General features: G+C 45.6%; 1 protein-coding gene across 3 annotated transcripts; it reads left to right on the forward strand.

Annotated features, from left to right (window-relative positions):
- The first annotated feature begins 17,775 nt into the window (after positions 1-17,775).
- Rxrg (retinoid X receptor gamma) lies at positions 17,776-59,474 on the forward strand. Of its 3 annotated transcripts, XM_028758739.1 has the most exons (10): positions 17,776-18,054; positions 32,847-33,094; positions 43,037-43,181; positions 45,377-45,556; positions 49,258-49,418; positions 49,527-49,656; positions 51,159-51,291; positions 52,709-52,800; positions 53,840-53,945; positions 58,979-59,473. In XM_028758739.1, the coding sequence occupies exons 1-10, from the start codon at positions 18,006-18,008 to the stop codon at positions 59,124-59,126; spliced, it is 1,392 nt and encodes a 463-aa protein (XP_028614572.1). In that variant the 5' UTR covers positions 17,776-18,005; the 3' UTR covers positions 59,127-59,473. The 3 variants fall into 3 exon arrangements, with proteins under 3 accessions (XP_028614572.1, XP_028614587.1, XP_028614580.1); XM_028758754.1 differs by lacking the exons at positions 17,776-18,054; positions 32,847-33,094 and adding an exon at positions 37,191-37,425 and having other exon boundaries at positions 58,979-59,474; XM_028758747.1 differs by lacking the exons at positions 17,776-18,054; positions 32,847-33,094 and adding an exon at positions 37,231-37,425 and having other exon boundaries at positions 49,258-49,656.
- The last annotated feature ends 6,748 nt before the right edge of the window (positions 59,475-66,222 follow it).

Below are 66,222 nucleotides of genomic sequence, written 5' to 3' on the forward strand. Positions count from 1 at the left end.
CTAACTGTCCTTGTCTGTCCATCTTCCTGTTCTTGGTGGCCCCTGCTCATGGTAACAGTGACTTCCAGTGGCTCTTCCTCTACCCACTCTTTCCATGTTCTGCTTAACTTTTGGCTTGGTGAAATGGTAAAGCATCTATTCCCCCCAAAATCTTCTGCTACTGGAGTGTTTTATTTCTTACTCGCCCAGTGGCCCCAGTATGCCCACTGAGTCAGTCATTTGTGAATGTTTTATAGATGACCAGTCAGTCTGCCTTTTCATGGTATATTCTATTTATTTTTTTTAATTTTTAAAATTTTTTATTGGATATTTTATTTACATTTCAGATGTAATTCCCTTTCCCCATTCCACCACCACCACCTAGGGACCCCTATCCCATTCCCCCTCCTCCTGCTTCTATGAGGATGTGCCCCCACCTACCCTCCTACTCCCACCCCTCATCCATGATTTCCCCCATGAACAGAACACCAATGGCTTATGCTCTAAGATCAAGAATTGACAAATAGGATCTCATAAAATTGGTAAGCTTCTATAAGGCAAAGGACAACATGCCCTTGTCAATAGGACAAAATGCCAACCAACAGATTGGGAAAAGACCTTAACCAATCCTACATCCAATAGAGGGCTAATATCCAATATATACAAAGAACTCAAAAAAATTAGACTCCAGACAACCAAATAACTCTATTAAAAATGGGGCACAGAGCTAAACAAACAATTCTCAACTGAGGAAACTTGAATGGCTGAGAAGCGCCTTAAGAAATGTTCAACATCCTTAGTCATCAGGGAAATGCAAATCAAAACAACACTGAGATTCCACCTCACACCAGTCAGAATGGCTAAGATCAAAAACTTGTGGGACTGTGTAAGGGTATCTTGATTCTTGACTGGGCATGGGCCTAGAACCCCAAGGCTCCAAGGGAGATACAGAAGGTGTTCAGCCATGCCCCCAGAACCCAGGGTCCTGACACACAGTCTAGTCTCCATGAACCTACAAAGTGCACAGGTAGAGGGTGTAACTACAGGCCTCAGGCCCTAGAGAGATTTACATACTAATGAAGGCCAGAGGGCGGAGCCAATTAAGCATTCTTCCCCAGACCCTCTCACCCTTGTCCCTTCCTATTTAACTCAGGTCTGCCCTGAGTTTTAGGGGGGATGGGGTACATCCAGATCCATCTACCATCTGCCATGAAAATAAACCCTTTTGGAACCATGGAGACTAGACTGCATGTCAGGACTCTGGGTTCTGGTGGGGGTGTGTGTGTGTGTGGCCAAACACCTGCCGTTTCTCTCTTGGAGTCTCGGGGTTCTAGGCCCATGCCCAGCCAAGAACCAAGATACCCTTACGAAGTCCCACAAAAACTCGGGTGATAGCAAATGCTGATGAGGATGTGGAGAAAGAGGAACACTCCTCCATTTTTGGTGGGATTGTAAGCTGGTACAACCACTCTGGAAATCAGTCTGACAGTTCCTCAGAAAATTGAACATAGCATTACCTGAGGACCCAGCTATATCACTCCTGGGCATATACCCAGAAGATGGTCCAACATACAACAAGAACACATGCTCCACTATGTTCATAGCAGCCAGAAGCTGGAAAATACCCAGATGTCCTTCAACAGAGGAATGGATACAGAAAATGTGGTACATTTACACAATAGAATATTACTCAGCTATTAAAAACAATGAATTTGAGAAATTCTTAGGTAAATGGATAGAACTAGAAAATATCATCCTGTGTGAGGTAACCCAATCACAAAAGAACACACATGGTATGCACTCACTGATAATTGGATATTAGCCCAAAAGCTCGCACTATACAAGATGCAACTCACAGACCACATGAAGCTCATGAACAAGGAAGACCAAAGTGTGGGTGCTTCAGTCCTTCTTAGAAGGGGTAACAAAATACTCATGGGAGCAAATATGGAGACAAAGCATGGGACAGAAACTGGAGGGGCTATACAGAGACTGCTCTACTTGGGTATCCATCCTTTGTGCAGTCACCAAAGGTAGACGTTGATGTGGATGCCAGGAAGTGCATGCTGACAGGAGCCTGATAAAGCTGTCTCCTTAGAGGTCTGCCAGAGCCTGACATATTCAGAGGTGGATGCTCACAGCTAACCACTGAACTGATCATGGGGTTCCCAATGGAGGAGTTAGAGAGAAGACTGAAGGAGCTGAAAGGGTTTGTGGGCCCCATGGAGTGAGCAACAATACTAACCAACCAGAGCTCCCAGGGTCTAAACCACCAGCCCGGGAGCACACAGGGAGGGACCCATGGCCCAGCTGTATAAGTAGGGGAGGATGACATTGTCAGGCATAGGTGGGTAAGAAAGTCCTATATGTATTTTCTTGAGGACTTCCGTTTAAGATAATGGCTACCCCCATTTACATTTCTCTCCACCAGCATTTTTTCTTGTTTGTTTGCTTTCTTGATGGACAAATCCACTCTGGCTCCACTTTAAATTCATATGAAATATTAAAAGAACCACAGTCTGTTCTTTTCCCTGCAGACACAATTAATCTTATGCTAATGGAGTATGGTAAGAGTGTAGTTCTTTTTTTGAAAAAGAAAATCTACAGAAAGAGAATGCTTGGAGTTACCCATTATGCTACATTCCCTCAGTCCAACAGCCTGGCAGTCAGAAAGCTCCCCGGTTCCTTATGGAAAAACGTCCTCTTTTTTATACTTTCCTCTGGTCCTGGCAGTAGAAACATCCTTGTTATTCAATGAAGTAAAAAACTGATCACATTCAACTTGCTTTTGAGGCAACTAATATTTTAGGGAAGGAGCCTATCCAAGGCTAAGAAGACTCCAGACACTATTGGTTATTGTGATTGGCCCAGGGCCTTGTGTACGACTGAGGACATGGCAGGAAGTAGAACAAAAAGCAAAGGTTAATGGGGACGCGTTTGGAACTCCATGAAGAAGCTCTTTCAATAAGAGGATCATTAACACTGTCTGTGAACAGATGTGCTTCTCCTTAAGAAAATTCTGAGATCTTACAGCTGCTCTGGCAAGTCAGACACCAAGCCGACGGACTCTCTGGCAAAAGGGAACGCAATGCGCATGACTATTGAGGCCAATGTCTGGAGCAGACTCATCAGGTATGAGGTTCCTTCCCTAGCTCAGTCTAATGTGCTTCTCACCACACTGCCAGGCTCTTAAGCACCCCTCCCCCCGCCCCCGTACGGTGTCCTCATGCTGGCAGACAGTATTTTAATTGAAGGAAGCATGGTAGCATCGACAGTACCAGTGATACTGACTTTTTACTCTGGTTCTCCACGTTGGTAGGTGTGCAGGTTAGTTTTAACTGTCAACTTGGCATGATCCAGAGTCACACGGGAAGAGGGAACCTCAGCGGAAGAATACAGATTGGCCTGTGGGTGTGTCTGTGAGAAGGCCCCGCCCACTGTGGCTGGTTCGGTCTTTAGATTGTTGGCCTAATCTGCATAACAAAGCTGAGAGTTAGCCAGTAAGGCTGACTTCAAGAATAAACTTCAAGGTTTGTGCTTCACGCTCCAGCCTTGAGTTCCTGCCCTAACTTGCCCCAATGATGAATCAGAAACCCCTTTCTCCTCAAGCTGATTTTAGTAAGATCGTCCTATCATTGCAACAGAAAGGAAACCAGAACAATAACACTCTGGGAGGACACCTTCAGTCAAGAGGCTGAGCCAAACTGACTCATAAAACAACTTGTTAAAGCCATTCCGTGGCAAATTTAAAACAATGGCAATAGCTTGGGTTTCTAATTGGTGAGATCACACTCGGAGTTTATGTAGATTTGGCGTGTTCTTAGGGCTACCATCTTAAGTATACTCCAGGGATCTGCAACTGTAACTCGGACCTGGGACGCTCAGGATGTCCTCCAGCTGGCAGGTCCCAGATAGGAGGGGCCACCCTGTGAGATAAGGAGCAGCCATTCTGCATTTTCTTTCCCTTGGGTGTTTATGCCGAGTCTATCCAATTTGTGTTTCCCTCCACCCCATCCCACGTGCTTCCCCGCCTCCTTTTCCCATCTGCAGCCTCCCTATTCTTATCAAAAGCTGCTCTTCCCTAGATCGTGTAATGCCCGTTACCATAGCAGCCGGGTACTTCACATTATTAAGACAATCTCTTTATTAGTAAGCCTGCTCCGCCCAGGGAGCCAGGCACTTCAGCCCTTTAGAGGAGATGAACAACCCGTGTCTTGGAGGTTTACGGATTTGTCAAGGGTCAGGACAAACAGGTCCTGTGTGCTTGGGCTGATGTCCTCTTCTACCTAGCAGGGGCATTGCAGAGAGAGTGGCTGAGACGCCTGACTTGTTTCTTCATTCTGCTTCCTTCCCTTTTCCTTACACACTCAAAATAATTGCACACATTATTACGCTTCGCGCTGTATGAAAGGTTTTCAAATGTAGCCCTGCCTTCCATCCTCACAATCTACCTTTGAACTCTGAATTGTGTGCTCATTTTAAAGGCCGAGGAGAATTTCGTGCTCGTTTTAAAGGCTGAGGAGGCTGTAGGAACTGAATTTGAAGTGTTCTGACTGCTCATGTTTATATAGTTACTCACGGCTAAAGCTAGGACTCAAAGCCAGACTCAAACCCAGCCTAGTAGTGCAGGTCTGCAATCCCAGATACTCTTAGAGGCTGAGTCAAGAGAATAAGAAATTCAAGAACTGGATAGTTTTCAGAGTGTGTTCGAGGCCTGCATATGTACTGAGATTCTGCCCCCCACCCCAAAAAATAACAAGAAGAAGGCTGGGGATATCGTTCAATGGCAAAGTGCTTGCTCAGCTGCCACAGATGCCCAGTCTCTACCTCCCTCATATAAAACCAAAACCAAATAAAAGAGCAACAAAGCAACCAGACATCGAAGCATTTCTACCACCATTTCTCTTACAGACAACAGGCAGATATGCAGCTAGAAGAGCAGGCAGGCAGGCAGACAGGCAGATGGACAGACAGATAGCCCCCATGCTGCTTTTGCAGAATGGGTGCTCAGCAGTTACCTGTTGAACTGCTGCATCATGGGTAGCTCCTTGTAGTTCAAATAGGATGCTACTGCCTCCCCAGCTCTGGCTTCGGGTGGCTTCCACCATAAAGTAAGACAATCAACCAGGCTTCTGTGTCCAGCTTCTGTGATAGACAAGTTACTGGTGGGAGTGTGGAGGAGAGAGAGTGTCTCACGTCACTTGCCTTCTTAAAGACAGTGAAGGGCGGATGAGACTGTCCTCACAAAGCTGTAGTCCAGCGCGGAGCAGGACTCGAACCACCCACACATTTACTAACTATTCATTGATGGTCAACCATGTCTCAGTCAGTGAGGACAGGAAGTGATTGGGGCCCCGCCCTTCAGGAACTTTACATCTGTGGAGGGAGTCAGCTGCTAAATCCCCCCCATTACATGATGATTTGATTCTTATTGTGAAATGTGCTGGAAGTGAAGAGTGGATATAGAGAAAATGCAGAAACAGAAGTTTCAACTGTGGCCAGTGTTGGAAAATAACCGCAGCAGCAGCACACGCTCTCTAAGGAAGAAATTTTGATCCAAAAGAGGTGGGTGGCATGCCCTGTCCCCCAGAAGTGAAATGAGCTCCCATCCACATAACAGTTAAATCAAGTCCTTGATGTAAAGCCTGAGGCACATCAACTAAAAACATAACAATGGAAGGATGTGAGGGCAAGTTTTAACAGCAGTAGGTTAAATGACGTCAGCTTGTGGGTATGCTCCATGTTCAGAAAATTGAAAGATGATGTAGCCAAGCTGGCTGGAGAGCAGAAACACAGATATAGGATGATGGGGGGGGGGTGTTCAGGGTGCAAGAAGTAGGGGTTTTAAGCACAGGGTGATATAGAAACAGGAGATACACATGAGAGTGACTGTTCGGAAAGGGTCAAGGACAGGTGGAGTTTAAGATGCTGCAGAAGGGCTGGCCGAGATCCAGCAGATGGCAGTGGATGATGGGAAGAGAGTCACCCAGGGGAGTGGGGAAAGCAGTCGAAGCTAAATCAAGACCAAGGATCATATAAAGTGAGCTCTCCAAAGGTCTCAGAGAGGTGGACGGGATGTAGCGTGGCTCTGTTTCTAGCAAAGAAAAACCACTATCCATGTTTGGTCTGAGGAGTTGAATCTGAGTTGTATATTAGAAGGAAGATAATGTCAGGAATGCTCTTGACAGGTGGGAGAGGGAGGATGGCAGCTAGCTCTTGCCCCCCTCCCACCCCGTCACTTACAGTATCCTCCTGGCCTACTGCTGGCAAACTGTTCAATAAGTGGAAGTTTTCAAACATCACTCTTTCCATCCTTCAGTGAGAAATGGGCCATTCATTCTCAGGACTAATCATTAGTGCTTTTCTTAATTAGCAGAAATGAGTGACCCCTCACTAGAGTGTGGAGAAAGTCTGACCCTGTCTCTCAAAGCAACTGATGCCCAAGAACTACTTGTTGCATTAATCGAATTTCTCCCTCTGTTGCTTTTGCTTTTGGTGGTCTGAAGACCGTAAAGGCTTTTCTTCCATCTGTTGGGGTGAAGGCCCCCTCTGCTGCCCCTTTCTGCCTCTGAACATCGGCTTTCACAGCTTTTCCAGGCTTGGTGTGCCCAAGGAACCAGAATTAAAGCATCATAGAAGAGCAAGAGGCCTCTCATTGGGGGAGAGTGGAGACAACATAGGCCTTGCACTTGGCGTCAGAAAGGCTCCAGTCCCTAAATATCTGGTCCCTAAATACTAGCCTGCTGATATGTCTGAAATTTCACCATAGGAGTCAGTGATGTTTGGGTCATTTCAGAAATAGCATAGCATCCCAACAGCTGCTCACGGGTGAAGTCACAGGCAGTCAGACAGCTCTGCATGCCAAAGCACCAGGAACCGTTTCCCCCTCTACTCATCTCCTTGGTGTTTAATACTCTGCTTCTCTTAACCAGAAATGGCCTGGTCCTGCTCTTGCTGAGGTGCACCGGTGCACCTTTTCAATGACTTCTTTCCGACTAAGACTCTACTATTGGTGGTTTCAGACCACATGGTTTCTACCTCACCTCTACTCTTACCTTGCCATCTAGAACCTTCATTGAACTAGAGCCTGAGCCTCTTCTTGATGCCAGGAACTAGAGTGTGGACAGTTCGGGGATACATGTGTAGAATGGGCAGTTGGGAAAAGAGCACAGAATTTGAAGTCACAACGACTGGTTCCTCATCTTGCTTTAGATGTGAAATATCCCCTAAAGCCTCCTGTGCTAAAAGCTTGGTTGTCAGCTGATAGGCTCCCTCGGGGAGGGGCGGTGATCAGATCGTGAGTGATTAATCCACTGATGGATTTATAATTTGATGGCATTATTGGGAGGTGGTAGGAACTTTGGGGAGCAGGAATTACCTGGAGCAGGAACTTCACTGGGAGACTGCCTCTGGAGGGATATCATGCTTGTCCCTAGCCCCTGTTGCCCTGAAGTGAGCCACTTTGCTCTACCAGGTTATTCTGTTTCAGCTGCTTGGGCTCAGAAGCAACAGGGCAAAGCAACCCTGGACCAAATCCCCTGAAACCGTGTCCCCAAATAAATACTTCCTCTCCAGTTATTTGTCACAGGTGACAACCAAAGTAACCTAGTCACTGTGAGTAGGAAATCACATTAAAAAGACACTAATCCCAACCCTACAGAGGAGCAAGGTTACACTTTTGACCCTGGAATGTGGCATACTCAGTTAAGACTTGGCCTTCAGTCTCCAGATTGGGATTTCCACGTTGCATGCCCACAGGAATCACCTGTGGAGCTTGTTAAAGCTCCTGCACATGTCCAGGAATCTTCCAGGCCCAGAGAATCTGATTCAGAAACTTCAGGCAGGGTCCAGGAATCTGTTTGCAAGTCTTCCCAGGAGGCCTGGTGCACAGGGTGCCACCTTGTTTAGGGGCACACCTCGGATCCCACCTTCTTCTAGTTCCCAGGGATGTTATAATGTCTCTTCAGGGCTCCCATACAATTCTAGCCATACTGGATGTAGTCCCCTTTGTAAAACTTGTATATTTATGACATGGGGGATTGAACTCAAGGACTTGTGCACGGCAGGCCAGCACGCACTATCGTTGAGTCATATCCCTAGCCCAAGGCTAACTTAGGACTCTAAAGACAGAGCTTTCTCAAATTCTGACATTGCTAGACGTTCCAATACTCCAATCAACTATTTCTCTTCCCACAACCATTTTTGCTTGCTTTTGCTGATGAATGCTGATCATTAATAAATCCCCACTTCAACTCTTGGCAAGACCAAATATGTTTTATCCCTTAAGAGTTATTGGCCTAATAGAAAAGAGACCATTACAGAGGGGCTCCTACTGTGTGTGAGTGTAGGCCCATGCATCCTGCAGCAAGCTGGTAGTGGTCAGAGGGCAACCTCAGGTAATGGGGTCTCTCTTTTGTTAATGAGATCCTGGGGAGTCTCTGGTCTCTGCTTCCCATTTTGCCATAAAAAAAACTCTAAGATCGCTGACATGCGCTACCAGTGTCTGGCTTTAGGTGGGTTGTTGGAAGTCAAACTAAGTTCTCACAGCAAACAAATTCTTTATCCACAGAACCATCTGAGATTTTGTTTTTAATAGTGGTTTCTATCCGGCTAGAAGTGGCCTATAATGGCATGGTGTATCAAGTGGTAGGTCACAAGCAACTTCATTACTACTGTTTATAGAGCTGCAAACCTTATGGTGTAAATATCACAGAGCAGAGCAAAATGGGCTTTGCCTGCATCCTAGCTTGTGAACGCTACACAGTTTGCTTGGTGGATCTTTAGAGGCCTGGGTAGTAGCTTTTCCTGCCACACCAGAGCTCATCTCCATGAGTTCCTAAAATCAAATGCAGTAGCCATTTGCCTCTGTGTAAATATAGCTCTACAAGTGGTAGGGCCTTTGAGATGTGCTGAGGTTAATGGTGGCACTTCTGTCTGCCACACCCTGTTCAGCTGCCAGCAAGGGTAATCTGCCTCCTGCAGTCACTGGATGGTATATTTAGAGCCTCTTCCCCAAGAATAAGTGGGATCTGAAAATAGACTGCTTCGCTTGTGTGTGATTGGGTTGCAACCTCCAACCTACACCTGAGTATGTGGATACTCGGGGCTTGAGTGCCAATGGCTCCAGCCTAAGAGCCATGCTGTGCTTCACAGTTTCTTCCTCCCTTTCAGAGACCTGAAGGGACTTCACCAAACTTGCATGTGACATCCACCTCTTTGGCTGAGTTCTCTTGCATCTGGACTCAGTCTGGATTAGAGTGTGTTTGCACCGACAGCTCCGCTTCAGAGGAGACCAGATGTTTTCCCCGGTCTCAGCTCCATCTTCTCCCAGCTTGATCCCCCTTGTTCTGCATCCTCAGAGCTCCCATGTGCATTGCAGCTGTGGCTAGGTTGTTCATAACAGGAGGGCTTTGTGATCATCGCGTGGCTCGGAATCAAGAGAAATAGAAGTCTTTGCGACTGTTCCTTCTACTTTAAAGAATTGATTACAACCTCAATTCATTAAGAGTATGTTTCCCCTAACACCCATGGCTTATAGTCTGCAGTAGCAGACTAAAGTCTGCTCTGCTAGTAATTGTCATCTCGAGCTGCAGAGACAGCTTAGTCAGTAAAGTACGTGTCATGTAAACATGATGGCCTGAGCTCATGTCCCCCGCACACACATGAAAAACGGAGTGCTGTGGTGTATGCCTGTCATCTCAGTGCTGAGGAAGCAGAGGCAGGAGGATCCTGAGGTTTCCAGGTCAGCCAGTGTACCCAGTGTACCCAGTGTACCCAATGTACCCAGTGAGGGAGTTCCATATTCAATGAGAGGTTGTCTCAAAAAATAATGTGGAGAGATATAGAGGAGGATGCTTAGTATCAACTCTTGCCCTCCACATGAGTGCGCGCACACACACACACACAGCATGTATATATCTGTATATCAACAGAGAGTCACATAATCATGAAAAGATTATGATGACAATAAAATAATAATAACATGGTGGACAACAATTGAATGGCATCAACTGCTGCTGTACATAAGCATCTGCACATACATGTACACACACACACATGCACACACAGACATACACACACATGCACACCCCTAGTAATAATAATTGTCACCACCATCTTACCACCATACATTCTACAGGTGCTTATCAAGCATTTACCAATCTATAAAGCAAAATGATAGATTCTTTGGTAGTGTAAGAAATATTGCCCATGTGTACAAGAAGACGACAGTTTAACAACTAGATATGATTCAAGTGTAATGTTAGGGTTGTAAGGTTCCTTAGTCATTTCTTTAGGAGAGCAGCAGAAACATTAAGTACTTTAAGGGCAGGTTTAAGAGAGGCACTGGACGTTGATGAGTAAGATTTTGACAGTAGAAACAGTAGGGTGAGATCATGCCGGGCTGGGGTCACAGTGCTGATGAACCATAAGTCGGAACCTGCTAAATCTACACACCGAGTGGGTACAGCCACCCACATCTCTGGAGGAGCAGGAGCTTCTTGGTTCTTTAGACCCCACGAGGCATTCTAGCAGATACACAGAAGAGATGTTAGTGGTTTCTTGGGAATTTCCCGGGATGATTTTTGTCATTTCTGCTGATGGGTTCTTCTGAGTGGGTCCCAAACTTGGCTGCACAGTAGAGACCCTTGGATGCCTTAACAGCTTCAACACCCAGTCTCACCTCATACCAACCATATCACCTCTGGTGGTGGACATGTTTGGTAATGTTTAACTTTTCTGGGCGAGTCCAATGTCAGACAAGTGCCAACAACTCATTTCACTGGTGACTGGGCCAACTGACTGTGATACAAACTAATAGCTGACTTCTAAGCCATTGAAGACAATGAACCTGTAATTTGCACCCTGGACATATGTTTTTTTAAATGATAGTTGAGACAGTTCAAACTTTAAGCTAATCAGCTACACAATTAGGCATCTAGTATCTGTCCTCAGATTATCTCTGTTACTGAGACTGCTGTATTGTCCATGAAAGCCTATAGTTCCAGAACAATAAAATCTGGATTCTTGAAATCCAGTAGAGGGCTGGTGAGATGGCTCGGTTGGGAAATGAAAGCAAGAGGACCTGAGTTCCGATCCCCAAACTGTTGGTAAAAAGCTGCATGTGGTAGTGTATTGGTTTGTACTTGTAACACTGGAGGAATGGAGCTGGGTGGTTTGCTAGAGCTCACTGCCCAGACAGCCTAGCCAAATTGGTGGGCTTCGTCTACTCTGTCTCTAAAAATAAAGGTATAAAGAGATAAAGGAAAGACACAAGATGCCAATGGCTGGCCTCCATGTGAGCATGCGCATACTTATCATGTGCTAACAAGTGTGTACATATGCACATGTCCGTAAACAAAATTAAACAGGAGTCTGGGCACAGCCACACTCACCTCCTCATGCATAGCATCCTGGAGTTGATGTCAGGAGATCTTGCTGTACTCAACATATGGTTACATTTATCATATAGTTACTGGATTTCTGCTCTATGTAAGATTCTGTTGTGAGGGCTTAGTGAGCTACAGAAATAACTCAGACTTAGTTGCCAGTCATCTAGGGTTTGCCATTCATTAAGACTTTCCAGAGAGACATTTATCATAATTCAAGGAGAAGCATGATACAATGGTGGTGCCAGCCGTCTGGTGGGGATGGTAAGAGGGCTACCTAAAGGACTCCTGTGAATGGCCTTCAGGGACAGACAGTGTTTGAAGAGAGAGCAGAGGGTGGGGGACTGCTCTGAACTGAGGAGCAGAAGGAACACATGCTGAAGGCGATTAAGAGGTAACACTGGAAAATGGAGGCTCATCCATCTAAACAGCAGTGAGGAGAGACAGAGGCAGGAAAGGAGATTCTGCACAGCACCCAACATTGGTGCAGTCCATCCAGCGCAGAACCGAGGGGGAGATGGCAGGAAGATGGAGCTCTGGAAAGCAGGCTATTCAATATGGGGGAAGAACATTTTGCCTCTGGATCTCCTTTGCTCACTCCCTCCTCAGTCTTCAGACCTTCTGCTCTCTGCCCAGCACATTCCTTCCCTCCTTTCACGTCCTGTTGAATCCTATGGATGGTTCAGACATAACTGTAGTTTCCACGGCCTCAGAAGCATATTAAATTAGACTCTTGTGCTGTTAGAGTCAGCCAACTCATCCAATCTATTTGCTTTCCTAGCGCTTATCATGCTTTATAATGACATACGTGCTTGTGACTGTTTGTTTAATATGTATCTCCTCCATCAGCCTGCTTAAGCTCTGGGTGTCAGGGATGGCATCCATCTTTTCTACCCATTATCTTTGCTGATAGAACATTGAATGAAAAGGAGCTAAAACAGTATGCAGAAGCCTCCACTTTGGAGCATACACGTGTAATAGAAATATACTGTGATGGTTCACATTGATTGTCAACTTGGAAGAATCTAGAATAACCTAAAGGGAAAACCTCTGGGCATTTCTGTAGGAGATAATCTCCACTAGATTAATTAAGAGTAGAAAACCCACCTTAACAGTGGGTGGCACCGTTCTACGAACTGGGTTTCGAACTGACTTAAAAAAAAAAAGTGGAACGTAAGTAGAACGGTAACATTTATCAGCTCCTGCTTCCTGGCTGTGGATGCAAGGACTAGAAATGCAAGCTCCTGTTGCCATGACTTTCCCGCAAGGATGGACTACACCTTTGAATTGTAGGCTAAAATAAACTACTTCTCAGTGAAATTGCTTTGTCAGGGTATTTAGTCACAGCATCAGGAAAACTTACTAAAACATACATCCTTAGTGAGAGGAGGACAGGGAGTCTGGAAGAGTCATGCTGGCTAGGAGTCAGAGTTGGGGATATGACTTTTTTAAAAAAGATTTATTTAGTTTTATTTTGTGTTTATGAGTGTTTTGCCTGCATGTGTGTCTGTGTACCATGTGTGTGCAATGGCTGAGGAGGCCAGGAAGGTTATCAGAGCCTCTGGATTACAACCTCTGGGATTACAGATGGCTGTTAGCTATCAAATGGGTGCTAGGAACCCAACCTGGGTCCTCTGCAAAGGCAACAAATGCTCTTAACCCTTGAGCCATCTCTCCAGCTCCAGGAACCTGATGTCAGAGTCACTTCTGTCACTGCAAGCTATGAGACCATATTCAAAATGTGTGTGTGTCTGTATACAGTGTTATATGTGTGTACGTAATGTATAATATATACACACATGTATGTGCATATATGTACAGACAATATATTACACACATATAATATATATATATGTCTATATATACAATTATATACATATATATATTTGAGTAATTGTCTTTTCTTCTCTAATTTCACTACTTTAATGCCAATTTGTTCACATATAAAATTGAGATAATAAAGCCTGGAGTACATAATTCTAGGATTTTGGGAAAACAGATTGGAATTTAATGTACTATTATATAGTTAAAATTCTAGAAAATACAAAAGCACCAATCTACCTCATAGCTATAAAGTAGGCACATCTGAATTCTATACCTAATGTTTATTGGTAATCATCAAGTGAATAACCTTAGCATTTCATTTATGTTTGCTGCAAAATATTATTTTATATCACCATTGGCCAAGAGAAAAAACTAACCCGAGCTAAAGCCGTACCCTTTGATTATCAGGCTGAGTTCACACTTAATGTTACCGTGCAAATGTGTGTCCTCATTTAATCAAACGCTCTACTCAGAGCTCATTAATACAAGTTCAATGTATCATTTAAGAGGACATGTAATCTTGACAAAAAGTAAGCCCAGAATTTTTATGAATGAATTAGCTAGTTCCTTCTATAGAAAAAAAAAGTGTTTGGTCATTCATTTGATATCTTGATGAGACTTCACTGAGAGCTGGAGATACCAGAGTGACTGACATTCCTGTAGCTGTCTGGGAAGGGCTTATGTTAGATGTACTAGAGAATCAGGATACTGTTGTTGTACCACTAACGGTTCTGGGCAAGCCACACTGGTGCTGAGCAAAAAGGCAGACTGAAGGGAAAAAAATTCCGCATTTCTTTTAACTTTGCATAAAGTTTAGGTTGTAATAAGATGGTTAAGCCTCGTGGAAGGCATCACAGGGACAGCGCTCTTAAGTGTTATTGATACATTGGGGATATTAAAAGCATGGGAAACTTTTTTGTTGTTGTTTACGAGAGCTCTACCTGCATATACACCTGCATGCCAGATGAAGGCATCAGATCCCATGACAGATGGTTGTGAGCCACCATGTGGTTGCTAGGAATTGAACTCAAGACCTCTGGAAGAGCAGACAATGCTCTTAACTCCTGAGCCATCTCTCCAGCCCCATGACAATCATTTTTTTAATGCATCATATTTATTGAATATCTTTTTGCGTTTATGTTGGAATAGGTCACAAAATCCACCGTCACTGTCTTTGGGGAGTTAACAGTTATGCAGTGAACACAAGGTATGAGCAAAAGAAAGCTAGTAACCACTCATGCAAAGGAAAGAAACCACATGCAAAGGGAAGAAGCTAGTACTGGGGATGTGGTGAGCCCACACCTATGAAGTCTCACCGGAACACATCAAACACATGTATGATACACAGACGTAACATGCAAGAAAAACACCCACATATATAAAATAACGAAAACATTAAAAAAGTAATTTGCTTATTCCATGAGGAAAAGAAATGGGAAACGTGCATAAGAGAGAAAGGAGCCACCAACAGATCATCTCGACATTAGCCTTGGGCTAGGCTCTCGAGTGGCCATTTAAAAGATGGGTTTTGAGTGCCTGAGTGCTTAGAAGAACCCTTGCAAACATGGAATCATCAAACAGACAACTGAAACAACGTATTTCCTTTCCAAAGGTCGTATCATAGAATTCGTGGTTTGTTCTTGATTGAGAGGCTCGCTTCAGACACTGCAGTGGAGAAGACAGACAACTGGGAACAGGTGTGAGTTAGCTTGCATGTCCATCTTTAATTGAAGAGGATAGTGGGTGGAGCTTATTTAAAGAAAGTGAACTGACGTATCTCACTGGAGTTTTCTTGCCATCTTCCTTGTCACCGTCAAATTAGCTTGTGCATATGGAACATTTATTTATGCCTCTGACACAGCCTAAGTGGTGGGCATGTGTGAGTTCACTCAGCCCAGAGAGAGTCAGTAATTTACAGGTATTATCAAGCTATAGCAACAGAGTCAAGATTTGCAGCAAGACTGGCCTGTGACTTGTCACCAAGGGATGGAGTTCCTTGTGATATAAGATGCTATCTTTGTTATATTTATTTCAACATTTTGATTGATGGGTTGGATAAGACATGGAAGGCCATCTGTCATATTTTCAGAAGTCATGAAATGGGGATATGTGGAAAAGAGATACACTGAGTAAAAGAAACATGTTCCAAAATATCTGGAATGAGAAATGAATCCCCTACAATTTTTTCATTTTAGAGGAATATAAGTGAATGACACAAGGAGGCCCCTGATGGAATCAGGGATTGGCAGAAAGATGACCATAGCGTTAAGGAGGAGGTTTCGTCAGGTGAGTTCTCTGTGGATTAACATGCGGAGATGCCCAGATGCTGGCCCGTGTAGCAAGTGGGCCTCTAGGGAGCTGCACTATGCTGTAACATCAGCACCACCCTTGATTAATGGTCTGAGAGCCAGTGTCCAGTCACAGGAGCACCAGAGTCTCTAAAGCTCTTCATTGTCGCATTGTGACCCTCTCTTTGAACCCTGTTGTTCTGGTCCCCTCGATGGCTTCTTCCTTTGTCATTTTGACTTTGTTCTTCTCTCTCTCTCTCTCTCTCTCTCTCTCTCTCTCTCTCTCTCTCTCTCTCTTTTAAGAATTATTTATTTTATTCATATGAGTACACTGTCACTGTCTTCAGACACACCAGAAGAGGGCATCAGATCCCATTACAGATGGTTGTGAGTCACCATGTGGTTGCTGGGAATTGAACTCAGGACCTCTGGAAGAGCAGCCAGTGCTCCTAACCTCTGAGCCATCTCTCCAGCCCCTTGACTTTGTTCTTACCTCTGCACTTTTTTCTTAGTTTTCATTGTGGTTTCTCCTAGAGTCTATTTTGTCCTATAATACCCTCATTTGATTTACCTCTCTGGTCATCCATGCCCTATACAGTATCAGGGGAAAACAAAATCCTTTATGAAGCTCCTCAGCTCTCATCCCATGACACTGGCCCTTGTCGCCTTCCTTATCACAATTTGAAGAACACTTTGGCCTATACTGGAGTAGTCATATAAGTGTAGCTAACCTCTTTCTCTACCTTGAGGGTGTCAATAGAAATGACATTATTAGAAACAAGGGTGTGTGTGTGTGTGTGTGTGTGTGTGTTTGGTATATGTATGTATGCCAGTGTGCATACACATAAATGCAGAAGGCAGAAAAAGGGTGTCAGGTGTCTTCTATCACTTTCCACTCTGTTCTAGTCTCCCTACAAACCCAGGGCTCACCGTTTCTTCTTCAGCTAGGCTGGTGGCTAGTAAGTCCATCAATCAATCCTCCTGACTCCACTTCCCTCTCCACTGCTGGGGTTGTAGGTGCACGTGGCCACATTTGACTTTGTTCCATGGGGTCTGGGGATCTGAACTCAGATCTTCAAACACACACATCAAACATTCTTAATCACTGAGCCAGTTACCCAGCCCCCCACCCCCCCCACCCCCCGTTTTGAATAGTTGTGAAGTCTTAAGGATACATGGATGATCTGGAAGAACCAGGAGCAGAATCTAGGGAAGGCATGACTATGTGACATGATAGATCAGATGCAGATGATGCAGTGACAAACTCCATAGGCGGCTGTTTCTGTGGCCTCAAAGAGTAGCTGAGATCCTGTTGGAAGAAGTAGGTTGTTGAATTGCTCTCTAGAGATGGGATGGGGTGGGATGGCATGGGATGGCATGGGATGGCATGGGAGTGAGTTCCCAACACTAAGGTGTTCAGCTGAGCAGTCCTTTCTCAGGGAATCTGAACAACAGACCCAAATCTCAAAGGGACTTACACTTTCCACTGTGGGTTGGTTGGCTCTAACCAAGGAGATCTTAGTGCCAGTGAGGATGCTGGGACCAGCTTGGAGCAGATGGCACGATGGTGGTGCTTGAGGTGAAGTTATTCCCCCAGTGAAACATCAGAGTGGGTACCACTTTGTGGAGGCAACATCCCCTTCCTACCTGTAGGTAAAGCTCCTTGTGAACCTGCTCTGTGGAGCTTCCATTGTTAGCACAGACCACTGTTACTGGCCACCCAAGCAGGAGGGGCCCAGCTCAAATCTAAAGGCTGCTCTATTTTCGTTTCTCGTCTTTGGGCATCTAGTCTCATGCTTTTTCTAATTTCGTGCTTATGAAAGGGTTCTGTTCTCTCTTGGCCCCCAACCCCCACCCCCTTTCACAGATCAAATAACAAGTGCACTGGACAGAGAGGAGCCAGAGTGAGAAAATGCATTTTAATAAAACCCCATTGATTTTTTTTTTTGTGGGTGCGAGTCAAGGAAAAGGCCCCTAAAGGGTCTTTATCGCCTGCCACTCCCCCGTCCCCCCCCCCCGTCCCCCTCGCTTCTCCTGACCCACTAGGGCAGTCACACATCGATTGGTTCCCAGCTAATAGATTGTGCCACCCGGTAGGGACCTCTAGGGACTAGCGGGGAGCTGGAAGAGTTGCTCACAGCAGCCCAACCCAGAGTTAATCAAACTAGCAACAGGATCTCAGGCGCTCTGGTGGCGGCGGCGGCGACGGCGGCAGCAGTAGCAACAGCAGCAGCGACGGCGGCGGCAAGAGGCAAGGAGAGTAGCAGCCGCGGCAGCATTATGCGTGATTACTGACAGGCACCAGCTGCTGCAGCCGCCACAGCCTCTCAACACTATGTGGACTCTCGGATCTAGAGGCAGATTCCTGACTAATCCCAGAGGGCTGGCCCAGCTTGCGCTCCCCCGGCTGCTAGCAAGCGATGGCCACTCTTGTTAGCCCAAGTTGACGGAAGCCCGGCTGTGCCTGGGAGCCGAGAGAGGCTGTACTCTTCAGAAGCGCGGCAGAGGAATGAACTGAGCAGCAAACATGTATGGAAATTACTCCCACTTCATGAAGTTTCCCACCGGCTTTGGTGGTAAGGACCTCACTTGGGCTTCATCGTGTTGAGTGTGAACCTGTCGGGGAGAGGCAGGGAGGAAACGGGATAACGTAGCTTGGAATCGGAAGGCCAGCATGTATGTCCATATGCATGTGTAGTGGGCACGCAGCGCTTTTCGTGGGTGCTTGTCCATGTAGAAGAGAGAATTGTCCCAAGGTGAAGGCATGTTTGCAAATCAGGAGGGGGTCCTGGGATGTTTATGAGAGTCTAAACCAGCGTGTTGCAAAGGGTTTGGAACAAAGCTTTGCTACATCCCCACATGTCTGTGTGGGTGTGAAAAGTGAGAGTGAGGGAAATTGCTAAGATGTACCTATTATTTAATTTAATTGGTAATGGGGGGGGGGAAGTGGTGTAAAAGGTTTTTGCTTGGGCAAAAAGTCCCGGAAATCCTTTACAACGAGGGCAAGGTTGTTTTTACTTAAAAGCTCATTTCTTTACAGTTGGGATTTTCAAAAAGGAAACATAGCCCTTTAATTTGCCACCCTGCTTTCCTCCCTGCTTTCTTCCCTTTTGATTTGCTAATAACCTCTTCTCTCCTCCCCTGCTGCTGCCCCCAATTCCACAGCCAGGGTTGCTGTCTTCATTTCCGCCCTGGGGGTCGAGATCTAGGGCTGGGGGTAGGGAAGGCCGGGCTCTGAGAACCTGCAAACTGAGGCTCCAAGCAGCCAAGCCAGGCAGGATAGTCCCTCACTTCCCCCAGAAGCTTCAGGAGGCTGAGTTCATTGGCTGCCTTCATGCTGGGGCGCATCTGTCCCTAAGGACCCCTCCCTTCAGGGACAGGAGTAGTCCAGACACCCAGCCACGTGTAAATGCAACCAGAACCAAACCAACTGACTTCTCATGTGTCTAGTGATGGCGTGGAGTTCATGTTTTGGGGAACCAAGTCAGAGACTGTGCTTTATGGATTCTGTCAGGCAGGATAGAGCAGGTAGTAAGATCTTAAGAACTGAAGTCCCTGCTCTCTTGACCTCCTGTGAACAGGCAGCCGATTTATCCAAAGGTCTGGGAGGAAAGTTTGTCTACTTTACTGGACTGAGTCCTCCGTGAGGTACTGTGACACACTGCTGTCCCTTGTTTGGAGGCTTTGGGCGAGGGGGTTTCCCATATCTTCTGAGTACATCCAGTGACTCTATGAGCGAAACGGGCTGGCCACCTGGAGACCGACTGTGAATGACACACTACCCTTTGCACTGGGGTAATCTCATTAAGTACACACAGTAATGCTGTACTGTGCACAGTGGCAAGAAGCATTAGAAGATTGCTGATTGGTCCCAGGGGCAAGGGGACATGGGAATTAGCACAAGGTAAAGCTCAAGTTATTTGGACTAATTTGATGGCTGAGAGTGGTGGCCAACAATATGGCCTGGCATGCGGCCTCAGGGATGTCGTCCTGGCTCTTCTCCACTCCCTTCTCAGGCCTCTTCAGGGCTGAGAACAGCTTTTCTACTTGTTCATGAGCTTGGTTGTCTAAGGGTCATGTTTATCTTTGGTTAGATTCTTGAGACCCTCAAAGTCTGAAACGCTAGCTTCAGAACAGAAGAAGAAAGAGGGACTAGTCTAGAATTCCTAAGGGAGGGTCGAGGATGCTGTCTCATTTGGATAGACACCAAATGATGTGGCCTAAAGGAAGGCAGAGATTGATTCAAGGCAGTAAAGGGTAGAATTGCCAAGTGTTTCCAGAAATGCCTCAAACTCTCACTTAAAGTGGAATTGCTTTCACTTGATGTAGCAAAAAGAAACAAGTGTGTGTGAGTACATACACACACACACACACACACACACACAATCATATACCCAGAGAGAGAGAGAGAGAGAGAGAGAGAGAGAGAGAGAGAAACAGAGGCACAGAGAGAAAGAGAGAATGAGACTGCTGTCTTTGGCCCTTACTTTTTTTACTCATCTATCTTTGTGATCTCAGGCAAGCCACCGAGCCTCTCTGGGCCTACACACCTTCATTCTCTAAAATGGAATTTGCTATTTCATTCTTGGAGTTTTGTTTTGAGAATTAAATGAGATAGCTAGTCCATGAAAAAAAAAGTGTCATCTGTACATTTGGTACCAAATACAAATTAATATTTCCATTCCTCTCATTTTGCTCAGAAGCCAACATGCAAATTAACTTAAATACCAGATATTACTGTAGGATAATGAATTGGGGATCTGGAAAAATGTACAACTAAATCTGCAAAAACCCACACGATTTGCTGGCTTCCATTTTCATAATTGTGGAGGCTCCAGTCTTCAGTGTTGTTGGGTTTCAGATGTGACATAACACGGGAAGGGATATTTAAATGCTTGCTTCTAATGGTGCTTTTTGTTGTCATGCCTAGGAAAGGAATAGTGTGTTTTGCTTGGTTCTGTTGATGTTTTCCATTTTGTTTGCATGAGCCAGTTAAGAGGAGGCCTACACTCAAAGTCCAAGGATTGCCCCTTCTGTAAAGAACATGCAATGCAGGAGGTGGACCCCGCTGCAGGCTCAGGAAACCTGGGGACACTACCTGCAGCCATAATGCCTCTGCCTTCATAATTATGTTGGTGGGTAACTCCTGCCCTTTCACACATTAACAAACAGATCTGTGGAAGATTTTGGAGTCCTGTAAGTATCTCTAGGGCAGCAATGTCACTGTTGGGAAGTAACATTCCTGTCTGGGCTGTACTTATGATGTGCCTACAAAGAGGCTGAGGGCAAATGCCCACAGGGACCTGCAATGTACCAACTTTTTGAGCTTGGACTGTAGAAGGACCTCTTTCTCCTTCTTGGCTAAGTCTTGGGTTTGCCAACTGTGCAGAAAAACAAACAAACAAACAACAACAACAAATCCCCGTTGTTTTTCCAGGATGCTTCCCCTTGGAAGATTTGAGACAAAACTTTGTGGTACCTCATCCAATTGTGCACTAATCCCAGGGAAGAGAAGCTAAGGGGCAGAGGTGACAAGCACCTACAACACAGGGACCAGCTATCAGTGCTCTGCTGGGGGACAATCCAACATCAAGCAGGCTGGCTGACACTGCTTGCTTGTCTAACTTCGTTTAGAGAAGAGTAGCAGAAAGCTTTGGGAGGTAAAGCCAGAAAATGGCACAGCTGGCCCTTAAGGCTAGGTAGTCCGGCTGCAGGTCTGTGCTATGCAGAGCTGCCACTCACAGCTTTTAAAGTCAACACACCTACTTTGCAAGGATCGGGGCACCAGTCCACCTCACTCCAGCCTAGACAGTCTGGCTGGTCACTGACTGCAGAATATTTTAGGAGCAGCAACAGTGATTTGGTGGCTTCTTGGGGACCTCCTGATTTGTAAGAGTCCTGCCCACCCGACCTGGCTATTGGTGTAGAAACTGCCCCTTTTCAACTTGAGAATAGCAATGTTTGTGTATGTATGCATACACACATGTGTGTATTTTCCAGAACACATTTCCCCCCCCCCTCTGCAGATGTGTGGGTGGTTAATTGAAAGCTACCATGGGCGTAAGTGGTTAGGGTTTGCGTGGGATGGAATAACTGTTTATGAGATGTAGGAAGAAACACATTTAGGATAACTATTTTCTGAAGTATTTACAATATTACAAAGAGGTAGATAGATCAATAGAAACCAAGAGGAGAAACTATGCAAAGAGAACTCTTTCACTTCCCCTATGATATCACACTGGAGCCTGAGGAAAGCCGGGCTTTAGTGGTGAGTGTCTGATGTCGGGGATATTGATGGAAGCTGCTGTTCACAGATTCAGAAAATGGAAGATTTTTAGTTTTTAGAATTCCTGGGCTTGGATGGCTTTCATGAGATGGACCCAATCTTAGCTCAGTCACCCTCACAAAAGAGAGAAAGCAGTAGTCAGAATTTACCAGGCACCTACTGTGTACCAAGCAATCTCTGGGGCACTATGTGTATATGCTAGTTAGTACTTCCTGGGATCCATGGATAGAAGACACCATTAACCCCCCCCCCACACACACACACACATACACACACACACTTTGCAGACAGGAAAGCAGAACCCTTAAGAGCTTGGGCAAACTGTCCAAGGTCATCTTACCCATTAGGAGCAGAGTCTATGCGGGATGCAAGTCCAGATGATTTAGGCCAGAGCTGCTAACCTTAATCTTACACTGTGGCCACACCTAGGGAGTGAGGGAGGGTGGGGGTGGGGTAGGAGGCAGAAAGGAGTTCAAGATCCTCCTGAAATGGGGAGTTATTTGTAAGAACAACTTATATACTTATTTTTTTCCTGTATTATTTACAACTTGATTATGGTTCGTAGCACCTTTTTCCCCCTTTTAAATCATTATAGCAAAAATATAAAATATCTTAGAAGGAAGGGAGGGAACTAAACAGAGGTTAATCGTTCCCCCCCACACACACACCCCAAAACACACACGTGGATCACAGTTTATTTTAACATGTGCTGGATTTTTCCATTCTGGGGCAGGGGTTGGCCAGGCAGTAAGCAGTATTCATTTTCACAGGCTATACAGCATCTGTGAGAGGTTCTTACATCAACTCTCGGAGTGAGAGGCAGCTATAGATATGGCCATGCTCCAGCATGGTCCCTAGGGGAATCTCTCTAGAGAAGTTTTATTTCCATTTCTGATTGCCTTTCCGTGAGTTGTGATTTCCAATGCCCTGATTGTAAAACGCTATTCTGCTTTCTCTGTCACGGAGCAGAGTTCCCAGTCAGACAAGGCATCCATCCCACAGGTCATCTGCCCCAATCATCCAGTGACTGCTGGAGAGTCTTCAGAAAGCACATGAGGCACGGCTGGGATGTGGGGATGTATGTCATCTTCAGATTCATTTTCGCAGTTCCCTTAGAGCAATCGGAGTGGGGAGAAAGAGGAGCAGGGGCAGGCAGCTAAGCCACATCATCCTCTCCTCCCCTGCTAGCCACTTTGAGTGAGTAAACATTGGTCTACAGTTATAAGGGTTAGATTTATTTTTCTTGAGTATGGAAAACTATAAATATGCAATAAGTTTGTTCCTCCTTTCCATTCAACATTTGGAGGCTGGCATTAAATTGGGCTAGAATTCTGTATGTACATTATTTCCTAACAATAGGGATGTCTGTCCTTAAAGTATCAGACTACACTGGGACATGTTGAAGTAGACATGACCTGGATTTGGCTCCTGCTTCCAGACAACTATAGGTTAGCACATCCTTCCAGGGCAGGGGCTCAAGAGGCTGCCATGATTAGGAACTTCTCACCCCTGATCTTCCAAAGCCCTTGTCAGCAGGGCAGGGACCTTGCTAAGTCCTAACCCCTGTTTTCTCACCTTTGAATTAAAGAGCCTGGAGCCTGTTTCCATTGTCAGCTGCTGTGCTTAGAAGAGGGCAGGGGTAGGCACAGTAAGGACTTCCGGGTTAAAGGTCAGTTCAAGCTCCTGTTAAGATTTCAGAATTAGTATCTGAACTCTAAAAATGGAAAAACCTATGATCTTTAAATCAAAGGAGCATTTACAAGAAGCTAGAGGGCTGGCAGGGAGAGCGCTCAATCAGTATTTCAGGCTGTTTGCTTGAATTTCATTTCTGGGACTCAACATCTTTGTCTCTCTTTGCCATTTTTGCTTGTCATACGTGTGAAGGGGAAGGAGCCTCGTAGCGGGCTCGGGGTTTGGAGCACCTGCGTTTTCACAGCCTCAGCAATGAGGGGAGCAAAGCAGAGGTCGGAGAGCAGGGAAGTGGTACCCTGGACTGATGGGAGAGTGCCTGTCCATCCATCTGTCCGTCCGTCCGTCCGTCCGTCCGTCCGTCCGTCCATCTATCTATCCACTCATTCAGCTTAAGGTCTAAAAATCTCCAGTGTGTAGGATATGGTGGGCAGAGGACCTGTCTCCTGCTTGGCCTGCTAAAATATATACATAGTCTCCAAAGTCTTGAAAACATTTGAGGCTCCATTATTTCTGGAAGCTTCTCTCAAGCTGAGTTTAAGTGTCTTGATCTGAAAAATTCAGGTATTTAGAATCCAACAACAGATGAAGCTGGGGTACTATTGTATAGGAATGCAGCTTACAGGGATGTAAGATGACTACAGTCTTTGAAAAAGTCTGTCCTTATTCAGAGGCTGGGAGACCTTGAACAAGAAGCCCAGAGAGATGGAGGCCGTGAGTTAAGGAGCTGTGGTGTGTAGGACTAATGTTCAGAGACATCAGCAGTGAAAAGTTATTTCCTGGCATCCTCCGCCCCTGCCTAAACTCCTGCTGGCACACAGCTAGAAGGGCTCATGGGAAACATGCTGGCAGAATATGGGCCTTGCTTGTGGGGTAGACAGTGAGATCCCCTGCTATGTCTCATATGTTAGGAGGCAAGGTCATACCTATCTGGACCAGCCTGGCTTAAGTTTGCCCTGGGTGAGAAAGTAATATGCGGGCAAAACTTTCGAAAGACAAACGGACAGATACTGTGTGAGGTTAGACCCCAGTTTTAAGCGATTCACAGTCCTGACTGCAGTAATTCACTGCAAGCCCTCTTCAAGAGCTACCTTGTCATCAGGAACCTTGGTTTGCTCATCTGCCTAATGGGGCTAAGCCTTACCTTGCATACCACTCAGTATCAGACTGTAGTTGGAACAAAGCAGTGTCCTCAAGGAGAATGGCTCTATTTAAAAGGTTTGTCTTGGAGCCTGGCACATGGCACTCAGAAAAGGTTTTGTAAAAGCCAGCAGTTGCTATGGAAATAGCAGCATAGATTCACGAAGAATGTCATGACTATAGGCATTATTGAGTGAGTACAATATGCTTGGTTTGAGAAATCAGAAGGCCTGGAGGTTTACACTGTGTGGCCTTGAGCAAAGCTGTCTCTGAGCTCATTCCCTCCCTCTTTTATAAATCAAAGTGGTTCTTGAAGTCTTAGAAGTCTGGTTCCTAATCAAAAGCAATATATATAGTCTTATTGATTTATGACATAATCAATTGAAAAAGGTGATTTATGTCATAGGACACTGGGGAGATGGCACTTTCTGAATGAGTGTGAGGATGTGAGTTAGAATTCCAAAAGACGCTTAAATGCTGGATTCAGAGTGTGGCTACACGGAGATGAGAGGAGGAGCCAAGAGAGGGAGGCGGAGCCAGAAGGAAGGAGAGGCGGAGCCAGAGAGGAAGCTTCTGGGTTAGCCAGCCTGGAGAAACTAAATACCACCACTGCCACCACCAAAGAGAGCTTATCGCCAATAAGGTGAAAACTGACACCGAGGTTGTCCTCTGACCTCTACACATTTGCCTTGACACGCTCATTCACGTGTGACTGCATTCACACGCAAGAATCTGTACACATTCACCAACAAATATAAAAGAACTGGTTATGGTATAAACTAGTTTGTATTTGCTGATTTACAAAAACAAAAAAATAAAGGTTTGTTAAGCAAATAAACTGGCGAGAGAAGCATTGAGCCTATTTAAGATACATCTGTTTTCAAGCAATTTAAAAAGAATAGTAGGAGTGTCATTAGCATATTAACGGGGTGTTAATTACAAAAGAGTCTTTGAAAGCAGGTTTTATAAAATCCCCACTTAGTAACCATTAGCTTACGGTACTTGAAACACAAACTATTCACGTGTATTACTTGGAAGTAATAAAATTGTAATTTAAAAGTAATCTGCCAACTTGTCACGAATTTAAACTGATTTTCCTCTCAATTGATCCAAATGAGTGAGGTTTTGCTATAATTATATATAATGCTGGTAATAATGAGGCTGATTATCAATCTTTCCCTGCTTTTCACCACTCCATCATTACAGATTTTAGGGCGGGAAGTGGAGGGAGTCGGGAGGGATGGGGGCGGGGAGGGGAAGTGGAGGAAAGAGAAAAGATGGAAAAAATCCACATCTCCCCCCCACCCCCCCTCACCTCTCAGCACTGGAAGAAGCCACCCCACAGCCTCTTCCTGAACTGATTGAGTTTAGGTAGAACTGCCCGCAGTGGCTGGGCAAGACTGTTTGCCTCTGCCTCTGGTCCTAGCTGGGCAGCAAGCAGCTGGATTAGGCAACCAGCAATGCATCTTTTTGGTCTCATCCTTCCTTCCCCTCTCAGTGGCCCACAGCTACAGCCATAGCCTGAGGCAGTATACCCCAGAGGCGGGAAGGCTCATTTCTCCTTGTTTTCCACTCTGGACAGACTCCTGTTTCTTCCCTCTTAAAAAAAAGTCAGGAAAGGCTTTGGTTAAGGAGGGGCTTCTAGCTGGACCTGCTTCGACTTGGGCTCCTCATCGCCAGGGAATCTCATTTCTAATACCTTAGTTTCCACACCTGTAGATATCCAGCTCTGCCCTAATCAAGTGGGTGTGTGTATATATATATATATATATATATATATATATATATATATATATATTTTTTTTTTTTTTTCCCGTCCAGCCCAGATATTGATGGGAAAGTGCTTTGGAGAAGGTCAACAATGATTCAAATGTAAAGAAGTATCTGAGCAAATCTTAACTCAGGATGGCTTTTCCGTGGAAGGTAATGCAGGGCAGGGGCCCTGCAGAAGGAAACCACAGCTAAATTTTGGACCATGGGGGACTGAAGTCAGGACTAAGAGTATCCTATTAGAAAGAGTCAGGGTCAGGATCCTGAGAGACCAAGAGCTGAATCAGGAAGAAAGAGGAATCTGCTAGATCTTAGGAATTGGCTCTCAGCTACTGTTGTACAACCAGAAGCACCGGATTAAACCTAAGCCCTGTCACTCTCCTCGGTCTCAAATGCCTTCATTCCATATGTTACTTTTTGATTCCCACTGTCTCGAAGGTTTTACGTCCAGACAAACACACAATAAGAGTATAGCCTCGAAGTATACGACACATGTGTGTGCACGAGAGTACCATCATGGACCCTGTTGTTCATACAGTGAATATAGGCTAGTTAAAAAACAAAAAGCCAAAACAAAAACCACCTAAGTACAAGCATCTGAGTGCTGTTGGCATGAGGTGAGTTAGTGTATGGAAAGTGTGGGGAGCTCTGTCTGGCTCATGGCAGTTCCTCAATAATATTAGCTATTATTGTCACTCAGGAGAGGAGGCAACACAAAAGTGTCAATTAGAGCCCTTCATATGGCAGTCCCCTGCCGAACTCACTCAGCAGCCTGCCAGTGTGTTCAGAGCCAAGTAGGGAAAGGATGTGTAAGTTTTTCTTAAACAAAGAACAAGCCAGGCGTCGCATATTCTGATTGTCAGCTTAGGCACAGTATCCTTTTACTGGATGAAAAGAGGGGAGGCTTGGGTGTGGGCTTGTTCCTGCCGTGGGAGAAACCAGAGTGGGACAGAGCCCCAGGAATCTCCCCCTCACCCCAACTTATTGGAGACTCCAGTCCTGAGAAGCTACCCCCTTCCCCATGGGTGGGCATTAGCTGTTATCAATGGCTCATGACAAGGCTCCTTGCCCTCCTGAAGAGGGTTGCCAATGGGAAAACAAACTCTCCACCCTGGCACAGCAGCAAAGGGATGGACACGCCAAGCCAAGCCATTTGCTCCCTTGTCTGGCCAGTCAGAAAGACTACAGGCTTGACATTTTACTTTCATTGGCTGAGGATCGGTTGCTAAGCAACCCCTTACCTTGGTAAGAATTCTGTAAGTCCCAGTACTTCTTTCTTTCTCAATAAGTATCTGTCTCTTTCTCTTCTTCCTTTCTCTCTGTTTTCTATTTCTTTCTCCCCTTCTTTTTCTTTCTCTCTCTTTTCTTTATACATGCACACACTTCATTTGCTGTTCAGAAATCTCACAGATTTTCTGTTTGATAACTATCTGGAACACTGATTTCTAATTCAAGTAATTTCTGTTTATTAATTCTAGATTCACATATATTATGTATTTATATATAATGATATATGTTAGTTATATGATATATGATATATAATATATTAGTTATACACATATAGTTTCAATGTTCAATAATTAGCCAACAAATCATATTTTGAGCACATAAACGATGAGGGAGGTTTATAGCAGGGGTGTCCAACCTTCTGACATTGTGGCATGATGTTGGAGTCTACAGATGTGTTGAATAGCATTCACAGCTAGTTCAAGATGCATGTGGCCTGTGCTGGCTGGACAAGCAAAGAGGTGACTGACCACTGGTCACCAGGAATCCTGAAGAGAAGTCATCCAAGCTGGCTTGTGTGTCAGGCTGAGTTATGAGAGGAAGTGAGGGGATCTAAGGAGGGGGCACTGGGGTGACAGAGGACCTTGGGCTATTTATGAGCCAGTCATTCAGAAAATTCAATATTAAAAACCCCAGCATGGCCAGCTGGTAGTGGCACACGCCTTTAATCCCAGCACTTGGAAGGCAGAGGCAGGCGGATTTCTGTAAATTCCACACCAGCCTGGTCTACAGAGTGAGTTGCAGGACAGCCAGGGCTACACAGAGAAACCCTGTCTCAAGACAAAAACAAACAAACCCTGGTGTTCTGTATCAGTGCTTACTAATGGAAATCCTCATCTGAGCTTTCACTTTTCACTTATATTGGATTAATTCATTTTCAGGGTTAGAGACGGAAGCCAAGGCTTTGTGCACCACAGGTGTATACTGTCACTGAGTCATACTCCCAGCCCTTTGATCTCCACAAAACTAATCTTCCGGGGGGGGGGGGGCTCTCAATTTACATGCAGCCCCTTTTCACACCCCCTACAGAGTATTAGTCTTCCAGCTGCTGCCTCTGGGCCTGGGATTTCTGGTACTCTCTTTGGTTCTCTGAGGCAGGCATGGTTGTATCAATCCATACAATTCTTCAGAGAAGTCCAACAGGACTTAGGTTCTAAGAAGAGGAAGAGACCCAGGAGCAGGCACACACACAGAGGATACTGCAAGGAGGTCAACCTGCAAACGGAGGAGAATGGACTCAACACCATGCCAGCATCCTGATGTTGGACTGTCAGTGTCCATTAATTCTGATGAAGTAAATTTCATTGTTTAAGAAAGCAAGAGTGGCTGGGCAGTGGTGGTACATGCCTTTAATCCCAGAACTTGGGAGGCAGAGGCAGGTGGATTTCTGAGTTCGAGGCCGGCCTGGTCTAAAGAGTGAGTTCCAGGACAGCCAGGGCTATACAGAGAAACCCTGTCTTGAAAAAAAAAAAGTAAAAAGAAAGAAAAAGAAAGAAAGAAAGAAAGAAAGAAAGAAAGAAAGAAAGAAAGAAAGGAAGGAAGGAAGGAAGGAAGAAAAAGAAAGCAAGAGTCTACATGGCTGAAGAGTGGAGCCTGGAGGTCAGCCTAGGACGGTTTTCCATGTCAGAGCTCCTGTCTCCTCTATAGCATTGTACACATGGCCACAACAAATGTAGACTTTTGGAAAGTGATAGTGTTCTTTCTGTATTCTATATAGTATTGTCAGAGTTTGGCTCTCTGATGATACTCAGCTTCTTAAACTACACTTGCTAGACAGCTTGAAGGCCTAACAAAGTCAAGTAGGTGATAGCAGGGCCCCCATAGCCGATGGTTAAGCTCAGACCATTCCTGATTGCCATCACCTGTCCTTTCTCTCCAATGCCTGAATCCTACGCCTCGGGCATCACTCACAGAATGAGCTAGCTGGAAGAACCACAGAGGTTACCAAGCTTCTTGCTGGGAGAAATGAGGCCCAGGAAAAGAAAACACTTTTCCTTGGTCTATTGTCAGGACAGAAGGCGACCTCCTGGGGAAGTTCCATCAGATAAGTCATTTTACAAAGCAGATGCTGGTTGAAGAAAGAAAATGAGCCTGTGGAGTAGTCTAAGGGCATTTTCTAGGTTTCCGGGCAGTTGTATTACAAGCGATCAAAGATCAAGATGCAGGATCAGGTAGCCAACAAGGCAGACAAGGTACAGGGGCTGGATCCTCATACAGAATCAGCTCAAGCGAGCGACTGTTTCAGCTCATCCCTACTGCTATAACAAGGGACCTCAGATGGGCTAGTTCATAAATAATGACTTTTTTTTTCTTATAATTCTCGAGGCTTCAAAGTCCCAGATCAGACGCCTGACGGTTCAGTGTCTGCAGAGGGCTGCCTCTCTACTCTCATCCTGGCAGTCTGTGAATTCTGATCCTCCTGTGATGGAGGAGTAGAAAAGAGACAAATGCTGTCCTCACATGCAGAAGAGATTTGGAAGGCCTTGCAGCATTCTGAAGCTTCTTTAAGAAGGCCGCTGATTCACCTGTAAGGAGTTGGTTCTCTCCTACTATGTGTGGCCTGGACAAGTAATCACTTCATCAGGCTTGGCAGCAGGTGCCCTTACCCAGTGAGACTTCCTGCTGGCCCTGTACCCCTCTAAGACAGTTAAAAACTGGACATAAAAGCACTATTTCATTCAATCTCAACAACCCTCCTGCCTCTGTAGCTCATAGTCAAATTGTCTTCACTTTTTTCTAGCTGCAGTAACAATATGCCCTCCCCTCTCCCCTCCCCAGCCCACCCCTGCTCCTTTCTTCCTTCCAAATGCAATATACTTTCTACGTGGGTATTGTTCCTTGGTTCATTTCCGTGACAAAGAGTTATGGATAGCCTGACCTTGTATTTTGATGCTAATTCCACTTTTCTGGGAGGGGCTGCAGAGGAGGAGTGAATCAGTACACAGATGAATTCTAGTGAACCTTCTGCCCACCTTAATTTGTAAAATAAAGGCTGGAGCCAGTGATTGGGCAGAAGAAAGGGGGATGGAGAAATAAAGGTTGGTGGGAAGAGAGAGAAGAGAGAGGACAATGGGGGAGGAAGAAGATAGAGAAGAAGATGAGGGAGGATCAGGAGGTGGAAGGACAAGTGTGTGGCCTGGAAAACCTGCAAGTTATAAGGGTCTTATAGCCTGGGAATCAAGTAATGTAGTGGTGAATCTGCCCAACCTAGGCGTGCAGCTTATATTCATAATTATTGAGTTGTGTTTTCTTTGCCCAGTCATATTTGGGTTGGAGATTTACCGCAACAACAAAGAACCTGGGAAGAAGCAACAGCTTAAGAGAAGAAGGATTTATTTGGGCTCCAAATTCAGAGGATACAGTCCATAATGGCAGGGGAGGCAGTGCGGCAGAACTAGCCTCTGTCTGTGCTGTGGGGCTGCTTTCTCATGTCTAAACAGAGCAGGAGGCAGAGGAAGGGGGACACCAGTGCCCAGCCTTTTTTGCCCCTTTTATTTAGTTCAGACCCCCCCATCCATGGGTTATGATGCCTACATTTAGGGTGAGTTTTTTTCTCCTCAGTTAAACCTATCTGGAAACAGACTTGCCCAGGTGTATCTTCTCAATGTAGTCAAGTTGACAATGAAGATTAGACATTACACTTCGTATTTCTCTAAAACTAATTTGTTGCTTCTAAAAAAAAAGTTCAAATAATTCCCTTCAGAATGATGAGTTTAGACAAAAGTGAGATGTTGGGCTCAGGTACAGATGAGTGTGGGTCTTGAGTTGAGATACATACATAAAACAATTGTTCCCTTTTTAATTTTTTGCATTTATTCATTCTCTCTCTCTCTCTCTCTCTCTCTCTCTCTCTCTCTCTCTCTCTCTCAATACATAAACCTGCATGCTACAGTACATGCACAGGACTCAGAGGACAATTTGTGAGAGCCAGGACTCAATGGATAATTTCCACTGTGTCCATTCCAGGGTTTGAACTCCAGACCCTAGACTTGGCAATTGGTGCCTTTCCCAAGTGCTCCATCTTGCCAGCTCCATCCATAGTAACCCCTTTCCTTACGCAACCTTAACTAAGGAAGCAGAAGGGCCAAGGGAAACTGCAAGTGGGCATTTTCCTGGTAAACATTTATGGTTATGATCAATTCCACAGTTACTTTCTGATGCCTCCTGCTCAATTCCAGAACTAAGGGGGAAGGTTGTTTCCTGTCTCGTAGTCCTAGCACTGATTGCTCAGGACCCAGCCTACCCCATATAGAGTGTGTTTCACAGGAGGAGTGTGGAACTGAGCAGCTTCTCCTGCAGGCCGTACTCCCTGACCACTCCACTTTCTCGTTTTCTGTCCCTGTATACAACAAGGTGCATGATGGAGCTGAGGGCAGAGAGTTTACACACTTCTTTGCATCTGACTTTTCAGGTCAGCTGCTGCGGTGGGCTGCTCTTGCTGTGCTTTCTTGACTCCTGTTTTGCAGAGACTAGGCTTTAGATCTCTGCTGGAGAGAATGTTCCATGATGGGCTCTCAAGACGACGGAAAAGCACCCACCCATCTCTTTCATCTTGCGTTAGTTACTGGCTACAGGGAACATGGTTCAGCTGAGCCAAGAAGAGTACCCTATGACAATCACTTAGTCACTACACTCGTGCTCCCAGAACTTCCTCCACAGGTGCTAGTGGCTGTAGTACCCTGTCCCTGGAGGTAAAAGTACTGCCTACAAGCATATGTGCACCAGTCTTCCTGTGCTTTCCAGGCCCTGGTGCCCACAGAGCCATTTCAGTCATGTCAATTGGCATACGGGTGAGAGGATTGAGGAAGGGGGTCTTGGTGATGCTCCAGCACCTGTTCACTCTGTTCCTCACATGGGCTTTGACTTACCCTTCCAGACTGACTGGCCCAGGACACAGTCACAGAGGGCTGGGACTCGTGAACTCTGTCATGGTTTGTACTTGCTATGCATCTTGGTCCGGCTACAGTAGATACAGAGATAACCTCAGAGAACTAAGACATCAATGACTTTCCCTCTTCTAGGTCAGGTCCTCTCCTATCCCTGTGCTTTGCTTATCTGAGCAGCTAGCATTTGTAGAAGTGGCCAAAAGGAGGGGAAGGACCCAGGAAACAGACTTTGTGATGGGCTAGGCCCCTGTGTCCACAGGAGCCCTGTCATTGCTTCCTTCATGTCTAACAGTATAATTTTCTTCCACAGGCTCCCCTGGTCACACTGGCTCCACATCCATGAGCCCATCAGTAGCCTTGCCCACGGGGAAGCCAATGGACAGCCATCCCAGCTACACAGACACCCCAGTGAGTGCCCCACGGACGCTGAGTGCTGTGGGAGCCCCCCTCAACGCTCTCGGCTCTCCGTATAGAGTCATCACATCTGCCATGGGTCCTCCCTCAGGAGCACTGGCAGCTCCTCCGGGAATCAACTTGGTGGCTCCACCCAGCTCTCAGGTAGGTTGTACCACTCCAAGGCTAGTTTAGCCATCTTTGAGGCCTGAGGCTGCTTCTAGAGGAGATCCCAGACCAGACTCATGGCTAGAACTGGAGCCTTAGGCAAGGGCTCACTGCGGGCTCGCTGAAGCAATTTGCATTGACTCTGAAGCCTGCTCTTCTTCAGAACCTCACCATGTGCCTTCAGTTCAAGAAATCCTGTGACTTACAACAACTTGTGGTCCAAGAGACTGTGACCACAAGAGCACATTCCTGGTGGGCTTAATGGCTGTGATTTCAATACCTCTCTGGGGGTGTTGGCAGACTCCTTTCATTCTTCTACTTCACTGAGTATCTAGGGCAGTGGTTCTCAACCTGTGGGTCGCAACCCCTTTGAGGATAACCAACTCTTTCATCGGGGCCGCCTAAGACCATCAGAAGATACAGATATTTACATTATGATTCATAACAGTTGCAAAATTGCAGTTATGAAGTACCAGCGAAAATAATTTTATGGTTGGGGGTCACAACAACATGGGGAACTGTATTAAAGGGTCACAGCATTAGGAAGGGTGAGTGCCAGTGATCTAGGGGCTCGGAGAAATGGTTCTGCCAGCAAAGTGCTTGCTGTGTAAGCATAAGGAACTGTGTTCAGACGCTGAGCCTCCACCAAAAGGGGGTAGGGCATGGCAGCATGTGCCTGCAGTCTTAGTGCTGGGAAGGTGGGAAAGGAGGACCTCTGAGGGCTCTGTGGCCACCTCTGTCAACCTCTGGCCTCAGTACACATGTGCACACATGGATGCAGATGCACACAGGTTAAAGGGAACGCAGAAATGATCAGGGCAAGTCTTTGCTAAACATTTTAAATGGAGGGGAAAGAGGCAGGTGGAGCGCACAGACAAATCTAGAACTAGCTATCCATACACCCATTGTGTGTCTGAGTCAAAGAGGAGTCAAGGTGAAAACTTGACCTGAATTCTGAGTGTCTCCTGCTGCAGTGGAGAAAAGGTGTATCATACAGCAGACCTGGGTCACTGTTCTCTGTGGCACCTCCAGGATGGCCAGATGGCTTTGCCTTTCTTCTAAGACTGGCAGCTTTCCTCTCTTAGACTGGTTGGCCGCTGCTATAATAGTGTTATATGAAAATATAATCCCCAGGCTGGAAGGCTCAGTGATTAAGGGCACTTACTGCTCTCACAGAGGACAGGGTTTGGTTCCTACTGCCCATATAGTGGCTCAAAATTACCCATAACTTCCACTCCAGGGTATCCATTATCCACATCCAGGGTATCTTATGGCATCTTCAGATGCTGCACACATGTGAAGTATATCCATACACACAGTCAAAACACACATGCCCACAAAATAAAAATTCTTTAAAGGAAAACAATTTCCATCATCAAACCCTACAAAAACAAGTATTTTCCTTCTGCTTAAAGATGCCCATTCTTCAAATGAGCCTAGCCTGCTAGTCCATGTGTCTTGGGCTAAAGAAGCAACAGCTAATCAGGAAATGGTTCTTTATGGTCTTCAAATGAGTGTTGTCTTAGTTTCTTTTCCTGTTGCTGTGGTTAAAGTTTCTGGACAAAAACAACTTATGGGAGAAAGGGTATGTTCTGGCTCATGTCTGTCCATCTTTGTGAGAATGTTGAGACACTTTATAGCCCTAGTCAAGAAGCCGTGAGCAGCATTGACGAGTGCTACTACTCGTGCTCTGCTTGCTTTCTCCACGATTTTACAGTCCAGTAACCCCTCCCCACAGGACAATGCCACCCACATTGGGCAGGTCTTCTCACCTCAATTAACAGAACCGAGATGATTCCCCCATAGACAGCATGACCAAAGAAAACCGTGGAGATGATTCTATTATTGGCGAATGGAGAAACAGGCTGTCCCTATTCCAGTGGGAATTAGCACAAGGGCACAGTACAAAGGGTATGGGGCATTAGAAGTGAAGATTTAGGGACAAAAATTTTATATACTACACCTTCCTTTCTGTAAACAGCCAGGACTCCCTGCTCCTTCCTTCTGCAAACTTCAGGGAGGAGCTAGCTTGATAGCCTTTAGGATGCTCAGTTTGTATACACATCATTATAAATGTTTCTGTGACAGTTTTTGATGAGGCTAACGATTACAGGTTACTCGTAGGTAGAATGAATAAGCCAGTGTAATACTCCAATATGGACAGTTACCATCTGATCACCTGAAAGTCAGATTAGAAAAAAGGCTGGTAATCTAAACGAGTGAGAAAGAACTCTTCTACCAGACGCCTTACAATCAATCCTACAACCTAGGAGTTTGTGTGTGTGTGTGTGTGTGTGTGTGTGTGTGCATTCCTGTGGGTGGGCAAGTGTGGAGACCACAGGTTGGTGTTTCTTCCCCAGTCATTTCTCAACCTTACTTTTTGAGACCGGATCTGAGCCTGGAGTACAGTCTCTTAGCTAGCCTGGCTGATCAGTGGTCCATAGAATCAGTCCGTCTTCATTCTAAGCTGGGGTGGAGGTGGCATTCAGATGAACTCCATCCATCACATATGGCTGTTACATGACTGTTGGGGATCAAACTCATGCTTGTACCACATTACCAGTTGAGTGGTCGCTTTAGTTCCAGGACTGTGTGTATGTAATATTTTCCCGTCTTTGATCTTGAGCCGACCCATTGGTTCTTTCTCGGCCTTCAGCTTGCTGGTCTTCAGACTATAACATGACCATTCCTGGAGTTGTTCGATGATCCTAGGACTGGTTAGTCTTCAAAATTGTGTGAGAAAATTTCTTAGAGCCTGTTACCCTGACACCCAGGAAATCAAGGTAGTGGGTATTGGCTATATCATGAAGAGAAGTCACGTGTAGTGTGAACCACATATGCAAGAACAAAACCCAGGGGGAGCAGAGAAGAGACTCATGTATTGCCTGATCATGGGTGCTAGGGCCTCAGAGGTCGCAGTTGGAATGTATGTGCCATTTCCTGACTTTCAGAATGAGTGTGGTTTGTTTATTTACTTTCTTTTCTAGAAGCACATTCAAGGAAGGAAAGTCAAATACAGCCTGATAATTAGAAAGGTACATCTCAGCCTAGCAGTGAAAATTAGGTTTTGCAAAGAACATTACCATTCACTTAAAGAAATGAGTTGTAGTGGCTCATGTCTGTAATCCTAATGCCTGGGAGTCTGAAGCAGAAAGATCGCTACAAGTTCAAGGCCAGTCTAGGAAGCTGTATAATGAGTTCAAGGCCAGCCTGGACTACAAAATGAAAACCTGTCTTAAAAAATCAAAAAACATACAACAACAACAACAACAACAAAACAAGAACAGGGGCTGGAAGATAGTATAGTTGGTAAAGTGCTTACTGCACAAGATTGAGGGCCTGAATTCAATCCCTAGAACTCACAGATAAAGCTGGGTGTGGCACTTGTGTTGAAATCCCGACACAGCAGAGGTGTATCCCGGGTTTCAGTGGCCAACCAGTCTAACCATACCAGTGAACTCTAGGCCTCAGTGAGAGAACCTGTCTCCACAAAATGAGGTGAATAGCTATTGAGTAATAAATACTCTGCTGGTTTCCACATAAAGGAACACACACACACACACACACACACACACACACACACACACACACGCAGGCATGCACTCGTGCACACTTACTAAGTTCATGAATAAATGCATACATAAGTAAAAACTGTGAGGGCCTATAATTCGTGAGTGCTATTCAACACCACCCCAGTTTGGGGGTGTAAAAATGGTATAAATGTGGCTGAGCATTCAAAACAGATAAAATCCTAAAGCATAAACAAGATAATTTAAAACAGCAACCATTGTTATCAATGAAGACATATAAACCAGGGTAAGTTGGGAGAGGGACAGGACCTGGGGGTAGGAAGCAGGCAGCCACTGTCTCCCCGAGGCTGCCTTTAGCAATTACAACAGAGTCTCCTGACTAAGCCAAACCTGGCCAATAAATTCATCTCCACAGCCGCGTGTGTCAGGGCCGCTATTCCTGGACCGTATGCCTGTACAGAGGGATGGGGTTGAAAGGTCAGCTGAAAGCTTCGGTGCTGGCCAACTGGGCTGTGTGCAAAGGCTGGGCCAAGTTTGGCTTTGGAAGCTATATTAAGCTTGCCAAATGCTGGTGAAGCAGCCTCAGACTGCGAGCTGCGCTCTGGGATTGGGCTCCGGAACCACACGCAACAGAACTTTGCCCAATTAACCAGATGACACGCGGCTAAAGGCTTTGGTGTTAGTCACGGAGACTTAGACTCAGAGACCTTGGGTGGGGATTGTTCCTCCATCCTGCCTTCTCCGCTCAGCACTGGGTCTGTGGGAGCTCGCCAGTGAAGCATGCTCTTTTCGTGACCTGTGAGTATGACTAGGGAGTGTTGCCGGGAGGAAGTGCTCGGTGTGGGACAGCAAACAGGGTCCCCCACTCTGCTCTGTTTCTTCTCTTTGAATTCCTATGAGTGCACTCTGGGCTTTCGATCTTGAGGACCAAGGAGAACTGAGCTGGCACAGAGTGGAAGGGACCGTGTGACCTTTCACAAACCACTTAAGCTTATTTTCTGTTTGAGTTTCATTTTCTCTACTGTGGGGCACAAATGCTTGCCCTGATTTTCCTAAAAGGATTTTAATGAATGTCAAAGGAGATGCGGATTTGAAAAATGCTTCTTGAGGTCTTGAATGCCCTGTGGCAGCCAAAAGATACTGTCATTAATATTAGTAATATTATTCCTACATGATATATATTGTTGTCACAGGACCATGTTCAATTCTAGGTACTAGAGAATATATATATATATCTTACATTCATGACTGAATCATATCTATATAATATATATATCATATATATGAGCCCTACATATGATACATATGGCATATATGATTATATGGTATATGATTATATGATTCAGCCCCCTTTGGGAGTATCATAGTAGGAAGAGTAATTTCTAGATACAAGATATATATCCAAGAGAATACCTAAACACTTTATGTAGTCATCTAGGCTACATATTTCACTGTATGTGTGTGTTCACACATATGCATGTGTGTGTGTGCTGTATATTTGTTACTATAATTCTGTTGGACAGACTCTGAAAAGGTCCCACAAATATTTGGAGTCTTCACTTCTCTCTCCCCTGCTGACCCACACTGCCTGACTAGGATCCTTATTGATTTGTTTTTGTTGCTTTTTGTTTTGTTTTGCTTAGTGATTTCCTGATAACTGAGTCTTTACCCTCTCAAATGTTCAAATTTTTATAGCAAATATTTTCATAAAACTGAAAACATTATAGTTGGAATAAACCTAAAGATGATCCAATCTGATGATAAATAGAAATCAAACTATAAATTTTTCAAAACAAAATGATATTTGGGAGTCCAATATACATGTCCATTTAAAAAAGACCGGTTAGCTGGGCATCGTAGTGTTCACCTGAAATGCCAGTGTCTTGGAGGCAGAGGCAGGAAGATTATTTCAGAGCTAGCCTGGGATACAAAGTGAGATAATATCTCAAGAAACAAATCAGATTTGGTTGAAGCATGTTCAGAGTATAAGAAGCCTCAACCTTTTCATATCTAGGAAGCACACATGTGCCCATGTGAGTGTACACACACACACACACACACACACACACACACACACACAATTTGAAAACCACTGATCTAGTCCAGCAAAGAGGGAACAGTCTGTGCTAAGTGATAAGAAGGACCTGGTCAAGATCTATAGTAAGGAAGAGTAGGGCCAGACCAGCTTCCAATTGGTAGACCAGATCATTACAAGATTAGCAGTGGGGTTTATACCCCAGAATACGGACACTAACCCAAACCTGGCCAGGGTGAAATAACTGAGGCTGAAGACGGCTCAGAAATGGAGCCAATGTTCTGAAATGGCTCCAGAGATACTCAGGAAGCACCAGCCACTGGGTGAGTCTGCACAGAATAGATGAGCCGGTTTGCTCCTGTCCCACTCTGATGGCACGGCCAGCCTGTGTGCAGTGGCAGGTCAGACTGCCTGCTGAATTTCAGCTCTAAAGTGCCTGTTTCAGCATTGCTGGCTCTAATGGAATGAGACAGCCAAGGTTCAGGGACTCTGGGGCCAGGCAGCTAATAGGCCTGTATTAACAACAGCTGCCTTCCACTGCCCGCTGCCTTCGATTCCCCCGCACCACACTGTCTCAGCCCACAGAAGCCCCGAGCCAGCCAGAAGGGTGGATGGAAGAAAGACCCACTTGTCCTGAGCACTTTGTCCCACCAACATCGGAATTCATGGAGAAGAGGGAGAGGGGCTGCTGACTCTGAACGGGGAGAGAAAGTGAGAAACGGCTCTGCTCCCTCATGGCTTCCGGGTCAAGGAGGTGGGGAAGGAAGCTGCAAGGGCCGGTGAGGGCTCAGTGTCTCCTGACAGCTGAGTGCTCGGATCCAGAAGCCCGGGCAACTAGCACCAGGCAATTAGACCTGGTGTGTACCTAAGCGCGTCTTTTCCCATCCTTCCTACTGCACCCCACGCTTCACTGAGGCTGAATTTGAAAGCTATAATAATGCCTCTGCTCAAAATTTCTAGTGGCCCCTACTTGCCATCCTCCTAGCCAGGCCACCGAGTCTTCAAGGCTACCACGCCCACCTCTCAACATCTGCCATGCACATCTCCCCCGTGGGCACAGTTGCTCCACAGGTTTTGGGGCTTCAGGCCTTCACTCTCAAAGCCTTTACCCATCATTTACGCGTCTCCTACCCATTTGGGGGCAAGTTTCATCCCAAGTGCTGCCACCTTCAGGAAGTCTTCCCTGATCTCACACCGTGTGGTCTTTCCTTCCTAAACTATCCACCCAATTTTACTCAGCAACTCTTTTGAGACAGTGCCTGCATCTTCTCACTTGTAGAACCTCCAAAGGGTTTCTCAATGAACAAATGGAAAAACCATGGCAAGGCTAACTGTCTTCGTATGAGAAACAAGGGGCTATAGGGATGGCTCAGTAAGAGCACAGGATGTGCAAGCATGAGGACCCTTATAAAAAGCTAGGTGTGGGATGCACCTGCAATCCCAGCCTTGTGTGGGATGGAGACAGGAAGATTGCTGGGGCTTACTTGCCACCAGCCAAGCTCCAGGCTGAGCAAGAGACCCCGTCTCAAGAGAATAACAGTGGAATAACGGAACAGGGTACTTGACATCTTCCTCTGGCATCTGCATATGAACAGGCATAACACCCAGAGAGTTCACACATGTATAGCCCTTCATCTTTACACAGAATAAAAACGGGAAGACCTTGGGTTGTCACGAGGACTTTCAGTATTAGCACTGATCAAGCTTCCCATAGACGGTCACCATATACTGATCAAGTTTCTACGCTCACTGCAGCTACAGAGATAGGGGGCGAGTGGGAGGCAGGGGGCTGGTGGCATCTTCTCGAGATGATGGCCCTTACTCCTAGGATCATTCTTGGCCACCTGAGGATTTGGGGACAGGGTTATGATCAATTATAAAGCTCCATCTTTGGCAGTGGTTCTCAATCTGTGACTCATAACACCCTTGGGGGGTCATATATCAGATATCCTGTATATCAGAAATTTACATATGACTCATAACAGTATCAAAATTATAATTTTGAAGTAGAGTAATGTTATGGTTGGGGGTCACCACAGCACGAGGAACTGTGCTAAAGGGTCACAGTGTTAGGAAGGCTGAAAGCCACTTTTCTTTGGGCTCATCTGATGTAAGGGCTTCTGTCTTATGGATCCAAATGTTCACTTATATCCTCTTAGGGCACTTAGGAAGAGTTGTTGCCTAGAACTCACACTGTCACCATTCATACCATGCTGTGGTTCTTTACCTGCAAAGGAATATGGGCATTATTGGTGAAATGATAGAAACCCCACAGTAAGAACCTTCTTCAGACCCGCCATATGAGAACCTCCGGGCACCATTTTTTCTTGAAGTTCCCAGGTGTAGGAGCTCTCTATACTACATAGAAGCAGGATGAGATACTGAATGTGTACTCTAGATAGCCTGGCTTACCCTCATGTAAAAGGAGGGAATGGAATTCTTTCATCTCACGTTTTTATCCATTATACAAATTGATAAAATATTTACAGCCTTTAACCCAGAGCCTCTGAATGTCTCCCATGCTCAATAAATATTTGCTTAGTGAATCGAAAAGCCAGTGGTTTTGAAAGGAACCTGACATCATGTTATTGTAGGTTATTGTACTGACTGTTCTTCCCATGTCAACATCCCAGAATAAGGGAGAAATTCTACCTCTGTTTCTGTTTGCACTCACAGTTATATGGTTAGACAACAGAATTCAGAACTCAGGGACTCCGCGGACCCTGTATTAGCACGCAGATGTTATCCTGGTGGTTCTGGTGGATACACATGTGCAGATCCACATCACCTCCCTTCCTTTCAAGTTGCCTGTACAGTGTGTGTGTGAGTGTGTGTGCGTGTGCGTGTGTGTGTGCATGTGTGTGTGAGTGTGTGTGTGAGTGTGTGTGCGTGTGCGTGTGCATGTGTGTGTGTGTATACCTATGCCTATGGAGGCCAGGGGACAACTTCAGTTGTTCTTCACTCGTTATTTGCATGTCTGTCTGTCTTTACTTTCACCACCACTCCTCCTCTGCCTCCCATTCTTTTGAGCCTGGTCTTTCATTGGCTTGGAACCTCTGCTCTAGCTAGGCTAACCATCCAGAGAGTCCCAGGGATCCACTTCACTTCCCAAGCACTGGGGTTCTGAGCACACGCTACCACATTTTGGCTTCGAAAAAAAGTGGATTCTAGTGATTTTACTCAGGTTCTCCCACTTGTGTAGGAAGTACTTTACTGACTGAACCATCTCTCCAGCCCCTCCTATACAGCGTCTTAATCGTGCATATTCTGACTCCTCAAGGAGACCAAATGTCTTTGAGGATCAAGAGACAGACCTTCTAGGTTTTATGGCTCTCTTTGCCTAGCCAAGACCACTGCCATGTGCCCACAGGCATGGGGGCAGAGTGAGCATGTGTGCACCTGTTTCCGACTGGATGACTATTTTCTCTGATGACTACAAAACACTAAGCTTCAATCTCTCGGACACTTCCTCAATGGCACCAGGATAAGTGGGGAGGAAATGTTCACTTTTGACAAAGGACGGGAACCAGGAAAGTCAAGCTGACCTACATATTCAGACAATTCATAAGCACCAGGACCATGCCAAGGTGGGCAGGGCTTATTGGGCATTGCAGAGGATCTAGTATCTGGCTGTATAGATTTTGGATTTTCATGGAAAGATCATCTGTTAGTTACCAAGTTCAAAACCAAGCTCTGGAGTGTTCTGCCCATTTGCTGCTGCTCAGTGATTTGAGCACAGGGCCTAGCATCTTCTGTGTGCTCAGAGAGACAAGCCATGCACCTGTCCTCTTCCAGTTTATCAGGAACCCCTTAGATGTGCACTTTTGTTTGCCTTTGTGTCTCAGAGCCCTGGGGAATGTCCAGTGATTGACTAATGAAGGGATTTGCATTTGTATGTGTGTGTGTGTGTGTGTGTGTGTGTGTTTTGGGGAGAGGCTTGTTTGTCTCTTAGAGCCTGCTTTTCTTGCCTGAGGGCCATAGCTCCTCCTGGTACACTGCTGAAGCTGCAGTCAGTAGTTGATAAAAAATTTAAAATCACACAGCTGATGTCGTCCTAAGTGTGCACTGCGGCTTAGCTCAAGTAAAACACATGAATAAAAGGAAGAAATCCAAACAGCTTAATAGAGTGTGTTGTGGTGCTCTGGTTATGTTTTAGCTTCCAGAAATGATTTCCTTCATCTTATGTACTTGTCCCATGGCCTTACATTCATGTCACAGGTGACCAGTTTGGGGAGCCCTGTACTTGGAATTTACTTCTTGAAATGGAGCTGATGGAGCTAATCTCACGTGCATGCTCCTTGCAGGAGGCCTGGGGATTGGGCTTACACTGCCTCTCTGTGTCTTATTCTTTGCTTTTGTCTGCTTCTCTTGCAGCTAAATGTGGTCAATAGTGTCAGCAGCTCTGAGGACATCAAGCCCTTACCAGGTCTGCCTGGGATTGGAAATATGAACTACCCATCCACCAGCCCTGGGTCTCTGGTGAAACACATCTGTGCCATCTGTGGGGACAGATCCTCAGGTATGGGCTCCATGAGATAGAATCCCAGACAAGGGTTCCTTCTCCTGCTCCATGCATACACTGTACCCAGTGAAATGAAAAGACCTTTTATAGCTGGAGGCCTAGCCTATAGATTTCTGTTATGGGGTTCAGAGCCTGCAGACTTGATGATTCTAAAATGCATTTCTTTTTTCATCTTGAAGGATAAGGCTCCCTGGAAATGTTCCAGACTCCTCTCTGGAGTAACACAATTATGTCCATGTCTGGGATTGAGAAGCTGTGATATAAAATATTCCGTGTTGGTTTTTCTTTCATTTTTAAAAAAGTTACTTCTCATAATCATAAAGTGTCCCAAATAAATAATTATAAACCCAATAAAAATTGGAAGAATCATAAAAGTACAAAGAGAGAGTACAAAAATTTCTATAATATCCCAATGAAAGAGAAACACTTTAATATTTGAGCATATTTCGTTTTAGTCTTTCACAACCTGCTAGATTTTTTAAAAGCATGCTTTTATGGGCAAAACATGTTTTCCTCGGCTTTTCCTCTTCCATTTTGCCAAAATTGCTTTCCTCCTAATTGTTTTTCCTTCCTCTCCATTCTTTCTACTCCATCTTCTTACCCCATCAGTTTTATTTTTAACACATTTGAGTCTCTGATTCAAAGAATGAGAAAGACAAGTATGTTGGTGCCTGCTTGTAATACCAGTATTCATTGGTGAGTTCGAGTGATCCTCGGGTATAGAGCGAGTCCCGATTAATTCAAAGAGTGAGAAGACAGCATGTTCTTTCTCTCTCAGACCACAAAGACTGACTGGATATTTCTCCAGCCTCTCACGGATGCTACTACATCAAGCTGCAACACTGAGAGCTACAGATGTCCCGGACTTTCTCAGCTTCATGGTCAACATTTGCTTGCTTTTACAATTCATTTTCTAATCATGCAGAAATGGCTGCTACCATGACGAAATGTCAGTGACAGCTTGACAAAACATTTTTTTTTTTCATTTTAGTTATTTTAGTTGAAGGTAGTAGGTCCCTTCATGGATAGTAAAGACATGGAATGACTCATACTATGGTCAAATTAGGGTCCTGCTTCCCAAAGTTAAATATTTCAGAGCCAAAAGTATTCTGTTATCTGGGGCTAAGATGAAGGCCCATATTTATCATTGCTGTGTTTTCAGAAAATTAGCATAGCCAACTAATTGGGCACAGGCAGGCTAATTCATCAGGCAGGCTGTCTCTAGCCACCGCTTCATCTTAGGGTGGCCTCCACCGACAGGTAAGCTCTGGGGTGCAGGACACTACATTTGCAGGTTCTTGAGGATTTCATATGGATTTTAGCACCAACATAACTAAAACAGAATTAGAAAATTGGGTCTGTGGCTATGTGAAACTCTCTATTCTAGAATCAGACCTAAATGTGTTTTGAATGCTCTCCTTCGATACGATTTCAGGTTCTGAGACTTCGGCCACATGACCGTAGCATACAGAAGATGTCCTTAAAGCAAGCACTGGGACTGACTCGTGGCTCTTGTGTGAGACAGGTGTGACAGGCAGCTCTCTTGACACAAAATTAGCCGTTCTTGCCAGGGACAACTAGAGACCCTAGAGACAGTGAAACATACAACCAGTTATTCTAGATGAAGCAAAATCACTGTCTATCAGAATGTATTCCCTACTCAAGATTGAAGATAACATTATGCTGTAAAGATTTTACAGATTTTTTTTTTCATCAACAGTCTAGTAGCTCAGGGTTGTGTTCATAGATTCTGGTATAAGATGATAAGTTTTAGTGGGTTTTAAGACTTTGGGTTTCACTTTTGAGAAATGTCAGTTAAACCAAGGTTCTTTTCCTGCTGGATAATATATGACAATTAAACATCATTTTATTTACTATATACATTAAAATATTGACCTGAGGTGGGATATTTCCTTATCAACATCTAAGAGTTGCTTTGATTAAATAAATGTCAATAAAATCTGAGGCCAGCATTTTTCCAATGATGCTGTCTGGAGTTGGGGGTACAAAAGGAAGACACTAAAGTCATTTACTCTTACTTTGGATTCCGTGATCCAGCTTCTTTGGGAGTTGTTATTTGTTTTTAGGGGATATGGCTGTTTCCTTAGGGGGATGGTCATGGACTTCTTTGTGGTGAAAAAATTCTGAATAAATCCAGGAGCAGTCTATGGGTTGTTCTCTTTCGTAACCAGGAAAGCACTACGGTGTGTACAGCTGTGAGGGCTGCAAAGGCTTCTTCAAGAGAACCATAAGGAAAGACCTCATCTACACATGTCGGGATAACAAAGATTGTCTCATCGACAAGCGCCAGCGCAACCGCTGCCAGTACTGTCGCTACCAGAAGTGCCTGGTCATGGGCATGAAGAGGGAAGGTGAGGTGCCCCACTGTTCCACTCTACTCAAGTAGAGCAGGTTGCATGCAAAGAGCTACAAAGACAGAAGCACCAGACAGACCCAGGCTGCACTCCACTCTGGGAGGGAGAAGGTTAATGCAGAAGTTGAGTCGAGTCTTAGGGACCACAACTTCTCAAGGCTTGCCTCTAGAGCTCAGAGAGCAAGAGCCAGCTCTTCCTCCATTATCTCTCTTCTCTGGGATCCCAAGGACAGGCACCCACGTAGGGCCCTCTTCATTTTTTCTTTCAGTAAATGGTCAGCGGGTCTTGGAGGTTTCAGTGGTCTTGTGCTATGCTGCACCTAGGGAGCATCAGACTGACCTTCAAGGTGGAGCTGGCTTCTTGCTCTAATCTTAGGTCTCTGGAAGGAAAGCTGCAGGTTTGTTGTTGCCATCTGGGATTTAGAACCCTGGCCTGCTACAAATCCTCCCATGTTGGCGTATTCCTCTGTCTTTTTGGATTATTGGCATCTACAGGTCTGACAGAAGGGCCTTCTCAGTCCCTGAGTGTCACCAGGCTTCATCTTTTAATTTATAGTGTTAGTGGGCTATCCTTGTGTCAGAGAGTAACAAATCTGAAAGTGCCTTTTCCTTCTTGTTCTTGCTTTAAAAGATCGAAAGTCATTCCACTAAGTAACACAAATAAATTGAAGTGGGCAGGTCATTAAGCAGAGGGTTTCGTGAATGTGCCTGGTGTGAGTGGGGGATCTTAGCTGTTGTGCAGGAAGAATGTCCTCCCCTTGCAGGTTGGGACTGCTCACTGAGAGAGCTCATTCCACACTTTTTGTGGTGAGATGGAGGAGGTCTGCCAGGAAGAACCAATAAAAATACAAGCTCTTGAGCCCATGCTTAGAAGGAGTACCATCAATAAGGACACATGACAGGAGAAGGGTACATTCAGAATCACCCAGCCAACGGGAACCAGTTCACAGACAGCAAAAAGACCCTGAGAGCCAAGGGGCATCCCACACTGCCTCCCTGCCTCGACCTTGCCTCTCTGTGGCATTCCTTGGGAAAACACAGTGTGAACAAGATGTTGAGTGAAACCACTCCCCCACCAAGCATTCAGATCTCACTAAAAGAAAGGAAAAAATATCTTTGCTGTAGTTTCCAGGTTGTATAAGGTATAGATGCTCCTCTGTCCTGCAAGTTTAGCCTGTTCTAGTGCCCTGGGGGCCATGTGGAGGGTCCTCAAGTGGGCTGTGGAGACAGTCAGCCTGGGTTCCTATGCTGGTACAAGCACTTCTTAGCTTTTGTCTTCAGACAGGATATCTAGTTTCTCTGTGGCTCATTGTACCCACCCCCGATCCCTGAGAGTTTAGGGAAGGGTTAGATGAGATACAATAATCTATGTAGAGTACTGAGTATAAAACACACCCTCTGACTCAGAAAGTGCTTTGTTAATGTTGGCTTCTGGAGAACCCGAAGATCCATGATAACTAGTTACTAAGTGGATGGATGGAAGCCCAAAAGGCTGGAGTCTATTTTAGATGGGCTAGTGTCCCAGATATATTGCCATGTATGTTGTAACAGGCGCTGAGGATATCTGCCACGTAGAATATCCTCCAACAACCATATGTTGCTTCTTTTATAATAAGAAAAAAGGTTTTAGTACTAATGGGAAGAAAGAGTAGCCAGCTCTTTTGGTTTTGTTGTTGTTGGGGGTGTTTGTTTGTTTGTTTGTTTCTTTGTTTTTCGAGACAGGGTTTCTCTCTATAGCCCTGGCTTTCCTGGAACTCACTCTGTAGACCAGTCTGACCTCGAACTCAGAAATCTGCCTGCCTCTGCCTTCCAAGTGCTGGGATTAAAGGCATGCGTCACCACTGCCCAGTGAGTAGTCAGTTCTTAACTCAGTTAATGGAGAAATGGGGATGGAACATGACAGCCTGAAGCCAAGGGATCCCTTTGAAGTGTCAAGGTTATTTCTCGGAGTGTTACAAGCCGGTTAGGAGAACTGACTGAGGATCATGGGAAGAACATGACTCATTTTGCTTCTTCTGCTTTGTTATTGTTATTGTTTTAAATCAGGACAAATAGAGAATATTGATTTCTTAAGGAAAGGGGAAAGAACATTGAGCCTCAGGCAGAAAAATCCAACGGAGAGAAAAATATGCACCATAGTTTTCACGGGTTGTCACTGAACAGAGACTGACGGAGTGAACTGAAAAAGAATGAGAAAGGAGGAGAAACAGAGAAGTGGGGGAGCGGGGGAAGGGCCAGATAGGAAGACCAGGGGAGAGACACAAGCCGACAGGGCAAGAAGACACAGGGAAAGAGGAAAGAGATATTCTGTTGAAAATTTTAAAGTTGGTGTGGTAATTCCCACAAACCCATCTCAGTCAGTTATTGCCATTTCAGCCCCATGGACAAGGAAACCAAGGCTGACTGATAGATCCTCAGACATCTGCAGGCATGTGGCACAGCTCCATTCAGAAAAGAGCTCTTTGGATCTGAAGTGTGTTGCTCTCTCTTTTCACCTTTTCTCCCCTCTGTTCTGTTTCCTCATCTCACTTCCTTGTTTTCTTACCTCTCATCCCTTTTCCCTTTCTCCTTCTTCTCTATACTTTTTCTGTCTCTCGTGGCCACATAACACCATCTCTACGTGGTACGGAGTATTGGTGGTAGTTTTGAGATCTCTCCTCTGCTTAGCCTTGAGAAACCAGTCTCATCATTCACAAGAGAGACTCAGTGTGCAGCACCCGGCTCCAGCCCTTTAGACAGCCTCTGTGGGTGTCAGTCCCCTCAGAGGATAAGGGCTCCTCAACAGGTGGGCTGGGAGCAGGGAGGGAGAGTCCTGAAGAAGAGGCTACTTGTGAAGGGGCTTTACCAAGTTAGAGTGGTATTTGCTCTTTGGGGGATGCAAACTATCTTCCAGTATTGAATTCTGCTCATTGATGCTGAGACTAAACTGGAAATAGCAGCCTTCTAGACAGATAGGAAGGAACCCAACCAAAACTCTTCTCGAGATGGCAGTGTTGGGGTGTGAGGTCAGTGTCGCATCCTGATATGACTTTGATGAAAACCCAAGTTTGGGGGAGGGGTGTAGGAACTCCAGCCTACAGCTTTGCCTGTGCGCCCTCCCCCACCCATGAAATCAGTGCACATTCTGAAATGTCTTCTAGGTGACATCCCTCCACCCCTTCACTTACTAAATCCCCACAGCTGGCTCCCGGAAGATTTTCCCTGACAAGTTGGATCAGGTGATGTTGTGTTCAAGCTGATGAAACAGGGGGCCTACCTAATGGGACGTGAATGCCAAGGCAGATGCATGGGATCTGACAAGGGCAGTTTTTACTGTAATGGGCTTGCTCCTTAACCATTGCATGCTCACAGCCTATCCGAGGCATCAGTATAGGAAGGATGACAGACACGGGGCATAGCAAGGAGATGTTAGCTCCTTCAAAGAAAGGTGGGATTGGAGCTTCATGAAGCTAAAATAGCAAGATTAAGAGGGGCTTGACAACACATTGGAAACAATATAACTAAAGACCCCATCTCTACATCAACAAGGAAAGAGTTCCACTGTCTTCATTTTGCTGTCTGTCAGTATTGTAGTGTTCCTGGTTCCATATCATGGTGAGTTTCTCACTATATATAGGAGACACTCAAGGCTTAGGTAGGTATCTGCCCCACACTGGTCCTTGACACTCTGTGACATCTGTGGGTCTCGCCCCATGCCAGCTGTGCAAGAAGAAAGGCAGAGGAGCCGGGAGCGAGCAGAGAGTGAGGCAGAAGGTGCCAGTAGTGGCCACGAAGACATGCCTGTGGAGAGGATTCTAGAAGCTGAACTTGCTGTGGAACCAAAGACAGAATCCTACGGTGACATGAACATGGAGAACTCAGTATGCTGTCTTAGATTTCCTTCCAGCTTCAGTTTCTTGGGTGGGACTGGAGGCGACAGAGGGGAATTTAGAGTCCGAGGGCCTCATAGAAAGTTGTTCCTTTTTCAGACCAACGACCCTGTTACCAATATATGCCATGCTGCGGACAAGCAGCTCTTCACCCTTGTTGAGTGGGCCAAACGCATCCCCCACTTCTCAGACCTCACCTTGGAGGACCAGGTCATTCTGCTCCGGGCAGGTAAGACATGGGCTTCTTCTTGTCCTGAGACAATCCCCTAGACTGCTATTTTGAAATGACTTGTGGGACCTCAGAAGGAACAACTTGCAATTGCTATGTTTTTCTTTAGTTCACTATGTAGACCAGGCTGGACTCAAATTCACAGAGATGCACCTGCCACTGCCTCCCAAGCACTGGAATTAAATGTGTGCTCCACTGTGCCTGGCCTTCATTATATTTCCTTTATAGACTGGTAAATTTAAATAGTTCTCCCCCAGGACTTCCATTCCCAGATGAAACCCCATCCGTGGAGGAAGTAGGACTCCCCCTGCCCCCATGCAAATGTTTCTGTAATTTTATAATTTACATTTAATTTTAAAGGCACATAAATCACTTTATTGGGGATAATTTGAAACATCATCTTACTACTATGATAAGACAAACAAACAGAGATGTTTCTACTTCCAAGGTGAAATAAGAAAGCTTGGCGATTTGGGGGCTGGGGAGATGGCAAGGCAGGTAAAAAGTGTTTGCTGTACAAATGTAAGGAACAGATAGGATCCTCAATACGTGTGAACAGAAAAGTTGGATGGGGTTGTGTGTGCTGACCACCCAAGCTCTTGGGGTTAGGAGTGGCATGGAGAGGGGAGAATTTTGACAGTTTGCTGTCCAGTCAGCCTAGCTGAAAGTCAGCGAGCTGTAGGTTCAATGAGGGACCCTTAGTCCTAAGAATAAGAGAGAAGAATGCTAACTGTCCTCCTCTGGCCTCCACACATGCACATCCACATGTGCACACACATGCACACACACACACACACACACACACACACACACAGAGAGAGAGAGAGAGAGAGAGAGAGAGAGAGAGAGAGAGAGAGAGAAAGCTAGAAATTTCTGCCTAGGCCTACGTTAGCTGGAGTTCAAGGCTTCTTCCATTTTAAGATTCCTTGTGCTATAGTCTTGTGTCCTATATCAGGGACACTGCAGTCTGTTGACATCTGCCATGCCTCTTTGACACAGAGCCAATCAGGGAGGTTTCATCAGGACTGACTGAGCACTGGACAGCGATCCACTCCACTCATCCCTGTTGGATGACAAGTGATCACTGGGTGTCCACCGAAAGCTACATACTGTGCTGCTGTTATAGGTCACACTAAAGAAGTACAACTAGGTTGTCAGGTCCTGAGGTGGAGATTATAAGCTACAGTCACTGGATCCATCATTCTGTTAACAGTGACTATTGTCGGTAAAGCTTTGGTTCATATTTGCTGATTCTCAAGCTGTCCTTCTAGGCTGCATCTAAGAAACTTCAGGGTCACATTCAGAGCCACGGAGTCAGGAAACTAGAGCCGTATCCTTGCTTTTGTTGCTAGTTATATGTGTCACCTTGGGCTGGGCTGTGACCTCCCAGGATTTTCATTTCTGTTTTCATTACATGGGATGATAAGCCATGCATTACACGGCTATCCAGGAGGTAGGACTGCGGTTGCTCTCCCTACAAGGTCTCCTCTCTGTGCTCACAGGGTGGAATGAATTGCTGATTGCCTCCTTCTCCCACCGCTCGGTTTCTGTCCAGGATGGCATCCTGCTGGCCACAGGCCTCCACGTCCACAGGAGCAGTGCTCACAGTGCGGGTGTGGGCTCCATCTTTGACAGGTTGTGATTCCCTTCTGTTTCCATGATTTACAGCTGGTGTGCATGTGCACACACGGGTATACACACGTCTCTCTCTTCTTCTCCTCCCGTTCCCTCTGTGTAATTCTGATGTGCAGTAGGCAGCCCTAACAGGTGCACATGACCATATCAAAATCATTGACTTTTTTGTACTCAGACAAATGTCTCATTCTATAGTTCAGGCTAGACTCAAGCTTGTGATAATCCTCCTGCCTCAGCTTCTCGAGTGCTGGGATTATAGGTGTGAGCCTGGTTTCCAGAGATGATTAAGCACATGAAAATATAAATCTGGAGATTGAGAGAGGGAGTTTGGCAAAGGTGACGGTCATAAAATAGAGCCAGTCAGAGGCCAGCATCATTGCCTGGCAGATGGAAGGACTTGCTACCCTCATGCTTTCTAGTTGAGTGGACCACTGGCACCAGCTACTAAAGATGCAGGGTGGGGGGTGTGGACACTGTATCATAGGGGCCAGGGATGGAGAAAGGGTCAAGATCCATCTTCAGGAGGCTTGGTGGTTTGGGCTAACAATGTTTTGGACCCTTTCTCTCTGGACCCCAGATCTCTATGCTACAGCAAGAGCAAACTAAGTCAGGAAATAATACCATATAGAGATTCACTCTTTTAAATATACTAAAGTACATTTAAAAAATAAATAAAAATCTAAATATAATATAGTGTGTATATATAATGTATATAATATAAAGCATGTTTAAAATGAAGTAAATAGTAATAGAAAGCATACACATAATATATATGATATATAGTAAATAAAATAATTAAAGTAATAGGTAGATCTGTGACTTGGGGCTAAAGGAATGAGTTACTGATAATGAAAAGTCTCTCTTGAGCTCCAGGACCCAGGGCTCCTCCATAAATAGTCTGTTTTTGAGGGACATGCATGCTCAGTTTAGATGTGTTGACCTTCCTCGCCCTTTCCATGCTGTCCTCAAACACTTTCAGGGTTCCTGGAGATGTTTGCCCATTACCTGGACTGCCTTCCCTGGGTTCTTCTACTGTACAGTGTCCTGGTTACCTGGACTGCCTTCTCTGGGTTCTTCTAGTGTACAGTGCCCTGGGCTGGCTTTCCCTGCTGCATTTCTCATTTCCAACTCATTCAAGATGCCTTTCTGCTCCCTGCTGGGAGGCTATCCCTTCCTTCCTGGTGAGTCCCAGAGCCAGTTTTTCACTGTAGCTGGTCGGTTCCCCATCAGTTTCTTCCTCTCCACTGTAATCTTTAGGATGAGGGACTTCGTCGTCTTCATCCCTGTACCTTGATACCCACAGCAGCATCTAAAACCTGAATAGGGCCATCACAAGTACTGGTGGAATTTATTTTATTGATCCACGATCACGAACTCAACCCTTTTCTCCCTCCCTGTCCTTGCTTCCTGTGAACAGAGTCCTCACAGAGTTGGTGTCCAAGATGAAAGACATGCAGATGGATAAGTCAGAGCTGGGGTGCCTACGGGCCATCGTGCTGTTCAACCCAGGTGATGTCTGTTTGTCTCCAGCCACTGTGTGGGGGTCAGCCCTCTCTTGAGGTTGACCTCTCAGGTTCTGATTTGCTCTGCCTCTCTCCCACCTCCAAGCTCAGCAGAGGACAAAGCAGGCTGAGCCCAGAATCTGTCAGAGTGTAGAGGCTTCTCTTCACTGCCTCTCCAGAGCCCTCAGTATCTTAACTGGCTGTGGAGTTTCACTGGTTAAGGGCAATGAGATGGATAATGAGGTAGCTGAGATCTTCTAGTGAACTGGATGTAGGATATGGAAGAATGAGCCACCAGTATCTTAACTGGCTGTAAAACTCTGGGGGAAGCATGTTCTAAGAGTGAGTGGGTTAAACTTGGGAATGGACCACAGACATCCAAGAGAAGGCAGGACCAAAGATACATTAGGTGAGAGCTACCTTCCTCTGCCTGGATTGGGAGGCAGCCGTGAACCTGATGAGACATCAGGCTGGTGGGAGAAAGAAGAATTCTCAAAGGAGCCTAGTATGCGGTCAGTGGGAAGGGAGCGACATCTTGGAGGCCCAGGAGCAGAGCACTTTAAGAGGAGGAAGTGGCCAGCTTTGTCAAATGCTGCTGTGTACGTTCGGTCTTCTGTAGTTTGACATGACGTACATGCACCCCTTAGGTCTAAGACTGGTGTAGCTCTGATGCAGGCCGTGTGTAGGTTTTGCTTTCATGCTCCATTTCAACGCTTAGCCACGCTTGACGTGTAGAAAGCGTCTCGTGAGGGTGTGGATATGGCTTTTTGAGACAGGCCTGGATTAAAATTAATCTCTCCTTAGGTCAGCAGAGGGTTTGTTGCACTATTGACAATTTAAAATCCTTCAGACTGAGTTTGTTAGGAAAACTATTCACAGGAAGGGCAGCCACCTCACACAGGTGATCTGCTTACTTCCCAGCTGTCCCCATGCGTGAGTTCCATGTGTCTCTCCTAACTCTAAGGGAGGTGGCCAGTATGGCACTGTCTGGAGGAGGGTGTCCTGCTGAGACATTAACCAGAAATTAAATCCATTGCTCTTTGCAGATGCCAAGGGTTTGTCCAACCCCTCTGAGGTGGAGACTCTTCGAGAGAAAGTTTATGCCACCCTGGAGGCCTATACCAAGCAGAAGTATCCGGAACAGCCAGGCAGGTGAGAGAGATGAGGGAACGCAGTGTTAACAGCAGCACAAATCCCCACCCTCACTGACTGAGCATCTCCTTACTGGGCTGACATCAGCACCATAGATTAAAGCCTCGGTGAGGTCAAGGTCGTGTCTGTCTAGGTCAACATTCATCTCCCGAGAGCATTAGTATTTAAAGCAGTGGCTGCTGATAGAATAGCATCTTGCCCAATCTGCCTGTGGGTTTGCTTTTTTTTTTGCTGTTTAGTTACCAGCAGTCAAGCATAGTTTGAAAACATCAACATTAAATGGGAAATTCCAGAAGTGAATCAATGACCTTTCAGTAGTTTTTATTACCGTGTGTGATATGATGGTTGTGTTTTGCTTCTGTTATTTTATCTCTCACCGTGTGTCTAATTTATGAATTTAATTTACCATTGGTCTATCAATGTATATGCACATGTGCATACGTTTTCGGTATCTATCTATGTACAGGTTTGGTGGTATCTTCAATTTCAGGAAAGCACACAGGGAACTGGGACAGATTTTCTTGCAGATGGGGAGGGAGACCAGGACACATATCCTTAAATGCTGGATGAAAAAGGAAATGAATGGATCTGTATGGGAGTGTGATCTCCATCTACAGAGGTTCAGAAAGGACAAGTCACTTAATCAAGATCACAAAGCTGGTGGCTGGTAGAGACAAGACGAGCACCCACGACTCTATGAAGACAGCAGGTCTCTCACACCCGCTATCCCATGGTGACTCTCATGGAGCACACAGGCTCTGAGACCTGAGAGATGCTGGTCCCCAGGCAGCCATCTGGGTGGGGCCTTGTACTATCTACAGTATTACTGTTTAGTCAAAACAAACCTTTTAAAGTTTTCTGCAAAGCATGGTAAGGGAAAGAGCTACCCTTTCTACGGATTGACTAAAATGAGAAACTGTGACCCCCACATCCCATAGAAAACAAATGAAATAGAAGCCTAAGACATTAATTTTGTCTTTACAATTAATTGCTTACCTGCTCCCGACACACGCTAGTGACGTACTGCTCTGTGAAGTCAAATTTCTGTTCATCCTAGATCGTACACTGATGTCTACCAAGTGTTCAGCAGAGACTAAACTATATTTTGTCAGAGGTCGTGAAGAAATCAAGTGGGTAGCTCAGTTAATAATCAGATTACTGTATTATTACAAGTGAAGCAGTGTGACCAGTTAACTGGTAACTAAGCCAGTAACTTAACCCAGTGAAAGTTTCCTTTCTCAGTCTTCAATCTAGGTGGGCACTCAGCACACAGAAGCAGCTGTCTTCCCTACCAGCACTCAAAGACCCAGACTCCTTCCTCCTTGTGACTCCATTAATCCCCCAGAGCCACAGGTGATGGGGGAGGGGAGGAAGAGGAGCAGGAGAGGGCCTGTGTGGATGAGAAATGGATCCTGAGAGGTTCTCCATCCTCTTACTTTTATTGAACAAAACTTAGCCCTGTGATCTAGCCAGCTGTGGAATGTCAAAGAAGAAAAAAACAGTGGAACTCAGTGGCCACTTGGTAGCCTGTTCTTCACCAGCCGGTGGAGAGATCAAAGGGACCATATCCTGGTGATTGGAAGTGATCTGGCACTGTCTTTGCCAATTATAAGTCCTGGTCAAATCACATGAACAGGAAGTTCTGAGCAGGGCATTTTATACCAAAGCTTCTAGTCTTCAGGTACTATTAGACCTGTTCTCCTGTACTCTATACTGTCTCCTTTCTGGAGCGAACACTGGGCATTGCTATTAATAATTAAGATAAAAGCACATCCCACAATAACGCGATTCTCTTTCTTCCAAATTACAACAGCATCAACAGCTTTATTAGAAGCAATGTTTGTGAAAATCAGGTAATAAAATTTCATTGTAAATATTTTGGGTATGGCTTGTTCCAGTGTCCACACGGTTCCACGTGGACATACATAGAGATAGTATCTACAGAAGTTACATTGTATTGTTTGTTGCATTAGTTTTCCTCATTTGGCCATTCTAGGGATTTTAAAAAATTAGATTATTGAAAACAAAAAAATTGTCATTTCCCACGGTTTTATCATAGTTTTGCAATGTGCCTACATTTTCAGGTGCTTGGTCATTGCCCTGTGGCTGGCATCTAGGTTGTTTCTAAATATCATTTTTTAAAATAATTTATTTTTATTCTATGTTCATTGATGTTTTGCTTGCCTGTATGTCCAAGGGTGTCAGATCTTGGGGTAACAGATAGTTGTGAGCTGCCATGTGTGTGCTAGGAATTGAACCCCTGTCCTTTGGAAGAGAATTCAGCACTCTTCTGAGCCCTCTCTCCAGGCCCTCTAAATATCATTTTAAAAACTGTAGAACTGATGCTTTTCCTGAAAGAGACTGCCAAGGGCATGGCTACCTCTAAACCAGTGGTTCTCAACCTTCCTAGTGCTGAGATCCTTTAATACAGTTTCACGTGTTGTAGTGATCCCCAACCACAAAGTGATTTTGTTGCTACTCTATAACTGTAATTTTTGTTACTGTTATGAATCATAATGTAAATATCTGATATATGACCCCCCCCTCCCAAAGGGATCTGGACTGGCTGCCGCTCTAGATGCTGGGGAGAAAAGTCAGCTCTCATCTGTGAATTTAGGGAGGTGGCAGAGGTGGTGTCTTCTGTCCTGGCATACCTTGGACAAAGGTTGATCTCTGTATGAGCTCACAGGAAGCTTGGCAGGTGCATGAGGGGAGTGAGTCACTTGGCTTAGTTAAGCAGGTAACTAACTTGGCGTAGTCTGTCTTGCACGCTGGCACAGCCCAGACAAGGCATTTTACACAGTGGTGGAGTGCTGCCACTTTGTGGTTAGGACTTAGCAGTACACCCTGTAGGGACCAAGTTCTTTGAGAAAGTTAGAAGCAGAAATCAATGCTGGGTACAGAACTCCGACACATCTTACACACACAGTAAGCCCCTATAAAGGCCATCTAGATCCTGACATACCAGCCAGGAATGCAGTGACAGCATCTACTGATGCATGGGTTCATTCCATTCGCCTTGGTCTTAGTTCCCAAACTCAGTGCCAACAGTATATAGGCACTAAAAAGCACTGACAGTTTTATAAGATGCCAGAATTGATCTCAGTCTAACTCTGCACTTTAAAGGGAAAGCTCTTTGTCAGGTGCCAATTTGTTTTATATTATATTATTATGCATATATAATGATTTATGTTTAATATATATCTATGCATATATTGACACATTTTAATTATTTTTGTCTTACTTGGGTGTATGTTGGTATAGGAGCATTTGTGTGTCTGGATGTGCATATGTGTACATTTGGAGGCTAGATGTCAATCTCAGATGTCATTTCATAAGTAAGTATGTGTGTGTGTGTGTGTTTATGTGTGCATGTGAGAGAGAAGGGGGAGGTCACTGGTGTAGAACTTACAGACTGTGTAGGGCCAGATGCCGAGTTAGCCCCAGAGACGCTCCTGTCTTTTACTCAGGTCCTTATGCTTATATGGCAAATAGTTTCCTGACAGAGGTATTTCCTTAGCTCTTGGTGCTGTATTTTTAAACATCATATGACATGAATATAGAAGTATGCACATTTCTAAGGAACATTGATATTCCAGTTCAAAAACCTCCTTGAAATGAAAAATCGAGGTCACATAGGCAAATCAAAGCATGTTTCAAATCAAGGGACCTGATGGGCTGTACAGATGCCACATAAACTCTTCCTGTGCCTATTTCTCCCTTCTCACAGTGAGCATCCCCATTATAGAAAGTACAGACAAATGTTAAAGTGTGTATACATGTGAGAGTAAGAAGGTTTGCACACACACACACACACACACACACGAGACTGTATGTATGGCAGCCTGAGTGTGAATGTGCATATGCAAAAATGTGTGTATGCAGATGTATGTTTGTAAGTATCCGTGTGTAAGTGGGGTACACAAGCCCCTGTTGAGGCTTTTTGTTGCTGTGATAAAATACTCTGACAAAAGCAACTTAGGGGAGAAAGGATTTATCTTGGCTTACAGTTCCTGAGGGATATCGTCTATCATGGCAGAGAAGCAGGAGCAGGAGGCAGGTGGTGACATCATACCACACTCAGGGAGCAGAGAGCAAATGAGGGACTCTAAAACCCCAAGTCCTGCCCTTAGGGACTCATTTCACCTAGTGAGGCCCCAACTCCCAAAATTTCCGCAACCTTTCCAAACAGCGCCACCAGCTGGGGACCAGCGTAAATACAGGAGCATACAGAGCCTCCGTGCTCCTATGGGGATACTCCAACCTCAAACCACAAGAGGGAGGAGGTGAACGTGGAGGAGAGACTATGCGCATGTGTGAGAGTAATGGGAACAGCTCATGTGTGAGTCTCGGGTGTGTGACGATATGCGATCAGTGTGTATGAGCGGATGTGTATTTTCTCCCCAAACAGACAGGCTTCTGAGAAGCCGACTACTAGTCTCTCTCCCTCCCTCATCACAACCTAAAGAGAAGCTCAGAGGTGGAAGCTGGTCATAGAAATTCGTAGTGACCGTTTAATTTTAATCGAGAACTTGGTTTTGGAAGCAGACCAAGGTCACACAGTCTAAAGAGACCATCTAGACTGAGAGGAGAATCAGTGTCTCAGGTCATGCCTGGTACACAGCACTTCTATCCATCTAGTGCTGATAGCTGTCCTGAGAACAGCACACCTCATGTGTCACATCCTGTTCCAAGGCTCCCACTACTAATCTTGGCAGACCCCGAGGAATGCAGGGAAATGGCTGGCGAGGCAGGCAATGTCAGCCATAATGATTGGTGGGGCGCTGAGAACAATTCTGGAACATGTTATAAAATCCAAGACTGCCAACATGCTGTGGGGTCCTGGCTCTTCTTTTAACATGAACCAGCTCTCTAGCTGGTTTCAGAAGTTTCTAGAAGCAGTCCTCCAGCTCCTTCATCTCTGTTCCCAGGCGTTTCTGTTGAAGCTTGGGGGAAACCCATCAGTCTCCACCACTGACAGTCGGTGTCTTCTTGCCATTCCCTGGTCACAGTGCCCCTTGGCTTCCCTACAGGTTTGCCAAGCTTCTGCTGCGCCTACCAGCTCTGCGCTCCATCGGCTTGAAATGCCTGGAACACCTCTTCTTCTTCAAGCTCATTGGGGACACCCCCATTGACACCTTCCTCATGGAGATGTTGGAGACCCCACTGCAGATCACCTGAATCTCCTCAGCTGTAGCTTCCCCACCCAGGGTGACCCCTGGGCTGGTGTGTGTGTGGCCCTACCCTGCACACTGCCCCCATCTCCCACTCTGACCTCCCTTCCTGTCCTCAAAATGTGATGCTTGTAATAAAGACAACCTTTCTACACATGAGACTTTTCTAGGTGGAGTTTTGTATGGCTGTTAAAGGTAACCCTTCTTTGCTATTTAAGGGGCTGAGGTCTTTCTGGCAGTTCTTGGGAAGAGTAGCCAAGCCTCTGTACATATAATTGGTTTAAATTATTTTTTCACTTGCCATGGAAAGCAAACAAATGGAAAAGAAAATAATAAATATGATATTGGCACTGCTTGGAGTGTGTGGTATGTTACTGTGAAGCTGGGAAGTTCTCTGGGATGTGAAGGAGGGGATTTGGGTATAGACTAGCACTGCGATCTGTGGTCCAGGGCCGGGGACAGAGGCTGAGCTGGGCTGGAGACATCTCAAGCATCTTTCAGGGTCAACCACCTTTGTCCTTCCCTTCCTCCTTTTTTTTTTTTTTCTGATTCTCCTCAAGCCTGTATCCACAGACATGGAAAAGGAAATGTCCAGAGAATGGAGGCTATCTGGGGGAAGAGTGCTAGGCTTTTATTCCTGTCCCTCTTGGGGGTGGAGTGAGCCTATCCCAAGCCAAATATGAGAAGATATTCTCTAAATGGATGCCTGCCTGTATAAAAAGAGGAGGCTGAGGTGTGACCTTCCTGGCTAGCTACTCCCTAAACAGCAGGAACAGACTCCCATGCACACAGCAGACAGCAAGAAATGCTTAAAAGGGTTGGACTATTATAAGCATAGAGACTGGTATCATTCTTCAGGCCTCTAAGGACAGGGCTCCATCTTGGATTGGTCCTTGGGGTTAGAAAGAGGGCAGTATTGCACATGTCACTAGTCTATGCTGTGTAAGTATTGCCTACTCTGTGGGCAATGGCAAGGTGTTTGGGAGGAGGGGGACTTCCTGAACAAGTCATCACCTACCTATGCACTTTAAAAAGTTTCTTGTCATCCTTCTGTGATGGGTGGTGCCAACATGACACTGTCCCATTGCCCTTGCTGCAGGCCAGGTGGTGTGGCAGTTTCTGATGGTGGGGCACTTTCTGAAGGGAGGGCAATTTCTGATAGTGGAGCACTTTCTGACCAGCTGCCTGAAGCCTGGGTTTTGGGGACTAATCTCCCAAACTGCCAATTTGAAGCCTGTCATGGAGTCAGCCTGTCTCATCATCATTCCCCCTTCAGTTTTGGGCCATCTCATTTCCTTGAGATGTTTAATAAATCTGTTCCTTAACAAACCTGACTAAAGTATTGATTATGTAGGGACCACAAGTCAAAGCTAACAGCAGTAGGATCTGTCTTGTAGTCTCTTTCTGACTAAGGCCATGGGTTCTTTGACTATCCCTGAGTGGTCAACATAGAAACAACATTCCTCACCTAAGGCAGCACAGAGCCCTCCCTGCTGGAGGAACAGCAAGTCTAGGCCTATTCTATGAGACCACTTCTGCCAGGGAGGACAGGGAATCCTGAAGGGCCATGATGGACTTTCCCATCTCCTGTGTATCTGCATCTATGCCGTCCATAGTGGCTTGTAATTTTTGTTTTGGAGTATTAGAGCTGAGGCCCCTACACTAGCAGCTCTGGCCAGCCCTATGTCAAGGAGAGAACCTACTAACACAGGGGAAATGGATACTCTTTTAACCTGATTGGAGGTGCTACCTGGTTGAAGACATCCCCCCCTAGAATAATAAGTCATTCTGGGTACAAGCTGTACTAGAACATAAAATTCCTCAGTTGTTTTTACAACCAGGCCATAAACGCATGGAGTAAGCCCCAAGGTACAAGCCCACCAAGCATTCTCTGGAGGCAGCATGTATCCTGTAACAGTAGGATGTTGACAGTGGAAGCTTGAGTGGCCTCCCTTTCAGCTCTATCAGCTAGCCTGTTCCCTCAGGCTATTTTTGATATCCTTTTCTGGTACCCAGAGCAATGAATTATGACCACTTTGAGAGGAACCCATACTGCCTCCAATAAAGCAAGTATTCCTTTCTTATTTTTGATGTTTTTTTCCTTCAGCAGTCAATAATCCCCTCTGCTGTCAGTGTAGATGTTAGCTATGGCTCCTTTTGCCAGTTTGAAAGCCTGGGTTAGAGACTTTAGTTCAGCTTTCTGGACTGACGTTCTCAGCAGCAACACAGTTGCCCAAATAACAGAGTCTAAGTCCATTGCCATCACCCAAACATACCTCTTTCCACTCTGGATGAAGCTGCTCTCATCCGTGAAGTAGATATGTTCAACGTCTGGCCAGGGTATGCCAGTCAAGTCTGGCATGATGCTCTGGATGTGCCCCAGAACTATAGCACAATCATACTGCATGTGTGAGGATGGATCAGGTAGCAGGGTGGCTGGGTTTAGGGAAGATGGTGGGTTATCTCTTATGTGAGGGAGAGTCAAAAGTAGAGCCTGAAAATGCACCAGCCTGGCATTGGACAGCCACCGGCTGGGTGGATCCTGAAGGTCCCTCAATAGTATGGGGGATGGTAAAAACAAGTTCCTGCCCCGTGGTTACTTTGTCAGCATCTTTGACTAGTAGGGCAGTGGCAGCTATGATTCAGAGGGAGGCTGGCTGCCCTTGGGCCACCAGCTCCAGCTCCTTAGATAATAAGCCATAGACCTTTTCCATGGTCCCAAAGTTTGAGATCTACATATAGGTGGAAAGATTTGTGAACATCTGGGAGGGCCAAGGCTGGCACCTCCAATAAAGCTTTTCCTAGAGTCTTAGAAGCCATGCCCATCTCAGGGGTCCATTCTATTTTGTCTTCTTGGCCTCTGATGGCCTCATATAATGGTTTGCCTATCTCAGTGAACCTTGGTACCTAGAGTCTACAAAATCCGGGAGATCTCAGAAATTTCTGTATTTGCCTTAGGGTTGATGGAACTGGGATGCTAAGAATAGTTTGCTTCCAGTGTGTCCAGCAGCATGCATTGGCTGTCTCCCCCCTGAATTTATAACCCAGATAGGTGACTTCAAGTTGACAAAGCTGGGCCTTCTTAGCAGCTACTGGGTAACCAAGTTGACTCAGCTCCTGTAGCAGGTCTTGTGTGGTCTCCCGGCATGTCTCCCAGGTCTTGTGTGGCCTCCCAGCATGTCTCCCAGGTCTTGTGTGGCCTCCTGGCATGTCTCCAAGTCCGAGGCTCACAGTACATTCTGGAACACAGTTATTTGGGTGTGGGCCCACCGGTATTCACCTAAGTCCTCATGCAATGCCTCCTCTAAGGTGGTGAGTGAATTCTTGAATCCTTGAGACAGCTATGTCCAAGTTAGGTATCCCTTGAAGTCTTACTTCAAGCCTTGCCATTCAAAGGCAAATAAAGGCTGGCTTCTGGGTGCCAGAGGCAGGCTGAAAAACCACTCAGAGCTTCCAATGGGTGTCAGGGGCAGTTTGGTTAACAAAAGCCCCATTAGCCTTGGCTAACTGGTGCTCTATGGCTTCTGGGTCAAAAGCTGTATAAGTCCTATAGGCTTCTAAAAGTCTAGATATTCCCTGGGGCTCTCCTTCTCTCCGGCATCACTTGGCTCATCTTAGATAATTTGTGGACCATCTGACAGCCTCTGGGGGGGGGGGAGTGGCACCAGAATCTGGTGGTAGACCTGGAGCTTCTCCTTACCTTTAACAGCAGTGTTAAAATCCCAGCTAGGTCAAGTTAAAGGCAAGACTGCATAGATACCAGCCTGATCTTGAGTGGGCAGCCCATTTGTTCCCAGAACCAATTTCAGGGCAGCTCTTGAGATCTCCCCCTCTCTCCACTGCCATGAAGAGGACCTGGAGCAGTTGCTGATGTTGGACTCTAAGATCCAAAACCAGGGGACACGCTCTCCAAGAAACACTCACGGACAGGATTCAATGCAATAACATGAGGTTTATTGATGATAAGATGATAATAAGAACCAATGCACTGGGGTTCCCATGCATGAGCCAAAGTTGGGAACAGTTTTTATACAGAGTTCATGAGTGAAACCACAAAGGCTGACCTTCCCAGGTCCAGTCTCTAGGTGACTCAGATTATGACAATGAGTGTCTTCCGTTTGCCCAAGTTTATTACATTAAGGGCCCAGTTTCCTGATTACCTCTCATCTTGGTTCTCCTGGAATGTGTCTGTGTGTTCTGGGCCTTCCTAGCCCACAGGTGGGTTCCCTTCCCTGTGGTCTGAGGAATGTTAATCATCCTCTCCATTCTTCCTCTCAATGTTAATCTAGCAAGTGTCCTCTGACTAAGGAATGCGCCCCTCTCAGGATGTGTCCTGAAACAGTGGGGTTCTTTCAATTTTAAGTTCAAACTGAGACCCGAAAGTCCTACACCGACAGTTGTCCCAGGTGGGCTAGTGAATCAGCATGATTGAATCTAGAGGACCTGTGAGAGCTGATGGTCTTTCTAAAAGTGGGGAGTCCTGCAACTTCCAATTGTGAGGATCATTACTGGCAAATGACACACATGTCATGAACAGCCTCCCCTGAGCATCTGGGAGTCCTGTAGTCTGGAGTGTTAAGGCCATAGTAGAGTTGACCCTCTGGGCAGTACTGACCCTAGTGTGAGGTGGATTCCAAGTGGAGTTGTAAGACCCCAATGCTCGGTCAGTGGTACTTACTTTGAGATGCTCCAGAGTGAGACACCAGACGCAGATCGATGCAAGAGCAAGAGGTTTATTTTCGGGCACATGGGGTCAACCTTCAACTAGTCCCTTAAGGCGAGTGACTAGAAGGCAACCCCAAATGGCTATTACAAGCAGTTTTTATACTTTTTAGGGGTACAAGTTACATCAGCAAGGTTATAGTTCAAACTTATTGGCTAAGCATATTGAAATTTAAATCTATTGGCTAGCAAGCATGGGCAGATCATGACATGCATTTGAACTCTACCTGGGACTTTTCCAGAGGGTTGGTGACTAGCAGTCAAGACATTCTTTGTTTGTTTTTTCTTTTCTTTTCTTTTTTTTTTTTTTTTGAGAATTTTTACTCAAGAATGTTCCTGTGGGTAAAAAATGGAACTTGGCCTAGCCTTGACCCCAGGTAAGAGGGGGAAACTGTAAGGAGGGTGTGGGACTTGGAGAAACCCCTTAGGGTCTCTCAGAGTCAGAGGCTACTCCTCCCTCCATCTGTGTTACTTGGACAGGGGCAGCAGCAGCAGGAACATAAAGAAAGGGGACAGAGAGTCTCATTGGGAGCTGAATGGGGGAAGTAAGGTAGGGGACTGAGGTTGACCCTCCTTTAGAGGAAGAAGGATGGGGAACTGCAAGAACCACAGCACTTGGTCTGGGTGCCCCAGGCCTCATAGACTAAACTGTCACCTTGTGAATGATGGGGAGATTAAAAGTTCCCTCCTCAGGCCATCCTACTTTATAGGTGGGCCATTCATTCTTGCAAATGATGGGTAGTTTGTGGGGATGAACAACCAGACAGAGTCTTCTGTGACTCAGCTCAGAACCAAGCCCAGTGGGGTGCTGTGTGCCTGTCCCATTCTAGGAATTAAAGAAAAATTTGTAGGAGAGGACAAATTCTGGTAGAGGGTTGGAAGAGCATCCTTTGTTGCCTCTGGCTGGTTGACTGCTTTGTCCCTCTTGATCTCTTTATGATCAGAAAAAAAAAACCCACTCCACTATTTTTGGGGGGGATCTCTAGGGAATCTGAGATAAGCCCCCAATTGTAAGGGTCCATGAGTCACTGAAGAATGACACTCGGATTCAAATAGAATGTAAACATAAAGGGTGTTTTATTCTGCAGAAGTCCAGCATGCTGGGGTCTCCAATGACCAAGATAGTGAGACACTCAAGTGAGCTTGCAGGCCTGATGTAAACAAAGCACAATAGGGGAATTCTGGGGCAGATGGGCTTTGTCTTATCCTATCTCTAAGGATAGTCTCTTATGGGGGTTGGGGGGCTGGCTGGAAACTGCTGACCTATTGTCCTTGCTTTAGGCCAGGTGGTGGGGCAGTTTCTGATAGCAGGGCAGTTTCTGACTAGCTGCCTAAAGTCTAGGTTTTTAGGCCTAATCTCCTGACCTGCCAATCTGAAGCCTGTCATGGAGTCAGCCTGTCTCATCAGAATCACCTGGGAAGAGAGTTTCAGTAGGGATTGTCTAGATCAGGTTGGCCTATGGGCCTGTCTGTGAGGGAGATTGTCTTGGTTATGTTAATTGTGTGGAAAGACCTAGCCCACTGTGAGCAGCACCATTCCCTGGTTTCTGAGCTTAATCTTGACTACCATGTGACTGGCTGCTTCAGCTTCCTACCTTGACTTCCCCACAATGATGGGCTACAACCTAAAATGTAGCCAAACTAACCCTTCTCCTTCGAGTTGGTCTAACCAGAGAATTTTATCTCAACTGCAGGAAATGAATGAAGCTCACTTTCTCAGTCAGTTCTCCAGTGGGCAGAGGAAAGGAAGACCCAAACAAACAATGGTAATGAAAGTGTGAGATCAAGAGACTGGACCACAAGCTGGGATGAGACTGGACATTTCAGTGACAGAAGTGAGCTGTTTTGAGCATCTCCCTAGGTATTGTCAACAGGCAGGGAGAAGGGACGTAATAGAGCTGGTTAGAAAGCTGAAGTAGGAAATCAAATAAAGCCTTTCACAGTCTGTGTGTAAGAGGCACAGTTTACAGAAAGCATTAGAAAAATCAGAACTGTTAAAAGAAGAAAAGGACGGACACCCATTCACCTGAAAGGCTGGCATAGTTATTGTCTTAACAACCTGGTGATCCTTTCCTGGTCTATGGATCTAGCATTTACCTGAAAGTCCCAACATCCAGAACACTGTTTATGCTCTAATCCTGAGCTTTGTCTCTCAGTGAATAGAGCCCTTCCTAGGATAGAAGTCTCCAGTCCTGTGCATCCTCTAGTGATAGAACCCAGCCTTATGCTGACTACTAGTCCTTTCTCCCGAGGCCCCAGGTAGCTATCCCCTTGACTTAGCCTTCTTAGGATCTCCACACCCTCAACCTCAATAACACCAATCTTACTCTCCACTTGAGGGAGCCCGCGCGGCCTTTCTGAGGTCTTCTGTCCAAAACATC

The sequence above is a fragment of the Grammomys surdaster genome, unplaced genomic scaffold (genome assembly GCF_004785775.1).
Source record: "Grammomys surdaster isolate TR1022 unplaced genomic scaffold, NIH_TR_1.0 130, whole genome shotgun sequence".
Lineage (NCBI taxonomy): Eukaryota > Metazoa > Chordata > Mammalia > Rodentia > Muridae > Grammomys > Grammomys surdaster.

Excerpts from the sequence above, each read along its gene's own strand:
- Rxrg (XM_028758739.1), top strand. The coding sequence starts at position 18,006 with ATGTATGGAAATTACTCCCACTTCATGAAGTTTCCCACCGGCTTTGGT. Across the intron at positions 49,657-51,158 it reads GGTCATTCTGCTCCGGGCAG|GGTGGAATGAATTGCTGATT; the intron begins GTAAGACATGGG and ends CTGTGCTCACAG. Across the intron at positions 51,292-52,708 it reads GTGGGCTCCATCTTTGACAG|AGTCCTCACAGAGTTGGTGT; the intron begins GTTGTGATTCCC and ends TCCTGTGAACAG.